This window comes from Cupressus sempervirens, chromosome 7 (assembly GCF_028749045.1).
Source record: "Cupressus sempervirens isolate cs-2001-9-10 chromosome 7, ASM2874904v1, whole genome shotgun sequence".
In the NCBI taxonomy this organism is placed as follows: domain Eukaryota; kingdom Viridiplantae; phylum Streptophyta; class Pinopsida; order Cupressales; family Cupressaceae; genus Cupressus; species Cupressus sempervirens.
This window is the reverse complement of record NC_143124.1, coordinates 64,648,658-64,720,746: the sequence shown is the minus strand read 5'-3', so window position 1 is coordinate 64,720,746 and position 72,089 is coordinate 64,648,658.

Here is a 72,089-nt window from a genome sequence, read left to right as displayed (position 1 = left end):
CAAGCTTTTACTTCTTCCTCTATCTAGTACGTTAGACTTCTTCTCCTTTATACCATGTAATCAGATATGGAACTCTTTACTCAGTATTAATAACCCTTAAGGTCACTTACATGCATAGGTAAATCACTCTGTTGCTCAATAATTCACAAGTCTCATCTTCTCTCTATCTGTTAAACACGAAAAACATCTTTCCTTTATACCATGCTAAATAACAAATCCTTAAGTCAACTTCCCACTTAATTATAATACATTAATTAAATGAATACCCATTTAATTAATGTTGTCAAATCATAGTTATAAATACAATTTTACACATGCAATGTCATGTCCCTTTTCAAATAATTAAAAATAATAATTTTTGCTAAGGCAAGCAGGCCCAAGAAGGTGAAGTTTCGAAAAAAGGCGGTTAATCTTTGGAAACCATTGGACTAATAAAAGAAAATTATTATTAAAATATTTTTTATTAACCCCTCTTGGACGTGAGTTAGGGTTATGCCCTCTTTTAAGGGGTTTGGAGGCATTTTGGGCTCATTCCAGAACTTGATTTTTGCGCATTGCTTTGTTGTTCTTCAGAGGCTGCCAAACCTGTGGAGAAGGAGACCCAAGAACGGGAGTTTTCAGGTTTCAAGGAAGGCTAAGGATGGGATTTTGAATCCATTCCATGTGCATGCTCATGCAGAGTTTGCCTTTGTGCTGAATAGTGCAGATTTGTGGTTTTTTTGTAAGAGTTTGGTGTTTTCGGTTGAGTATTTCATATCAGTTTGGGTTGCTGCTGTATATCAGAAATTTAGATGTTAAAATAGATCTAAATATATGTATTTGGTCATGATTATACTTCTATGATAGATTATTAGTGCTTTTGTGGTGTTTCTGGGCTATTCTATGTTGTTTTCGAGAGCCCGATGAGCATTGTTTTTTATCCTCCATTTGGGAGCTATTGTGTAAATGTTATACAGATCTGAAAATGTCATTTTTTAGGCTGTTATTCTGCTAAAATTTCTATAAAAATTTCCACTTTTAGATTTACTAATAATATGTGAAGCTGTGAAGTTTTTGGCACTATTTCCGGCATACTCGATTTGGGGTTTATTGAGAAATTGGTGGATCTTTGAAAGATTGTTTGTTTGATCATAAAGATCTGAATAGAGGCTTGAAATATCATATAAAATCAAAAAAGGGGGAATTTTAGTGGTATCAGAGCTATGATCTTGCCAGCCTGATGGTTTGTAGAAGTTTGCATGTCAGTTTTGACAACTACCAAAATCTTGCATGTCAAAATTTATGGTTGCATGCTAATTCTAATCATTTGCATGTTAGTTCTTGGTGAATTTGGTGGTTTCATGTTGCTTCTAATCAGCTACATGTCAAAATATGTGGTTGCATCCTACTTCTAATCATTTGCATGTTAGTTCTTGGTGAATTTGGTGGTTGCATGTTGCTTCTAATCAGGTACATGCCAAAATCTATGGTTGCATGCTACTTCTAATCATTTGCATGTTAGTTCTTGGTGTTTGAAAAAGTTATAACCTATTGGGGTTACACTCTAACTTATTCGAAATGGATAGGTATAGTACAGAGTCTCAGAGGACACGATCTTGGACAATTGATATCCAGAGTTAGAACAGTAGAAAGGATGGTTATTTAGACATTCGAGATAAACTTAGGAAAATAAGTCATGACATGTCTAAACAGTTGGTTGAGCACCACCGTATGATGAATGACATGTTTTCTGACCCCACTAAGTTGGATAAGTTGACTAGATTTCTATTTGGCAGATTTTCTCATAGGGCAGATGACACAATTACCAAGAACTTGTATGAGGAGTTTGAGAAACTAGCTTATAGCCAAGCAGAGGTCTCAGATTCTACTCTGCCACAAGAGGTAGTGGGTTTGGATGATGATTATGAGGATGTTGTTGTGCATGATGGTGAGATACCTGGTAGAGATGAGCAGACATTGAGCATTCATGACTTTGCTGAGAAAGAGTACCAGGCATAGTTAGATGCTCCATCACATGAGGTTGAGGCAGGTAGTACTTCACCTGATTTGTCCAGCCAGCTGAGGGTGAACAAAGATAGTATTGTGACTTCATTATCTCATCATGATAGGATGTAGGATATGATAGAGGATCACATTTAAATGATTAAATTACAGGGTAGACATAAGGGAGTTTAGGCAAGGTCTCCTTGTGTTGACTTATAAGCAATTGGGGAAGGAATGGGAACAATGAAGTTGAGCTATTTACATCTCCTATCAGATTGTGACCATCTTTTTAGCCTTGTCAAAGACTATTCAGATGCCTTGAGGAGGAAGGAGGAGGAAGTTTATAGGCTTTCTCACGAGCTTGAGGACACTCGAGCTTCTTTGGTGAATACTCCATTGGTATTACAAGACTGGGAGAGACATGGGGATAAGCATGGCATGGAATTAAGTTTAGTTTCATCTTGCACTCCTAATACTCAGCTTTTTGTGAATGGTAGATCATATGTGGACATTGATAATGTTGCGAGTTCATCTTGCATTCACATCCAGGATATAGGGACAATGTCAGACAGGTATGTGGAATTAGTTGGTATTAGTCATATTACTCAGGTGAGGAGTTTGCTTGAGCTACCAACTGATTATAGTTTACAGATATGGACTAGAGATTGTTATATTGGCAATTGGGATTCAATTGACTAGAAATCTTTAACACATTTTGGTAGCAGTGATTTTTTGGGTGCTATCATGGATTTGATTAGCAGATTGCATGGTGTTGTCTTTTCTTGTGCCAAGAGCTTCCGATGTTGGTATTAGTTTTTATACACCAGTGTTGGGCTCTATTCATATATCTAGTCGACCATTTTTGCTGGAATGTGTTGATGATCTTTCATATTTGGTAGTGTGTATAGATGAGTCTAAGGATCATATTGGCATTGATGACATCGAGGAGGATGTAGTGGGCAATTTTGAAGACTTAGTTTCCTTGGTGGTTTCTTTTGGTATAGAGGAGTTGGATAACTTTGCTATAGTTTTTGATACTCTGTATGTTGATATGAGCTTTGGAGTTGATTTGCATGATATGGATGGTAATAATCTAGAGACCAGTAACCTTGAGGATACTCCTTTAGATAGTGCATCAGAGTAGGTTTGTAGGATACAGTCTAGCCAGTGCCATCATGTGCCTAGTCAGTTGAGAGTTAGTGAGCGAGACATTGCTATTGCTTGCCAACATTTTGATGCTGCTCGCCAATTGTTAGTAGTTTATGGATGGGGTTCTCCTACTAGTGATGAGTAGGGAGGTAGTTATATTTCCTTAACAAAGTTCCACTCTTTATGGGAGGCTATCCAGATTTTGAGATAGGATTATATGCAATTGGTAGCCGATAGAGATTATCTTATGGAGTGGGCTAGTACAACATATGATGCATTATTGGTCAAGGAAGATGAGGTGAGTGAGCTTACTCAGTAGCTTGAGGTGACTTCTGAGATTCTTGAGAGTACACAATTGGCTTTCAAGGAGTCACAATTTCATTTAGCTAAGGTGACTAGGGAGCTAGAGCAACTACAATCTTTACCAGATTTTGTAAAGTCACAAGCTGTGGTGTCTGGTGATCTGGGGATGTCCATGGTCAAGATTGTCAAAGAAAGTGGAGATGGGGATGCATCCATCCTTGATACTAACATTGGCATATCGGGTTCATCCCCACTAGAGTCAGGATCGGTTGAGTTGGGTGTCGCAACAGATTGTTGTGGTATGCCTGACATGGTGGTGACCTCTAGTACTAATGGCATGCAGACTAGAGATTTTGTATCAAAGAGCATGTGTGATGTTGGTGAGCCAACAATTGGCATGGTTCCTACTAGTAATACTTCTCCCTTGGCGATGTCTTCAGAGGTAGTAGTCAGTTCCAACTTGATTAGTGATCGATTGCAGTTAGTTACATCTGGATTGCAGTTTGAGCCACTGACTGAGATTGACACATTCTATCGACATTACATTGTGAGGTATGCTCATCAATTTACCTTTGATGACCATGTTGGTGAGATGATGATACAGAGATGTACTTTGGTTCCTAGTGCTTATAATCAGTTATGGGATAGTTTGACGCCTCGGGATGAGAGTTGTGATGGGCACAACATGGTGATAGGTTTAGTAGTTGATAGCTTGATAATACATGACTTAGAGTAGGATTTTTGGAGTGATTCTTTAGTAGGTGTTGTTATTGATTCTACTCCTTTGGCTATGACATCTCCTCACTTAGCTCGTGATCAGTCACAGTGGGTTGTATCACTTGTTCATGGCAAATTTGGTTTGGGTTCCATTTCTTGCTGTTTATCTTGTGATGGCTTTTCACCATCAAGGGTGCATGGGAGTTATGGTTATGAGACAGTGGCTAGTGATTTGCAGAGTTGTGTTGAGTGCAGGAGTTGTACATTGTGTGGATTCTCCATTATTGGTACAGTTTCATTCAGGAGCATTCATCATTTTTGCAGAGTTGGATTATACATTCTGTATAGGCCAGTGGGATTCATTGATGGTATTTACTATGTTGGTAGTTTGATTTGTCCACTTTACTTGGGTTCTGATGTTCTAAGAGTTTGTGTCTTGTGGGTTTCTGACTATGGTAGTGGTGATTTTGGAGTTTGGTTGAGCTATAATTGTCAGTTTGGTTATGGATTCCTCTTGGTTATATTGTAGAGGGTATTTCAGGAGCCTATGTTAATTGATACTAGTATAGTTAATGACTAAATTTGGGATCTAGGTGGATTGATTGGTTTATTGTTCAGCCATTGCTTGAAGACAAGCAATATTTGGGAGGGGAGGACTTGTCATGTCCCTTTTCAAATAATTAAAAATAATAATTTTTGCCAAGGCAGACAGGCCCAAGAAGGTGAAGTTTCGGAAAAAGGGGGTTAATCTTTGGAAAAAATTTGACTAATAAATGAAAATTATTATTAAAATATGTTTTTTTAACCCCTCTTGGATGTGAGTTAGGGTTATGCCCTCTTTTAAGGGGTTTGGAGGCATTTTGGGCTCATTCCAGAACTTGATTTTTGTGCATTACTTTGTTGTTCTTCAGAGGCTGCCAAACCTGTGGAGAAGGAGACCCAAGAACGGGAGTTTTCAGGTTTCTAGGAAGGCTAAGGATGGGAGTTTGAAGCCATTCCATGTGCATGCTCATGCAGAGTTTGCCTTTGTGCTGAACAGTGCAGATTTGTGATTTTTCGGGTGTGTTTTTTTGTAAGAGTTTGGTGTTTTCGGTTGAGTATTTCATATCAGTTTGGGTTGCTACTATATATCAGACATTTAGATGTTAAAATAGATCTAAATATATGTATTTGGTCATGATTATACTTCTATGATAGATTATTAGTGCTTTTGTGGTGTTTTCAAGCTATTCTATGTTGTTTTCGGGAGCTCGATGAGCATTGTTTTTAATCCTTTGTTTGGGAGCTATTTTGTAAATGTTATACAGATCTGAAAATTTCATATTGCAGTCTGTTATGCTGCTGAAATTTATATAGAAATTTCCACTTTCAGATTTACTAATAATATGTGAAGCTGTGAAGTTTTTGGCACTATTTCCGACATACCCGATTTGGGGTTTATTGAGAAATTGGTGGATCTTTGAAAGATTGGTTGTTTGATCTTAAAGATCTGAATAGAGGCTTTAAATATCATATAGAATTAGAAAAGGGGACATTTCATGCAACTTTTGTACATGTGCACTCTCTGACATCATCAGTGACCAATATATTGTCTCCAGTTAACTGTACAACCTTTCATTCATTTGTGATGAACTACAATAATCACACAATAGGAACTACTTTCCTAATACTCTATTTTCATGTGGTTCTTTTTAGATAAATAATATCTTCCATACACTATCAATTCAGGTTCCACACACTTACTCTTATAACAAAGACATACTATAGCATAACAATCACACAATACGAACTACTTTCCTAATACTCTGTTTTCATGTGGTTCTTTGTAGATAAATAATATCTTTCATACACTATCAATTCAGGTTCAGCACACTTACTCTTGTAACAAATACATACGATATCTTCCGTACACTATCAATTCAGGTTCCGCACACTTACTCTTGTAACAAAGACATAGTGTGCATTAACATATAAGTGATATATTGTTCTTAATACAAAAATCATAGTTTGCTACTCTTTTAGTCTTTACAAACTTATTACTATGTTGTCATTAATGATAAACATATTCATGAATACATCATATCAATGTTATGCAATGCTCCCCCATAGCATGAGCATTCATGCTAACAATATTCCCCTTTGATATTGATGGAAACATAGATGAAAAACATCTAATTTCCAAGAATAATGAATATAAATCTTCTTCATCAATTAAATCTTACTTTATTTTCCTCTAACAAACATTATGTTCTCATTTCTTCCCCATTAAACTACATAGAATGATTTTCATGCCACTCTCTCCCCCATTGACATCAATGTCAAAGGTAATACACAAATGGTTCAATTTCTCAATGATACAATAATTTACTAGCACGACCACAAGCTGGTCTGTTGCTTTATAAATCTATAAACATCTCAAATTTCTAGAGACACTGTTGCATATCAATTACCAATTACCAAGAGTCCTTTGTTGACTCTATTCATCACAAATACTCCCACATTGAGAAAGAATCAAGATTCAATCCAGTCCAACAATGGTGCTACGTTCCCTAGACTAATGCACTTCTGTATCTTCTATTCTAAGTAGGTAGGGGAATAACCCCAAGCATACCTTTCAGGTACTCAAATCTTTCCTTTGGTAAGGCTCTTGTGAAAATGCCTGAAATCTGTTCCTCAGTATTAACGTACTCTAGTCTGATTTCTTTCTCTGCAACTTTCTCTCTCAACACATGATACTTTATAGAGATGTTCTTAGTCTTAGAATGTAAAATAGGATTTTTAGAAATGCTAACTATACTTGCATTATCACAGTAAATGATAATAGTTTCCTTGAATGTAATTCCAATATCCTTCATCATCTACTTTATCCATATAACTTGATTATAGTTGTTTGTTGTTGCAACATATTTTGCCTCTATAGTACTCTATGAAGTGCAATCTTGTTTCTTGTTGAGCTAAGAAACTAGTCTTCCACCAAGAAAGAATGCTCCTCCACTAGTGCTTTTTCTATCTTCCATATCTCTAGCCCAATAAAAATTAGTATAAGTGCAAAGAGTAAAACCATTACTTCTATCATACCAAATGCCATAATTAGATGTCCCTTTTAGATATCTAAATATTCTTTTTGTTGTTGTATTGTTATATTCTTTAGGATTAGCCTGAAATCTTGATAGAATTCCAATGGAATTAGCTATATTTGATATATTATGAGTTAGGTACTACAATCCTCCAATCATAGATTTGTATTTCATTTATTCAACAATAGGTGTCTCATCCTTGCTAGATAACTTGCAACCAGTTACCATAGGGGTTCCAACAGGTTTACAATTTTCTAGTCCAAATCTTTTTAGCAAATCTTGCAAGTACTTAGTTTGAGAAATAAAGATACCTTTATTTTGAACAATTTTTAATCCTAAGAAAAATTTCATCTCTCGTATCATACTCATCTCAAATTCATTATTGATATCTTTTGAAAATCTATTACTAGCTTCATAATTTCCTCCAAAAATGATATCATCAACAAATACAATGATTATCAACAAACTATTTTCTATTTCTTTCAAGTTCAAGTTGTTGTTTATTGTTCCTTTGGTAAATCCAAGCTTTTCTAAGTATTTATGTAACCTTGCATACTAGGTTGTAGGTGCTTGCTTTAATTTATACAAGGCTTTATTTAATTTGTAACCCATATCCTTCTCTTCTATGAATGGAAAACCCTCTAGTTGCTCAATATAAACTTCTTCTTCAAGTTCTCCATTCAAGAATGCTGACTTAACATCAACCTGATATACTTTGAATTTTTTATTTTTTTCATATACAAATAATATTTTCACTATTATTTTTGCTAGAGGTGCATATGTTTCCTCATAGTCTATTCCTTCTTGTTGAGAAGAGTCTTTGCATACTACTCTTACTTTGTTTCTTATTGCTTCTCCTTTTTCATTCATTTTTTTTTTATGAATACCCACTTTTTTGCAATCACATTCTTGTCTTTAGGTCTAGGCACTAGTTCCCACGTGTCATTCTTTATTATATGCTCAAGTTCTTCCTTCATTGATTTCATCCAATGATCATCCTTGCTTGCTAAGTAGGAGATAATTTCCATATCAAGTCAAATTGTGATATTGCTATCAGGATTTAACTGTGTGATTTTTGAGTCAAACTCACTGATCCATGTTTAATGAGTAGTGATTCAACATGAATCCATCTCTCATGAGAATCAATGGAACACTTAGCACTCATTGGATCTAGGTGATACTCACAGGGGTGTAGTATCGCCCGGGAAGTCTTGGTGCTTCACCCCTATGAGCATCACTTAGATCTAATGAGTGCTAAGTGTTCCATTGATTCTCACAAGAGATGGATTCATGTTGAATCGTTACTCATGAAACATGGGTCAATGAGTTTGACTCAAAAATCACACAGTTAAATCCTAATAGTAATATCATAATTTGACTTGTTGTGGAAATTATCTCCTACTTATCAATTGATGAGCTTAAGGGGCATTCTAATAAATGGTTCATGAGGCACAACACTTGGTGAAGGTTTTGAAAATGGGGTTGCAAGCTTTGGGCTTAATTATGGAGGAAACTCTATAGTTAAGCACGCTCAGGCTTGAATAGTACTAGGATGGGTGACCTCCCGAGAAGTCCTAGTGCTTCACCCCTGTGAGCATCACCTATATCCAATGAGTGCTAAGTGTTTCATTGATTCTCTTGAGAGATGGATTCATGTTGAATCACTAATCATGAAACATGGGTCAGTGAGTTTAACTCAAAAATCACATAGTTAAATCTTGATAGCAATATCACAATTTGACTTGTTGTGGAAATTATCTCCTACTTATCAATTTATGAGCTTAAGGGGCTTTCTAATGAATGGTTCATGAGGCACAACACTTGGTGAAGGTTTTGAAAATGGGGTTACAAGCTTTGCATTTAACCATGGAGGAAACTCTGTAGTTAAGAATGCTCAGGTTGGAGTAGTACTGGGATGGGTGACCTCTCGGAAGTCCTAGTGCTTCAAACCTGTGAGCATCACCTAGATCCAGTAAGTGCTAAGTGTTCCATTAATTCTCATGAGAGATAGATTCATTTTGAATCACTACTCATAAAACATGGTTAATGAGTTTGACTCAAAAATCACATAGTTAAATCCTGATAGCAATATCACAATCCTTGATTGCTTCATTTGTGCTCTTTGGTTTGACTTGAGATATTAGACATAGTTCTACATTGATTTTTTGTTCTCGTCATTACTGATTTTTATTTACTTCCTATTATCTGATTAGCAGGATGATTTCTCATCATATCTTTATTTGGGGTAGGAGTTGCGGCATCAACTCTTATTTTAGGTACTACACTCTATTCTTCTCTTACTTCTTAAGTTTGCACATTATTTTACAAGTCATTGTTAGTGATGAATTCCATATTTTCATGGTTAGCCTCTAGATCAATAATAGTTATCAAAGCTATCTCTTCCTCTACTTCCTTTTTTCTTAACCAAACAATCACTCAAGAATTCTTCATCTTTATTAGAAAGATAACTCTTTCTAGCTTTTCTCAATCTCTTAGGAGATTTACTTGAAAAATGACCAAACTCTTTACATGTCCAACAAATAAGAAACTTTGTACCTTTAGGTTTTTTCTTTGTAAGAAAATCAATACCTTCCTTTATCTTTTTATCATCTTCTGTTCTAGATCTATCTTCACTTGTGTTGTAGTTTCTTTGTATGTAGCAGAAGGATTCTAGATCTATAAATTTATTGTTATGTTCTTTACACAAATCTAATAACTCATCAAGAATATTCATAACTCGTGTGTCAAAATTTCTTCTATCAGATGTAGGACTTTCTTCTTTGAATATGTTTAGCTGAAATACATTACCTTTGTTTCTTGCTCTAGTACCAAGCAATTTTCCTTCCTTTTCCTTAATGATGCATGTGTCATTACCAAAATATAATTGGTAACCCTTTTCCACAAGTTTTCCAACACTTAACAAGTTATGTTTTAGTCCATCAACGAATTAAACATTATTAGCATTTGTTTTACCATCAACTGTGATAGATCCAATTCCTAAAATGTGACAAGCTGTATTTTTCCCTACTCTGACAATTCCTCCATTATGACTTTTTAATTTGACAAATTTGCTCATATCACCGATCATGTAATGTGAACAACCACTATCAATGACCCAATCTTTCCTTTCAACTTGTGAAATTAGTGTACTTTCTTCTCTAATCTCTTTTTTGAGATCATCCTCCTTTATAGCTACAAATCCTAATTCATCTTCAGTTTTGCTTTGATTAGATTCTTCTTCTTCTTCTTCATTATCATATAATCAATTTCTAGGTCTTGTAGGTTTAAATCTTCCCTTATACTTCCTTTCTCTTCCAGGACACTTAGATGCATAATGACCACATTCATTGCATGTCCAACACTTAAAGATATTCTTACCATCTTTTTCTCTTTCCACAAGAAGAGCTACTCCTTCTTTGATCTTTTCCTCAATAGTTTTGCTACTAATAGCAATATCTTCTTGTGCTTTTGTATTCTTTGCTAGAGGTTTAACACTTAATTCATTGAATGTGGTCTCAACTTTTTCTAATTCTCCGTATTGTTTTAGATCACATTTTGCAACTTCTAATCTCCCAAGCAATGTTTCTTTGGTGAAAATTTTAGTATAATGTATTATCAGCTGAATCATCTATGTTATTATCTTGAAAGGTGGTATCAGACATTTCAAGATCTTCCATATTACTTCATCATCCAATTTGGTTCCTTCATAAGATTTGATTCCTGCAACAATATTTGATATTTTTCCAATATATCTTCTTATAGATTCATCTACCATCATTCTAGCACTTGAAATGTAGAATGCAAGTTTTGTAATCTAAGTCTTTTTGCATGTGTATCTCCCTCATAGTTAGCCTCTAACATTTTCCAAATTTCATGAGATGTTTTGATTAGTTTTAATTTAGTATAGTCACTTTTAGGTAGAGATGATAATATTTCTTATCTCACCCATATGTTGCACATAAATACTTCTCTTTGCTCCTTAGTACAACTTTCAAGATTGTCTTCTTCCACAATCTCCTTAGATACCTTGGTTACAAGCCAATATCCTAGACCCATGAACAAAACAAGAGTTTTCATCTTATCCTTCCAACTATTAAAACTGGTGCCATCAAATTTTGGACTTTCCTTTCTAGAAATATTCTCCATAGATCTCCTTAAGTTTTTACACCCTTTCTTCAAGGACCTAAAGCTCTAATACCAATTGTGAGTAATTAATTTTCACAATATAACTCTCAGGGAGGGGTGTATATCAGTTATATAATTATAAAATTAATATAAACTTTACTCCAACTTAATCATGTGAGAAATGTAATCAAAAATCATGAAAGATAGATATACAAAGTGACACAAGATATGTTGACTAGGGAAACCCTTTATTAGAGGGAAAATGTTATGCCCTTAATATTATTGTATATAGGATTATGAATAATCAACTTGTGGCTATCTTAATCCTTAATTAAGTCATGTTATTGTTATTATATCATAATTTAGATAGGTAGGCAAGCCTAGGTGTTATGAAGGGTTGTGTCTATTCAACCTAAGTATAATTAGGTATATATAGGAGGTTGTGAGTCTTATTTCATTATCATATTGTGAAGTGTGTTCTCATTGGATATATTTGGAGGTTTCCACCTCAAAGTGGCCTATTAATCTCTACTATTATCATATATTTATATAATATTTCATATTGTTTCTTCTATTGTGCAAGTTATTTCATTATGAGTGGTATTAGAGCATGATCTTTGCACCATAGAGGGAAGATTTTTTTCTCAACATTGGAGCAATTTTGAGAAGAGTATAACTTTCATATTTTAGAAAAAAAAATTAAAATATTTTTAAAGGGTTTTTGAAGAACATATTAAAGAAGCGATAGTCCAAAATTTAGAGGAATTGGAGAAAATTTGATGAAATTATTTTAGAATTACTATTTCTACACAATTTTTTGAGATCCTCATATCTCTCACATCCTGCTGAATTGGAGTATAACTTGTATTGGGTTTTTTAATACATAGTAGAGGAGCATAAATTCAAAACATGGAGAAATTGAAAAATAAAAATAAGAAAGATATTGTAACATTAGAAAAATTCTCTCTTAAGGTAGAAAAATTTCTAATTTTTTTGGGCATTTTTTCCAAGCAAGGATTTCTTGGCCCAAGTAAGTTATAGTAAAAAAAAAAAATAAATTAGAGAATTTACATTTTGTTTTTGTGATTTATTTAAAAAATATTGGTTTCCATCATGACAGGGCCTCCAACAAGATGCAAAAAGAATTCTAACTTCACCGAGAAAATCCTCTGATCAAGATTGGGAAGCAATAGCCCAATAGAGGATAGTAAACCTAATGAGGAACTTAGTAAGTTCAAGGAAGTGGTTAAGAAGGATATGTGTGACCTAGGAGGAGATATATATGATATATGAAGCATGTTAAGCACCTATATGAATGAAACAAGGAGGGAGCTCTCAAGCAATCAAGGTGAAACCTAGGATCTAGGATTTTATTAATAATGACACAAATGTTATTAATCCTACAAGATCTAGGATTTTTTTCCAATGGTGGATATGCACAAATTTTATGGCAAGGATCCTCTAACATGGATAAACCAAATGGAGATTTTTTTGAAATACATCAAATCCCATATGGACAAAAGGTTACAATGGCTTCCTTATATCTAGAACCAGATCAATTCATCTGGTATCATTGGCTTTGTACTCATAGGAGGAAAAAGGGTCTCACTGTGTCATGGCCAATTTTTATAGAAAAACTCCAAGCACAATATAGGAATAGTGTGACAAAAAACTTCTTTAGCCAACTTGCTAAGCTTCAAAAAACATGATTAGCTAAGGATTATATTCAACAATTTCAAAATCTATCCTTAAGAGTGGATACAATTATAGAGGAGAACTTGAATGATTTATTCTTGGGTGATCTCAAGGATCACATTCAACATGAGCTATGCATGATTTGTCCCAGTTTAGTAAATGAGTCTTTTATATTGGCACGTAGGGTAGAGGAGGTTCTTGATTTCTAGAAAGCATGGGGCTAATGTGACAAGAGATAAATTGAGGAGAAAAGATCAAAATGGTTGTGTTTCAATTATGATAGAAAATATAGTTGAGGACATAAATATAGTGAAAATAAATTGTTCTATATTGAAGGTCCAAGTGAGGAAGAAGAAGATAAGCCCATATCAGGGGGGGATAGGGAGTCAAGTGATGAATCACATGATTGTCAACCAATCATTTCTTGTCATGAACCTTTAGGTTTTAGTGCACCACAAACTCTCAAGGTAGTGGGTTTCTTAAAGAAGTAGAAAGTAATAGTGTTGATCGACTTAGGTAGTACTCATAATTTCATCAAAAAAAAAGATGGCAACTCTTCTAGATTGTTTCATATATCTAGCCCAAGGGTTTCAGGTTTTGATTGCATATGGGAGCATAGTTAGTTATTTAAGGAAGTTCCATAGCATCAAATTATCTATGGGAGATTATCAACTTGATACCCAAACATATGCAATATCCATGGGTTTAGTAGATTTTTTTTGGGGAGTACAATGGCTTACTACATTAGGAACAATTGAGATGAACTTCCAAGAACTATTCATGCAATTTCAATCACAAGGAAAGGTAGTGGTGCTAAGGGGATTGAAGGAAAAATCCCCATAGATGGTAAGCTCTCATCAAATGGAAAAAAATATTAAGAAAGGTATAGATGGATTTGTGGCCTGGCTATGTTTATTAGAAGTCTCTTAATCTAATGCTTTTACTCATCCATATTTACAAGCAATAATTGATTGTTACTCAGTGATTCTTGGAGATATGCCTAAATGACTTTCTCCTAAGAGGGATCATGACCATGCCATACAAATAGTTCTAGGGAGTGAACCACCAAATATTAGGCCTTTTAGGTACCCACACATACAAAAAAGTGAGATAGAAAAAATTATGGAGGAAATGCTAGAGGCGGGAATTATCGAGCATAGCCAAAGTGCTTATTCCTCACCTATTGTGATGGTGCATAACAAGGATGAAACTTGGTGCATGTTTCTAGATTATAGAGTGCTCAACAAGTACACCATTAAAGATAAGTTTCCTATTCCAGTCATTGATGATCCTCTAGATGAACTAAATAGAGCTATGTATTTTACCAAGTTAGATCATAGATCAAGTTATCACCAAATTTGTATTAAGGAGGAAGATATTTGTAATAAACCATTGTAAGCTAATGAAGGTCATTATGCATTTTCAGTGATGTCATTTTGTCTTACTAATGCACCATCTACATTCAAAATTTTGATGAATTCCATTTTTAAGAATTTCTTGAGAAAGTTCATGTTAGTGTTTTTTGATGATATATTAATTTATAGCAAGACTTGGGAAGAACATTTGTAACATGTATATCAAGCATTAAAATTACTCAAAGATCATCAACTCTATGCTAAGCCATCCATGTGTACTTTTGGTCTTAAGGAGGTGGAGTATTTGGGACACATAGTTTCACATTAAGGAGTAAGGGTGGACCCTAAAAAAATTAATGTTATCATGGTATGGCCTATTCCAAAAAGTATTAAGAAGTTTCAAGAGGGGTTTCTTGGGATTAATAGGATATTATAAAAATATTTGTGAAGAATAATGGTTGTATAGCAGCACCCCTTACAACTGTATTGAAGAAGGATTCTTTTCATTGGAATGAATCTGCTAAGGTGTCATTTGAGCAATTGAAGAAGGCTATGTGTACAACTCTTGTACTTGCCACTTTACACTTCACCAAGGAATTCATTGTGGAATATGATACTTTAGGAAATGGGATAGGAGTAGTTTTCATGCAAGAAGGTCAACCAATTGCTTTTGAGAGTCATCAATAAAAAGGTAAAAATCAACTCAAACCTATTTACAAGAAGGAAATGTTAGCAATTCTTCATGCAGTTAGAAAATGGAGGCCTTATTTAATGGGTCAACACTTTAAGGTTAAGATAGATCATGATAACCTAAAATATTTTTTGAAACAAAGTCTATCATTAGAAGAGCAACAAAAATGGGTCACTAAGATGTTGGGATATGACTCTGAAATTATATATAGAAAAGGGAAGGAAAATATTGTTGCCGGTGCACTTTCTAGGAAGTATGAAAAAGATGAAGCCTTATTGTGTGCTCTTTCAATATTACAAGAAAATTGGGTGGTAGAAGCCAAAAAAGAGTGGAAAAATAATGTAGTAACAAGTAATCTCATCCACCAAATAAAAAGTGATGCTAGTAGTTTAGATAAGTTTTGTTTAAAGGGTGATATTATTTGGTATAAAAAGTTCTTGTATCTTTGCAAGAATTCCACTCTTAAAAACAAGATTCTCAAAGAACTACATGAGTCCCCAATTGGTGGTCATTTGGGACTTTTGAATACATATCATAGGGTTAAGAAATATTTTTTTTGGGAAGAGCTAGAAGGTGATGTTCAAAAGTTTATGGTTGAATGTTTGGTTTGTCAAAGAAATATGAGGGAAACATTTAAGACACCAGGTCTCTTGCAACCTTTATCTATTCCTAGCCAATATTGGGAAGAGGTAACCATGGGCTTCATCACAAGGCTCCTCAAATCTAAAGGTCATAATTCCATCATGGAAGTAGTTGATTGTCTCACTAAATATGCATATTTTAATGCATTATCACATCCTTTTTATAGCAAGTATAGTGGAAAAAGTTTTCATAGAGAATATCCAAATGCTACATGGTAAAACTAAGGTTATTATTAGTGGTCATGATCCTATCTTTACTAATCACTTTTGGAAAGATTTATTCTCATGTTTGGGTACAAAATTGGCTCATAGTTCTTCTTACCATCCACAACTAGATGGGCAAACTAAGGTGGTTCATAAATGTTTGGAAGGATATCTATGTTTTTCACTTCAAAAAAAAATCTCAATAGGTAGATTGGCTATGCCTTGTAGAATGGTGGTACAATACTTCTTTTCATAGTTCATAAAAAATGTATCCATTTTTGGCACTTTATGGATATCATCCTCCTTCCATCACATCATCATTAAAGGTGTCACTAAGAGTTCAAGAATTAGAGTATCACTTGCTTCATCAACAATAGGTACTTTTAGGACTCAAGGATAATTTAGCTATGACACAAAATTGAATCAAACAACAAGTAGACCAACATCATAGTGAAATAAATTTTGAAGTTGGGGACTGGTTCTTCTTGAGATTGTAGCCTTATAAATAAATCTAAATGAAGCAACAAAAAAAGAAAAATAAGTTAGCTCCAAGATATTATGGACCATACCAAATCATGCAAAAGATTGGTAGTGTTGTCTACAAGCTTCAGTTACCACCAACAATAAAGTTACATCTATTTTTTCATGTTTCTTGTTTGAAGAAGGTAATTGGGCAGAATATTCATACTCAAACAATACTACCAAAACCTTATGAAGAACGAAGAATAATTTTGGAACTAGAAGGCATTCTTCAAACATGTATGAAGATGCTGAGGAACAAAACCCTTACTGAGTATCTCATCCAATGGAAGAATTTACTAGTTGAAGAGGTCACATGGGAGGATGAGGAGTTCATTCAAAAGAATCTACACTTGGTTACCATTGAGGACGATGCTTCTTTCAAGAGAGAGGGCATGCTACACCCTTAATATTATTGTATATAGGGTTATGAATAGTCAACTTGTGGCTATCTTAATCCTTAATTAAGTCATTTTATCACTATTATATTATAATTTAGGTAGTTAGGTTAGCCTAGGTGTTATGAAGGGTTGTTTCTATTCAATCTAAGCATAATTAGGTATATATAGGAGGTTGTGAGTCTCATTTCATCATCATATTGTGAAGTGTGTTCTCACTGAAGATATTTGGAGGTTTTCCAATTGAAGTGGTCTATTACTCTAAGCTATTATCAAGTATGTATATATATATATATATATATATATATATATATATATATATATATATATATATATATATATATATATATATATATATATATATATATATATATATATATATATATATATATATATTTCATATTATTTCTTCTATTGTGCAAGTTATTTAATTATAGAAAACCCTAGTGGAAATGATACCCACAAGATGATGTACTAATATAAATGGTCCTTGTGAAAGGCTAGACCTTGTTAGGAGTTTGATTAATTACATTCAATACATATGAGTCCCTATTAAGAGACTTTGAATCCCTGTTAGAAGATTCCAACCCTCCCAGGAGTTGTGCCAACCCTATTAGGAGTTATGGAATGTAGCTAAACCCACTGTCCAAACAAATTTAGGATGATATCAATGAACCAACTATTCAATTGACCTTGATATTATTCCTTTCAAAATAATAGATGTGAAACAAGATTTTACTTCTTCCTCTTTCTAGTACATCAGACTTCTTCTCCTTCAAACCATGTAATTAGATCTAGAACTTTGTACTCAATAATAGTAACCCTTAAGGTCACTTACACACATAGGCAAGTAACTCTACTTTTGTAGTGCTCCACTGCTCATAATTCACAAGGATTATCTTCTCTGTATCTGCTAAATATAGAAAACATCTTTCCTTTATACCATGCTCAATAACAAATCCTTGAGTCAGCTTCCCACTTAATTATAATACATTAATTAAATGAATACACATTTAATTAATATTGTTAGCTCACATTTATAAAAAAAAATTTACACATACAACTTCCATACATGCACACTCTCTGACATCATCAACAACCAATATATTATCTCCAATTAACTATGCAACCTTTCATTACATTTGTAATGAACTACAACAATCACACAATAGGAAGTGCTTTCCTAATACTCTATTTTCATAAAATTATCTATTGATCAATAATATCTTCCATACACAATAAATTTAGGTTCTACACACTTACCCTTATAACAAAGACATACTATAGTATGCGTTGGAAACTTCACATTAACAAATAAGTAATATAATGTTCTTAATACAAAAATCATAGTCTACTACTCTGTCAGTCTTTACAAACTTATTACTATGATTTCATCAATGAAAAGAATAGCCATGAATACATCATATCAACTCTACAATGATCCCCCATAGCATCAACATTCATACTAAAAACCATGACAATAAACCACTTACTCAGAGGGCTAAACCTATCCTAAATTTAAGTGATTCAATTTTAAGATGATATATTTATCCCCCTACTTTGGCAAGAGTGTGGAATCAATAAATACTCTTTGTAAAGTATATCATAATGAAAAGATAATTTTATTAAAATAAATGGGACAAAGAGATCCTTAAGTCCCCAAGGACTCAAAAATTTATCAACTCCAAGATCACAAAAAGAGAAACATCTCTAGAAAAGAGAGGGAATAGGGAGAGAGGAGTCACTAGCTTGCCCAATAAGATGTGTGTATCTCACTATGAACTACAAAAAGGATAGGATGGCCCTCCAAGAAAGCACTTGATAATTACCCCATAAAGTTTGCACCTTTTGGCAGCTTTGTACATGTATGTAGTGTGTCTTCTAATGACTTTTATAAAGTACCCATGGATCCATATTCTCGTATCACCATAGAATACATTTGTAAAATGTGTACATCTCTTAAGGATTTAGAACCTTATGTGTGTTACCTTCCAAGGATTTAGCATTTTTGAAATTGAAAATATGTGTCTCTTCAAGATTTAGAAACTTATGTGCATTACCTTCAGAGGATTTAGCGTACTCCAAAACAAAAGGTTAGAACAAAAATGCATAATATAAAATGACGGAGGCTATATATATACCCCCCTCCTTAAGATGGAAAAAAATACATATTATATTGATATGTTAAGGAAATAAAAGAATGAGGATAAATCCTTCTTCAAAATAAAGACAATATCCATAGACAACACCCAGTCCAAGCCAAGAAGGTCACAACTTCTATGAGGCATGGAAGGGATGAATGCAAAGAGATATCATGAAAGAAGTGAAAAAGTAACCTTTTTAAGGGATAGCACAATATTCATCTTTCAAGGTGAGAGATTTATGAACCATAGAAACCCAATGTCAAATAATGAAATAGGTTATGATCAAGGAAAAAGATTCTCAATTCAAACCATGACTTTCATGTATGATTGAATATCACATAAAAGATATATAGTGCTTAACCAAGGAAAAGTGGATCCTGAAAAGATAGAAAGGAAAGATATGGCATTCTTATCCTCTAGGAATAGGGAAAAATATGAAAGGGGACCTATTCTATCACTTACACCGTTATACAAGACAATGAGCCCACAAGGATTAGGCTAACATTGTGGACATTATGTAGAGTTATGTAATAGGAACATAAATGTTATTTATAGAAAGTAGGATTGAAATAAAACTCATTGCCACATGATATATAAATAACCTTACTCTTAATTACCTACTTATGCTTATAATATAAATCTTGATATTCATTAGTAGAGTGATCATGATATCTATGATATAAACAAAAAGGAAGAGTTTTCAAGTGTGGACTATGTTTCATTTTGCATTTAGGTCTAGTAATCATCTTAGTATAAACAAGTTTAGGAAAAAAAAACTTCTTGGTCAAAATCCTTCATAATTTTATCATGTTTTGAAGTGTTATTTGAGATTATATTAACATTAATTTGTTGTTGAGGATTAAATCCCAATCCATAAGAATGATCATGCCCCCATTCTATAAGGGCATTTGAATTCACTATATATGCTTACCACATTCTTGACCATTGAATCCTTGTTCAACTAGGAAATGATAACTAGGACCATAATAAGAATTCATATAAGAAGAAGTTAATGGAACTTTAGTAGTCACTATGTCATCATTATTAGGTTTAACCATTTCATTATGGATAGAAGTAGTGACAAGTTTTTTACGAAGAGCTTTGGAATAAAAAAATTGATTGTTTCAAACTCTCTTTGTGGATTCATAAAATCAAGATCAAAAACCTTATATTCTCCAATAAAAGTAGGATTAAAATACAAGGTTCCCCAATCATCACCAAGAAGAGCATTAGAGGAAGAATGATTATTATTAGAAATAGGAATAGTGTGGGTTTGAATATTCAAACAAGGATTTGGCATATCATCCATGTGAAGTGTATACATCTTGTTGTTATGTATAAACTTGTCTTTAAAATAAAGGGTGGAAGGGACAGCATGCATCTCATGAAAACAAGGTAGACAAAAGAGAAGGTTATAATTTAGAGGTCCAAGAATAACATGAATAGGTATATTCAAGATGAAAGGGCCTATTTTGATAGGTAAGGTAATGATTCCTAGAGTGCTTTTAGAAATGTAATTAAAGCCATGTATAGGAACATTATTAGGTTGAATAGTTGAAATATTGGCATTAATTTCTTTGATCATGTCTATCTACAAACATTAAGCCTAGATTGATTATCAATCAAGGTCCTATGAATGATACTTTTATTGATAATAATATCCACCATAAGAGAATCATATTGATTTTGAACTTCTTTAGAAGGTAAATTCTTTGGAGTAAAAAAAATTTCAAGAGCACTCAAGGACTATAGTATTCATGAAATATAAGAAGTTATTGATGCTTACTTGATTAGGAGGTGGAGTGGGAGGAGTTTCTAGAGCTTTTTGCAAGGCTTCATAGTGGGTAGGTGAAGTTTGAATAATCTTCCATAAAGAAATCTAGGCAGAAGTATTTTGCAATTGGTTTATCAAATCATACTCCTTGCTAGGAAGATGGGGTGGAGGAGGAAGAATGGGTTGAGAAGGTGTAAATTAATTAGAAACCACCATATTAGGTTCAAGGTTACTCCTTGTATGATATGTGTGAGCTATACAACCTTACTCATTGAAAGACTCTAGAGACTCCATAGATTTACATTAATAGTAATGTGAGGAAAAACTTTGATATTCAACAAAGGTTCAGGATATAACATGTCTGTTGTCACAATACTAAAAAAAATTATAACAAGGAAGTAAAGAGAACCTTCCTATATTGAAGATTCTTCATGAGGAGGGGATAAATCAATTTCTTTACTCACTGGATCATTTGCAATAATGTCATGAGGAAGACAATAATCAACACCCAAATTCAAAGGTTCATCCCAAATAGGAGGATTATCATCCCTATCAATGAAGAACATTGTAGGAGTTCCATAATGTTAGAATTTTTCAAAATAACTAAGAGGGGTGGGGGGGGGGCGTGAATCAGTTATTCAAGGTCCAAATGCCCTAATAATACTTTTTCTCTACTTTTAATGAATCCATACACTATTCATCCATCCAAACTTAAATAAACTATATTAACAAGTTACAGTAAATCAACATGTAGAGAAAAAACATGAAAGATCAACACATGACACAATGATTTACGTGGAAACCAAATTTGGGAGAAACCACCACTAACATGCTACTTGATTTTCACTCTTCTAAAGTGATGCCCTGTTAAAGGCTTACAACACACTATTAAATGTGACCTTGTTAGAGGATTTCACCAAACTGTTAGGAATGGGCCTGGTTAAAGGACTTTTGAACATTCACTTGGAATGTCACCCTGTTAAAGGATTTACCTCATGGATATTAAACCAACCTAAGTCCATAGGATTTAAACTATCTGTTACAATTGCTAGAGAGTAACAATAATGGCTTTTTTTATCTGATAGAACTTACAACATACTTTGCAGATTTTAGATCACATTTTAGTTCTATCCTTTTGCTTGGCTTTAATCACTTCAGCTCTAACTATGGCTTTAATCACTTCAGCTCTAACTACTTGTCTTCTTCTCAAGCTTTGTCTCCTTGAGTCTTCGTACTCATCATACCAATGCATCCATATCTGGGGTCTTTGTATTGAAACATAGTAACTATGCTCTCTTTCCTCCTTAGCACCTCCTTCAACATTTTATGCTTTCATGCTTGACCACCTCTCTCTCCATATCTTCCTTCAACATTTTATGTCTCATTAAATAGAAATCTGATTTTCCTTTTCTGCTGAATTCTCCCTCTCCAATTTTAGGGTTTCAAATGGATTGGGTAGGATACAATGTATCTATCCCATATCTAAAGTTTACTTGACACTTGATAAATTCTGTATCACTCAGCATTTGAAGTTTACTTAGCACTTGAAGTTGAACTTGCTCGGCTTCAACTAGGAATCTGTTCGGCACCTACTAGCTTGCTCGACTCCCTCTCTCTATTGAACTTTAGTTAGGCTTTACAGATGTCTTAGCTAAAAACCTTACATCTTTGATATGTTTTAGTGTGCCCATTCTTTGTGTCTTATAGTATGTCATCAACATACTTTTTCATCAATGGCTTAGCTGATCCTTATACTTCATTACAACATCATAACTTCAACCTTTCTCTTGGTGTACTAGTTACATCTTATTGATTGCCTCCATCTTGTCAATCAACTAACTAATAGTATTTGGATCACTAAAGAAATTCTCATTCCTACAAGTACAAAGTTTGACATCAATGACAAAAAAATGATTGAGAAAATTCTTTACCAGATTCATATGATCATTCTAACAACTTTCCTCATGATCTTTTCAATCATTTCCAACAATCTCTCTCTTTGGCATTGATGGCAAAACCAAACTGATCAATTGTTCAACTTAGTTATCACCAAGATTGTATAAGTTGTCTACTACTTTTCTTGGCTCCTGGATCACTACTGCATCTTTACTAATGATCTCATATACCTCCCTTTTATATATATATCTCCCTCTTGCTTTGTATTGATCAAGTTTCTGCATATTTCTCCTTCTTTGACATAAATTCCAAAGATGTAGTGTCTTTATCATGCAAAATATAAGCTTTGGCTTCTTGTTTTTTTTCTCCCTCTGTCACCATGGTTGTGACTAATTTGGAGTTTTTGCTCATGCTGTCATCGTCTACATCATTCTTCTGATATTTCAATGATTTATTGTTGGTGATGCAGGGCAGCTTTCTTGTTGCTTTAAACTACTTGAGTTAGGAGGATTACCCCCAACTTGCCTCTAAGATATTCATAAGCATCATTTGGCAATAGTTTGGTGAAGATGTCTACAGTTTGTTCCTTTGTGTGAATGTATTCCAACTTTACTTGTTTGTCTTCTACCAGTTCTCTGACATAATGATACTTGATTATGATATGCTTGGTTTTTGCATGCATTACTGGATTTTTGGATATGTTTATAGCACTTCTGTTATCACAATACAATATCACAGGTTTTGTTACCTCTTCTTTCATTCCTTTCAATAGATGTGTGAGCCACACAATATTTATGCAATTGACTGCTGCTACCACATATTCTGATTCTGTATTTGACTGGGATGTGCATGTTTGTTTCTTGCTAGTCTAGGTAACTAGCCTTTTGCCTAGAAATAATGCACCTCTACTTGTGCTTTTTCTATCATCAATGTTGTCTCCCAAATCTGCATCTGTATATGCATTGAGCTCAAATTTTCCATTCTTCTTATAGTATAGTCCAAAGTTATCAGTTCTTTAAAGATATCTCATTATTCTTTTTATTGCTATGAGATGATTTTCTTTGGGATTAGCAAAGAATCTAGCCACTATTCCAACTGCTAATGCTATGTCTAGTCTACTATGTACAACATATTGTAGTTTTCCAATCATGGATCTGTACATTGTTTGATTGACTTCAGCTGATTCATCATTTTTGAATAGCTTATTCCCTCTTGCCATTGGTGTGCTGACTGGTTTGGACTCCTCCAATCCAAATGTTTTAAGAATCTCTTTGATGTACTTTGATTGTGTCACAAATATACCATGTTTTAGTTGATGTACTTGCAATCCAACAAAAAATTTGATTTCTCCAAACATAGACATTTCAAATTCATGTTTCATTTTGTCAGCAAAGCCTTTGCAAAGCACTTCCTTTCCACCAAACACTATGTCACTCACAAAGATTTCAAATACAATTTTATCTTTACCTTCTTCTACTTTGATGTACATGTTGTTGTTATCCTCAGTTCTTTCAAATCCTATTTGCACTAGATACTTGTGAAGTCTCTCATACCATGCTCTAGGTGCTTGTTTCAAACCATAGAGTGCTTTATGTAGCTTACAAACCATATAATTGTTGTTCTCATCAACAAGTCCTTCTAGTTGTTCAATGTAGACTTCTTCTTCTAGTATACCATTTAAAAAAGTAGACTTTACATCCATCTGATAGACTTTAAAATCTTTATATGCAGCATATGCAAGTAAAGTTCTTATTCCTTCCATTCTAGCAATAGGGGTGAATGTTTCCCCATAGTCTAGTCCTTCTTCTTGAGCATAACCCTTGCATACTAGTCTAGCTTTGTTTCTAGTAATCTCACCATTCTCATCTAGCTTGTTTCTAAATACCCATTTGGTACCAATCACATTCTTAACTGGTCTGGGAACCAAACTCCAAGTTTTATTCTTCTTTATTTGATCAATCTCTTCTTCCATAGCTTTATACCAGTCATCATCTTTTAATGCACCATATACTATCTTAGGTTCAGATCTGCTAATCAAACATGATTCATGTCTTAGTCTATTCCTTTTCATTGGTCTTACATCTTTGTCACCAATTATCTGTTCAGCAGGGTGATGTCTTTTTACATATTTGGATAATCTTAGTTCTGTCCTTGTTTCCATGTTTGATATTTCTGATTCAAGGTCACTATGTAATGAATTTTTAGGTTGTTCTTCATCTCTTTCATATGTACTGACTTCAGAATCAGATTGTGCATTTCCTTCATTTTGTAACTCGACTTCTGAATGCAACTCGACATTCACTAGTTGTGAGTTGGCTGAAACTAAGACTTGTTTTTGAGTTTTAATTTGATTGACATCATCCTCATCAGTCATTCCTTCATAGGAATACACAAAGATTCTGTATTCATCCATTCATTTTGTTTCTTTAGCTTGGAATTTTGAATGTTCATCAAAGTTTACATTTGCACTTTTCACAATTTTATTAGTGTTAGTATTCAAACACTTGTATGCCTTACTTCTAGTGGAATAAACAAGGAATATGCCTTCATCACTTTTTGCATCAAATTTTCCATTTCTAGTATCTTTAAGGATAAAGCATTTGCAACCAAATACTTTGAAATGTTTTACATTGGGTGAGTGACCATACCATAATTCAAAAGGTGTTGTATTTGTACCTTTTTTGACTTGTACTTGGTTTGGTGTATGAATAGCTACACTTACAGCTTCTCTCCAGTATTTTAGAGCAACAATCTTTCCATCATTAATGTTTTGGCATAGTCAACATAGATCTATTTCTTCTTTCAGAAATTCTATTCTGTGGAGGAGTTCTAGGAGCTGACATTTGTCTTTTGATTCCTTTATCATTACAAAATATCTCAAATTCATTTGATGTGAATTCATCATCTCTGTCTGATCTTAGGCATTTCAAGCTCTTTCCTATTTCCTTTTCAACTCTAGCCACATACCACTTAAACATTTGAAAAGCATCAGATTTTTTCTTTAAGAACATAACAGTCATCAACAAACAACATTATGTATTTATCTCCTTTATAGCTTTGTACTTCCATTGGACCACATAAGTTAGTATGAACTAGTTCAAGTACTTCTTGGGATGTATAGTTTTTGCTTTTGAAACTTGACTTTATCATTTTTCTTAGCTCACATTGTTTGCACATGATATTATCAGGCTTCTTCAATTTTGGTAAACCTCTGACTTTCTTCATTTTACTGATCTTGACCAGATTTTCAAAGTTGACATGACATAACCTTCTATGCCATAACCATTCATCATCAAATTTTGCAATAAAACAAGAAACATCATCCATATCAAGTTAAAATAGATTACTCCTTGTTTGATCTCCTTTTCCTATTAGTTTACCATCAGTATCATAGATCTTTGCAATTTTGTTTCCAAATTCTACTTTGCATCCTATAATGCCAAACTGTGAGACACTCAACAAATTGTAGTTTAATCCTTCAACATAGTATGCATTATCACATGAAATTTTCTCTGTGGGCTTAATGGAACCTTTTCCTTTGATTTGACATGGAGCATCATTACCAAATCTAACACTATTTCCATCATACTGAGTAAAGTTAACAAACTTACTTTTGTCTCCTGTCATGTGATGTGAGTATCCACTGTCTATGATCCACCTGTCATTCTTGTTCATACATGTTACTAGTACTGTGGGCTCTTCTTCATTAGATTGGTCCTTCATGGCTACATAAACAACTTCATCATCATTATCATCAAAATTTTCTTCAACAATATAACACTTCTTACCTTTGTCTTTGTAATCTCTCCTATCATCATCTCTTCTGAATTTTTTTTTGTTGCCTTCCTTGTAATCCTTTTTTCTGTGTACGTCTGGTAGCAATATGACCTACTTCATTGCAATTGAAACAAATGATAGGCATCTTACCTTTAAATTTTCCTTTGCCTCTATGAAATCTTCTAGCAAGCAATGCTTCCAATTGTTCCACATCTTCCTCATCAGTGCTACTGTCATTGGATACATATTTAATTTTTCTTCCTTTCTTTGATTTCACCTGTTTAGCATCTTTTAGTGATAGCTTGGCCTTAAATGCAAATTCAACATTCTCAGGTCTGTAGTTGTCAAAGTTAGATAACTCAAATGCAGTGATTCTACCTATTATACCTTCAAAACTTAGATTGTTTCCTAGTACACATCTTAGTTCTTGTATTGCTGATACTTTAATAGCATAGATAGGGAGCAAGGTTCTTAAGAACTTACTATTAATAGTATCTTCATCCAATTGACCATTCAAGCATCTTATTGCACTTACCACTTCCTTTATTCTTGCGCCATACTAAGCAACATTCTCATTTTCTTCCATTTTCATATCATCAAACTTTCCTCTGTGACTTTCTCTTTTTGCTCTTTGTACATTATGATCTCCTCCATAGATGTCTGATAGGGCTTTCCACATTTTGAATGTAGTGTCACATCCTTTGATATCATCAAATTCAGCATAGTTGAGTGCAGAGGCAATCTCCAACATTGTCTGATTATGTTCCTGCTTGTTTTTCATGTCTTCTGCAGTAAGAGTACCAGTTGGATCTACATGTTTAGTGACAATTGAATTTTGGGCATAATCTCCTATGGATCCAAGATGTAGCTTCATCAAACTTTTCCATGCAAAAAATTTGTCTTTTTTGAGCTTGGGAACTTCTCTCTTAGGCATTTTGATCTTTTCTACTTATAGTCCCTTTAAACTGAATCAACAATTTAGCTCTGATACCAATTGTTAGAATTCTTTAGAATAAATGAGAGAGGGGGGGGGGGGGATGAATCAGTTATTCAAGGTCCAAATGCCCTAATAATACTTTTTCTCTACTTTTAATGAATCCATACACTTTTCATCCATCCAAACTTAAATCAACTATATTAACAAGTTACAGTAAATCAACATGTAGAGATAAAACATGAAAGATCAACACATGACACAATAATTTTCATGGAAACCCAATTTGGAAAAAACCACCAATAACATGCTACTTAATTTTTACTCTTCTAAAGTGATGCCCTGTTAAAAGCCTACCTTGTTAAAGGCTTACAACACACTGTTAAATGTGACCTTGTTAGAGGATTTCACCAAACTATTAGGAATGGGCCTGGTTAAAGGACTTTTGAACATTCACTTGGAATGTCACCCTATTAAAGGATTTACCTCATGGCTATTAAACCAACCTAAGTCCATAGGATTTAAGCTATCTGCTATAATTGCTAGAGAGTAAGAATAATGGCTTTTTGATCTGATACAACTTACAACATACTTTGCAGATTTCATATCACACTTCAGCTCTAACTACTTGTCTTCCTCTCAAGCTTCGTCTCCTTGAGTCTTCCTACTCATCATACCAATGCATCCATATTTAGGGTCTTCTTATTGAAACAGAGTAACTATGCTCTCTTTCCTCCTTAGCACCTCCTTCAGCATTTTATGCTTTCATGCTTGACCGCCTCTATCTCCATATCTTCCCTCAACATTTTATGTCTCCTTAAATAGAAATCTAATTTTTCTTTTCCGCTCAATTCTCCCTCTCCAATTTTAGGGTTTCAAATGAATTAGGTAGGATACAATGTATCTATCCCATATCTTGTTCTTATTAAAAACTTCATCAGTTGTATCTTTTAAAAAACGTTCTACATGGTGTTCTATGCCACCAACTCATCATTCTTATCTTCCATTTAATTTACAAACTTCTAGATAACAACCTTGTAGGCTTAGATCTGGAAAATCTTCAATTTTCAAAATAATGTAGCAACTTGACATTATTGATTTACTGGTGCTCAACACCTCTGTGTTACTTGGCACTATTGGTTTTTTGATGCTCAACATCTATTTCTTGGATATCTCAGCACCTAAATAAAATTGTATCACTTGGCACCTGAAGTTCACTCGGCACTTGATAAATTCTGTATCACTTGACATCTAAAGTTTACTCGACACTTGATAAATTCTATATCACTCAGCATCTGAAGTTTACTCGACACTTGAAGTAGAAATTTCTCAGCTTCAACTAGGAATCTATTCGGCACCTACTAGCTTTCTCAACTCCCTCTCTCTAATGAACTCTAGTTAGGCTTTACAGATGTCTTAGCTAAAAACCTTACATATTTGATATGTTTCAATGTGCCCATTCCTTGTGTCTTATAGTATGTCATCAGCACACATTTTCATCAATGGCTTAGCTAATCCTTGTACTTCATTACAACATTATAACTTCAACCTTTCTCTTGGTGTACTAGTTACATCTTATTGATTGCCTCCTTCTTGTCAATCAACTAACTGATAGTATTTGGATCACTAAAGCAATTGTCATTCCTGCGAGTAGCAAGTTTGACATCAATGACAAAACAATGATTGAGAACATTCTTTACCAGTTCCATATGATCATTCTAACAACTTTCCTCATGATCTTTTCAATCATTTCCAACACATAAATCCCTAAATATTGATCACTAGAGAGGGAAGAAGGTAAATTATAATGGTAAAGTAGGCTCATAGAAAGGAAATATATTAGGAGAAGAGTTAAGATCAATCCTCAACTCATCTCCACAAAGAGAAATATGATGGAGAGATAGATTAAGGTCATCTTCTTTGGCTAATATATCCTTACAAGTTAATTCAAAAAACTACAAAGAAATGTCACATGCACTAAACAAAGCCTTGCTAGGTGTGACATCATTCAATGGTAAGGTAAGAGGAGAATGTTATGTAATCCCAAGAGTTATAGAAAAATGTTTGGAAAACATTTGAAAGAACTTGTGCAACATGATAACAAATAAAGAAATGCATAAACAATAATCTAGATGCATTCAAATGAAATTTATATGTATGAAAAGGAAATAAAACACCATTAACATAATAGAGCATCTAATTCCACAAAGCATAAAAAAAAATGTTTTTATATTTTTGAAGAAATTCTATAACTTTTTTATATTTTTGAAATATAAATGCAAAAGAATAAAATAAATGTAATACTCAAAATTATAGTAGGGAATCTAATTCTATAAAAGAGAGGGGGTAAGCATGTCAGGTTCACCAAAATGTATACAATAAAATATGGTTGATGAATAGGGTTTAAAATAATACACATGAAAGAGACCCTAAACCCATATTTTACACATCCGTATAGATTTTGATGATATAGGATGTAAATATAGAAGATTAATATTGCAATGAAGAGATAAATATACTTATCTCTAAAAAAGAATCGATTAGAAACCTTGTCAAATGATCACAAAAACTATTGATATGTGTGATTGTAGATAAAAAATGTGAGATCTTCAAAACCCATAAATATTTTTCTTCTCTAGGGGCAGGTCGACCTTTACTTGATTAGTGGGTCACAATTATACCTTGGGGCACAATTATGCCCTTGAAAGTTGACCTTGACCTTCACTACTCTAATGAAGTTTTTGTTTGCAGATCCCACAAGTTTGAAAAAAATGGTATCCAAATATGCTCTCCAATTCACTATTCCACACTTATATTTGCAAGAAAAATAATTTTTTTTGTTGGATGGGGGGTTTTCCTTAGTCAAAACCATGTTTTGAATTAACCTCAAAATATAATTGAAATTTGAATATGTATAAACAAAGTAAATGGAACTATTCACGTTGCTTATGTTGAAGTCCTTATAGAGGATTTGAATCCTTGAATCCATAAGTATGGATGCTCCAAATGAATGTAGGATGTCTCAGATCGATGGCATTAGATATTCAATACTAATCTATTGGAAATATAAGGTAGGAAAGGTTATTGAGAGGGGAGGGGTGAATTAGGAACCAATAAAACTTTATCTTAGTTAACTCATCAATTAATCTTTCATATAATATTTTGATCTAATTTCATGTATGAAAGAATGAAAGCAATAAAATATTCATAACACTTTGAGACAAGATATTGTGACCTAGAAACCTTCCAAATAGAAAGTAAAACTAGGGTGGGGATGATATCCACAAGCTTTAGTATTGCAATATAAAGTTGGCCTATTAAGGCTTATAATTGATCACTTCTAGTGATCTACCCTATTAGGAGTAGTAAAGGTTGCTAGGTCCACCTTGTGAAAGGATTTACAAAACATACAATGAAGTATTCACTCTGTAAAGAGATTTACCAAAAGATTGTTAATGGTGAAATTTGATTGAAAGATCATTGATGATAAATATTGTTATGAGGGTGATTGTTGTGTGTTTCAATCATTATTTTGTCACTAATGTCAAACCTAATATTTGGTGTAAGATAATGTCTTATAGATTCAAGTACTATCACTTAGTTGATTGATGAGGAGAATTTGATTAATAAGATGTAACAAAAGTAGCTACGGGAAAGGTTGAGTTATGATTATGTAATAAAGTACAAGGATCAGTTAAGATAGTGATGACATGATGTATTTATGATCTACTTAAGGTTACAAATTTTGTCTACACTAAGAAAGCTTAGAAGAACAAGTTAAACAAAGTTTGTCTACCAAGCTTGATAGAGTGGATAGTAGGAGCCAAGAAAATTTAGTACAAGCTGAGCATAAAGTCAATTGGAGCTAGGTGAAAGAAAATTTTAGTGGATGTGAAGCAAGATAGTAAATTTTGAGTGAATTTTAGTTGATGCCGAGTAGTAGCAAGATCTGGTTGATGCCAAGTGATGTAGTATGTGCCGAGCATCAGAAGATTGATAATGTCATGTTGTTGCATTATGATAAAAATCATAGATTCACCAAATATAAGCCAACAAGTTTGTTTTCTTGAAACTTGTGAACTAGGAGGAAGACAAGATTGATGAGGTAGAGGCACATAATTTTATATAAACCATTTTGAAGTTAAATTCAAATGGATTCTAGGAAGAAGTTTCTAGAAGAGATACAAGATATGGGGTAGATACATTGTATCCTACCTAATCCTTCTAACCCTTAAATTGGATGATGGAAACTGCCAAAGTATCCTAATTTCCTATTTATAGGAATGTTTGGTCATGAATCATTGTTTTCAAATGCAAGAACCCAAGGAGGAGAAGGAGTTACAGAGTTTTTCTTCATCAACTAACCAAGAGGAGAATTTGTATTGCATACTAAGCAAGTGTGACGCCTCACCCCAACCATTCGTAGCATAGTTGATACCTTATTATTTTGATACTTATGACTCGATACGTTGAGACACTATCGGATACACTGAACATATTATGTTATGTTATTTCTTGTTGTGTGATGTTTTACTTCCAGATATTTGATTTCATCATTTAATGATTGATGAACATATATATATTGATGAAGTAAGTGAATGTAAAATTAACACTTTGATTATGAAATTTTAATGATTGAGAATATGAGTAGAATGAGAGAAACCTTGATTAATTGAAAGATGTATGTTTTAATTTATGTGATTTCCCTGATATGTGTGTGTATATATATATATATATATATATATATATATATATATATATATATATATATATATATATATATATATATATATATATATATATATATATATATATATATATGCATGTGATTTTCTAGAACTACTGATGTGTGCAATGAGTGTGTAGGATATTTTAGTTGAGAAATTTGATAGAGGAATGGAATTGATCCCTATGTGCCTTTCGTGGAAACCTTGTTGTTCATATCTTAATTCTATCGTGAGATGTATGAATGTATCTTTCTATAATTTAGTAAATGTTAATATTTTGTAATCGTGTTCTTATAGTGTCACTTGACACTCATGAATTGTATATGCATTCCAGCATGCTAGTTAGGGTTAACTGTGTAACCTATTGACGTAAGTTAGAGTTAGTGACCTTTTTGCTAATCTATTTTTAATCAAGTTTAGTTACCCCTAAACCAGATTAGTGCTTGATTTGCTTTTTGGAGTTGTTAGATAGTCTTAAAAATTCCTAGCATTTGTTTGGTCCCAAATCAATTCCTAAGGCCTTAAATCATGAAATCTTAATACTTAAGGGGTAAGGATATGGGTTGGGGGCATTTTCCAACCCCCTAGCCCATTTTGTTGACTTATGAGGTCACTCAAAATGTCTATTTTTTCCTTAGTGCAAAAATTGAAAGTTGTTACCATGGGTTGAATAACCTCAACCCCACTTAGAAGTTAACCTTAGGTTTAGTTGAGTTAGAAATCTCTAGATTTTTAGGCAAGTGGGGAAATTTATTGCCCTTTTTAGGTGGTTGAGTTTGGATCTTATTTAGAGGTATTTTTGAGAAGTTTTGGTTGTTACCCAATCTCTACTTTTAGAGAGAAGTCTTTGAAGATTGAAGGCAAGGAAGAAAAAGCTCTTCCCAATTTTTTCATTTTACCATAACCTCTTTGTGAAGGTAGGTGTTCTTCATCTCCTTTGTTCATGTTTTTCACATTGCTCATGTTGTTCGTGCTTGCTTCATGCTTATGTTATTTTGTTGTTAATTGGTATGTTTGTATGTATGTTGGGTATGTTTGGGAAGGATTGAAAACATGCTTTCTTGAATGCTTTTCCTTCATTTTTTTGCTTGAATTTCAAAGTTTTCTTGTATTGGTGTTTTGGCATTACTCACCCTCAGATAGGGTAGAAGTGGCCAATTTTGAGAAAGGTCTTCAGTTGGACTCTAACAGTGTAGAGTCTCTTCTCAGGACAAGAAGAGGGAGAGAGGGTAGGGTGTTATGGGCCGCTACCTATCGGCACAAACCATGTAGGAATTTTGGCATAAAAGTATGGAAGAATGGAAGTTCTTAAATTATAGCCTTGATTGGGCACCTGTTTTGGTGTTGTGTCTGACATCTTCTATTGGAAAAATCCACCTTTCCCTAGTTTTGATTCAATGTTGAATCCTGTTGTGAAAACCCAGTATGGAAATGAAGATTTGATTTTCTTCCTTGTTATGTTTGTTTGTAACCTAGTCAGTTTTCATTCCCTCCATGACCTTGGCGATGTATTATGTAAATGAAATAGATCCCTTGTTAAAGGCCATGATGGAAATTTAATTTGATTGTTGAAAACCAATTATCTTTGTGATTAAAATCCTGTGTAGAAATGTATTTTAAACTTTTGTTGTAGTGGAAACGATGTTGGGTTTTCTTACTGGTTCTTTCTCGACAGAGCCTTTGAATCAGGTTGTCAATAAAATAGTGTTTGAGTGATATCGTTCTTATAAGATTTTCATATTTTCTTTTTAGTTAAAGGAAGGAATATCAAGATAAGATAGAATGATGATGTTCAATTTTACAAATTTCAAGTGCAAATATGTTAAGGAAAATTAACAAATAAGTGAATAAATGATATTATTTTATGTATGGAATGTTGATTCAATTTCGTAGTAATAAAAAAAAAAATCAATCTTGTAATGTTGTTTAAAGAAATTGTTCAAGTTCTTGGCTTAACTATGTTTTAGCACAATTCAATAGTATTAAATATATATATATATATTTCTCCCTTGTTAGAAAAACACATTTTTTTGAAACATCATCACTTAGACAAAATAGACTTAAAAAAAATGTGTCCCCAAAGAGTAAAAGCTCTATGTTTTTTGTATGGCAAATGTTTTAACCTTTTTGGATGCAATAGAGCATGTTCCTTCTTTGATTCTTTTGAAAATTCCTTGCTAAATTAAATTAATATCTAATATGTTATAAACAAATAAATAATTGCATATAACTAAATATCTATCCTAAGCCATAACTACCTCTTGCATTCTTCTAAGAAAGTTGCATAAAGAGTAAGGGCTGTCATAAGTCGCACGTACCCTGGTCAATCTGACCATGTCATTTCTTGCAATCAACTTCATGTGGAATTTTGGGTGGGGTGCAGATTTTTATGGTGGTAGTTTTTGTTAATAGTTTGAAAATTCTTATTCTCCATCTGCCTTGGTTAGCGAATGATACTTCATAGGTTTGCATGGGAAATTTGGGGAAGCACCTGTATGAAAGTGGCATGATGTGATGCAAAGATGAGAACCCAAGCGCCTAAGGTGGAAGCTTTTTTTTGGTGTACATGGAGAGGAGGGGACAAATCTGCATGTGGCAGGCTTGGTTAGCGCCTAGCCACCTTGTGTAGTGCGCTTCCTCTTATGGGATAGCACTTAGGAGATGGGACATGGGTTGGTGGAAGGTTGATGTAAGTTTTCACCAAAGTCAATGCAATTTACTTTATTAATAAAGACTCCATCCATTTCCTTCTACAACAAATTTATGTGGGAGAAGACAGTCTGCTCATTGCAATTAAAGGATTCCAAACCTTCTACCATCCACCCCCATGCAATTTTACATTGCCAAGCATATTTGGTGAATGGTGGAAAATGTACTCCATCCTTCTCCCTTGAAATTTGTGCTTTGGAATGTGCTTGGGTTAGTTTGGTGCCCACATGGGTGGGAGAGGAATGTGGGTATTTTGTTTTTGAAAAGTTTTTTTTGCTTGGAATGTGACGTGCGTAGTTGGAGGGCAGGATTAAATTAAAATGTAAGTTGCGTATTGTTAGGTTAGTTCTAGGATTTAGTTGTAGGTTAGTTTATTGAATTAAAGTTACAAAGTTAGTTTAGTTTTATTATTTAGCATTAGTATTAGCATGTTGTAGTCAGTTCCTATTAAATTAGTTTTAACTTACACATTAGTATTGTTTATTATTATTTTTATAGTTGTGTATGGGTAGTAAATTTTAAAGTGTAGTTTAAGTATTAATTAGTTATAATTATCTTTTCTTTTGTAATAAAAATTGATATGTTTTAAAGTTTTATTTATAGGATAGATTGAAGATTTGAATGTAATTTATTTTAAAATAAAGTTGAAATTTGTTTATTTAATTTTATTAAAGCTTAGAGTTAGATAATTAAAATTGTTATGTCATTCAAGTTTTTAAGTTAAGGTTAGTAGGTAGTGAAATGATAACAATTCTTGTCGAATTATTTTTATAAGTAAATCAAGTGATAGGGTGTCAAATCTTTTAATTAATTGAAAAATTGGATTTTTCAAATTAAATTAATCATTTGTATAACATATGCTCAGATTTAACAACCCATTCATACTTTTTGTTATTAAACATGAATGGAATATCAAGGCTCTTGATTGTAGAACCATTTTGATGTCCTCATTGGATTCCTTTTCTAACTAAATTAAACTATTCAAGTTTAGCGAAATTATTTATTTAAAAAATAAAATAAAATAAATTGGTGTGTTTTTTTTTGCCTCATATTTTGCGCATGACAACAAGGCTTAAGGAGATTTATGCTTGAAAAGTCAACAAAATATTATAACAACAAATTAAAAGGCCAAGCAGAATGGAGGACTAAATATGGATCTATAATCTACAAGAGAGGTTGTAAGTTGTGTCAAATCAAAGCTCTACTATTACTCTCTAACAATTGTATCTTTCTAGGGTCAATCCTTTGGAGTAAGGTTGACTTAACAATCATTAGTAAATCCTTTAATAGGGTGGCATTCTGAGTGAATGGCCTAAAGTCCTTTAACAAGGCTCACTTTTAATAGGTTGACTGAAATCCTTTAACCAGGTCACATTTAACAATGTGTATTGTAACATCTAACAAGGTTGGCCTTTCACAGGGCATCACTTCAGAAGAGTGAAAAAGAAGTAGCAATTTACTGGTGGCTCTTCCCAAATTGGGTTTCCATGTTAAATCATTGTGTCAAATGTGTTGATGAATGTGTTGTGTTTCATACTTTACATTTCTACAATTTGATAAGATAGTAACCTACAAGTTTTAAGTATTCACATATTCATTTGTATACATGCATGAATATGAATGTTTTATGGGTTTTCTAGGATAAGAAAATATTTATTTGTACATCTAGACCTTGGATAACTAATTCACTCCCCTATCTTAGTTAATTTAAAGAATTCCAAAATTTGATATTAGAGCCATCTGCTTAAAAAGACTAGTTTGAAGGTACTAGAAGTGCAAAGATCAAAATGTCAAAAAGATATGTACCCAAGCTTAATAGAGCTAAATTCCCTGCATGAAATTTTTTGATGAAGCTACACCTTGGAAGACTTGGAAATCATGCATAATCCACCATTTTAGTGGAACATGTTGATCCAATAGGAGTCCTAACTATTGAAGATATGAAAAAGATGAAAGAACACAATCAGATGATGTTGGAGATTGCCTTTGCCCTCAGCTATGCTAAATTTGACAATATCAAAGGATGTGATATTGCAAAGAAGATGTGGGATGTGTTGACCACCATCTATGGAGGAGAAAAAAAATGTTCAAAGAGCCAAATTTGGGAGTCTTAGAGCTAAGTTTTATGACATGAGAATGGAGGAAGGTGAGAATATTGCTCAATATGTTGCTAGGATAAAAGAAATTGTTAGTGCAATAAAAGGTGCTATTGGTCAAATAGATGATTATATTGTATTAAGTAAAGTCTTGAGGAAATTATTTCCTATTTATGCTATTATACTTTCTATAATTCAAGAATTGAGATGTATACTAGGAGATAATCTAACCCTTGAAGGTCTAGTAGGTAGACTCACTACTTTTGAGCTCTCTAACTTTGACGATTACAAACCATTAAGTCTTGAATCTACTTTCAAAGCTAAATTTTTATTGAAAGATTCTTATGATACAAAACAAAAGAGGAAGAAAAAATAAAGTATGCATCAAGTAACAGTGATACAAATGAAGAAGACATCTAACAATTGGAAGCACTACTGGCAAGAAGATTCCATAGAGGTAAAGGAAAATTCATAAATTACCCATCATTTATTTTAATATCAATGAAGTTGGTCATATTTTTGCAAGATGTACATGGAAGAAGAGCTAAAAAGAAGGAAACAAGTACAAAAACATAAGACAAGATGACAACAAAGATTACAAAGACAAAGGCAAGAAGTCGTGCTACATTGCTGAAGAAGGAAACAGAGATAACTTTGATGAACATGATGATGTAGTGTATGTTGCAATGAAGGATAAATTTGATGAGGAAGAGGAAATTTCACTTTTGACATGTGTGAACAAAAATGACAAACGGATCATTAATAGTGGATGCTCACATCACATGACCGGAGACAAAAGTAAGTTCATTACCTTAACTTGTTATGAAAGAAATAGTGTAAGACTTGGTAATGATGTAGCATGTTTAATAAAAGGAAAAGTGTCTATCAAACTCATAGACAAAATTTCATGTGACAATGCTTACTATGTTGAAGGATTGAATTATAACTTGTTAAGTGTGTCACAACTAGATTGAATTTGGGATGGAAGGTTGAATTTTAAAATAAGATTGCTAAGATATACGATATTGATGGAAAGCTAATTGAAAAATGTGATCAAACTAGAATTAATCTATTCTATCTAGATATAGAGGATGCTACTTGTCTTGTTACAAGATTTGATGATGTATGACTAGGGCACAAAAGGTTATGTCATGTTAATTTTGATAACTTGGTTAGTATCTGTAACATGAAGAAAGTTAGAGGTTTTCCTAAGTCAAAGAAACTCGATAATATAGTATGCAAACAATGTCAGCTAGGAAAAATGAAAAAGTAAAGCTTTAAGAGTAAAGCTTATGCCTCTAAAGAAATATTAGAAATTGTCCATACTAACTTGTGTGGATTAAGTGAAGTGCAAAGCTACAAAGGATATAAGTAAATTATGCTATTTGTTGATGATTACTCTAGAATGATGACAATCATGTTTCTAAAATAGAAATCTGATGCTTTTCAAATGTTTACATGGTATTTAGCAAGAGTTGAGAAAGAAATAAGTAAAGATCTAAAATGCTGGAGATTAGATATAGGAGGAGAATTCACATCTAATGAATTTGAGATGTTCTATATTGAAAGAGGAATAAAAAGAAAAACATCAACTCCCAGGACCCCTCCACAAAATGGAATTGTTGAGAGAAGAAATAGGTCTATAATGGACTATGCTAGAACACTTATGATGGGGGAATATTTTTCTTTGAAATACTAGGGAGAAGCTATAAATATAGTTGTTTACACTTCAAACTATGTGCAAGTCAAGAAAGGTACTCACTCAAAACCTTTTGAATTATGGTATGGATATCCACCTAATGTAAAATACTTTAAGGTATTTGGAAGAAAATGTTATATTCATAAAGATGTTAGGAATGAAAAGCTTGATGCCAAAAGTGAAGAAGGAATATTCCTTGGTTACTCCACAAGAAGTAAAGCTAACAAGTGTTTAAATACTAACACTACCAAAATTATGGAGAGTGCAAATATGAATTTTTGAATTTATAGAAGTACATGAGGCTAAACTTATGAAAGAACTAGAAGAATACAAATCATTTGTATACTTATATGAAGGAATAGCTACTAAAGAAAATGTTGGAAATCAAGTTGATAATCAACAACAAGTTTCAGTGGCTATCAAGTCACACCTTGACATAGATACTAAGATACAAAGATACTTGATAGATATGTACACAGTGACACTGAAGCTGAGTGATAAAATGTAGATACAAGAACTAAGCCAAGACTATCTAAATATGTCAAAAGACATCATCTTGAAGATCAAATCATTGGAAAAAAAGATGCTAGGCCAATGACAAGAAGTAGAGTGAGAAGTGAATCAAGTTTTTTAAGCATGAAGGAATCTAAGACAATATAAGATGCATTAGAGGATTATGACAAGTACAAGGCTATGGAAGAAGAAATTCAACAAATAGAGAAGAAAAAAATATGGAGCCTAGTTCATAGACTAGAAGAAAAGAATGTGATTGGCACCAAATGGTATTCAGAAACAAGCTAAATGAAAATGGTGTAGTGACAAGAAAAAAAGGAAGATAAATTTGCAAAGGATATGCACAAGAAGAAGGAATTGATTATGGTGAGACATTTTTTTCCTATTGCAAGAATGGAAGGAGTAAGAAATCTACTTGCTTTTGCCACATACAAAGGTTTCAAAGTCTATCAGATGGATGTTAAATCTACATTTCTAAATGGCATATTGGAAGAGGAAGTCTACATAGAACAACTAGAAGGATTCATTGATGTTGACAATAAGAACATGGTATGAAAATTGTTCAAAGCCCTATATGGATTGAAGTGAGCACCAAGAACATGGTATGAAAGACTTCATACTTATCTTGTGAAGATTGGATTTGAAAGAACTAATGATAATAAAAATTTGTACATGGAGATAGAAAAAGAGGAAGGTATTTTGTTGTCTGAAATATTTGTAGATGATATCATATTTGGAGGACAAGATGCTTTATGTAAGAACTTTGAAAATTAGATGAAGCAAGAATTTCAAATGTCTATATTTGGAGAGATCAAATTCTCTATGGGATTACAAGTATACTAGATGAAGCATGGTATGTATATCATTCAGTCAAAGTATATCAAAGAGATATTAAAGACATTTGGATTAGAGAACTCCAAACCAATAAGTACACCTATAGTCACATGACTCAAGCTATCAAAGAATGATGATTTAGTTGAGGTCAATCAATTGTTATATAGATCCATGATATGAAAATTACAATATGTAATACATAGAAGACCTAATATTGCATTGTCTATAGGGATAGTTGCAAGATTCCCTACTAATCCAAAAGAGAATCACTTGATGATAGTGAAGAGAATAATGAGATACTTAAAATTAACTAAAGAGTTTGGTTTATACTATAAAAAGAATTAAAATTTTGAACTAAGAGACTACATTGATGTTGATTAGACTAGAAACATTGATGACACAAAAAGCACCAGTGGAGGAGCATTCTTCTTAGGCAAAAGAATAGTTACATGGACTAGTAAGAAGTAGAGTTGTACTTCCCAATCCATTGCTGAAGTAGAATATGTTTTTGTTGCTGCTATCAACTACAGAAACATTTTATGGATCAAACAGTTACTTAAGGGAATGAAGAAAGAAATCAAGGAACCAGTACTGATACTTTATAGTGATAATACAAGTGCTATTCATATATTAAAGAATATAGTAATGCATACAAAAACAAAGAACATTGTAATCATCATTATGTAAGAGAATTGGTTCAAGATAAAGAGGTCAAGATGAAATATGTCAGCACAAAGGAGAAAATTGCTCATATCTTCACAAAAGAATTACCTAAGGATGCTTATAGTATCTAAGAGGTAAAATAGGGGCGATACCCCTATCAAAGGCTATGTAAGAGATAGGGGGAGTGCCATACATCAAATAATCTAATATTCATATAATACAAATTGATGCATTGAATCTTACTTTAGGAATTACCTAAAGTAATTACAGAGATGAAAAATTTAATCCAGTTATAGGCAAGGTGACAAATGGAGAAAGTAAAGAACCTACAAAAGCTTATAACTGCATATGTTGAAAATGCCAAGTGTTTGGTATATGTCTTTAGCATTGTTGTTAAAGAGGGAGAAATAGTAGAAATTAATCAAAAGCTAAAGACGGAGAAATAGTAGATAAGAAAAGAAGGAGAAATTAGAAAGATTAGAGAGGGAGAAAGCAATCAGAGAAAGAATTAGAAAAAAGAGGGAGACATTGATCAAAGCTTTAGAAGAATTATTATTATAGGGAGATATTTTGTTGATCAATTTAGTATGAAAGAGAGGCATAAGAAGGAACTTAGAGGGAGTTATAAGAAAGAATTTTTGTAACCTAATCAGAATATGGACATTGCTAATAGAGGGAGAAATTTCAATACAAGTTTTCTTTTAGGTATTATTTTACTATTTTAATGTAGTTAGTTTGGTTGAACAAGATGTTCATCATTTAATTGACTTGGTGGATCAGTTTGGTTTGCCATCAATGCCAAAGAGGGAGATCATTGAAATCTGATTGAAAATATCATTGATGAGAAAGATTATTATTTGTTTCAATAATTGTTTTATCATTGATGTCAAACCTAATATTTACTGGTAAGACAATTTCTTATAGGTTCAAGTACTATCACTTAACTGATTGATGAGGAGGTTTTGATCAACAAGATGTGACAAAAGCACCTAGAGGAACTTGGCTAAGTTATGATTATATAATCAAGTACAAGGATTGGTTAAGATAGTAATGACATGATGTATTGATGATCTACTTAAGGTTACAAATGTTGGCTAGCCTAAGAAAGTTTAGAAGAATAAGTTAAATAAAGCTTGTCTACCAAGCTTGACTGAGTGGATAGTAGGAGCAGAGCAAAGTTAGTACAACCCAAGTAGAAATTCAATTGGAGCAAAGTGAAAGTAAATTCTAGTGGATGTCGAGCAAGATAGTAGATGCTAAGAAAATTTTAATTGATGTCAAGGACAGTAAAATCTAGTTGATGTCGAGTGATATAGTATGTGTTGAGCATCAGAATATTGATAATGTTGAGCTATTGCATTATGAGAAAGATCGTAGATTTGCCAAATATAAGCCAACAAGTTTGTTTTCTTGAAACTTGTGAACCAAGAGGAAGATAAGATTAATGAGCTGGTGGCACACAATTTTATGTAAACCATTTTGAAGGTGAATTCAAATGGATTCTAGGAAGAAGTTTCTAGAAGAGATACAAGATATGGGGTAGATACATTGTATCCTACCTGATCCATCTAAATCCTAAATTGGATAATGGAAAATGGAAAAGTATCTTAATTTCTTTTTTATAGGAATGTCTGGTCATGGAGCAAGGTTATCAGATTCAAGAACCCAAGGAGGAGAAGGAGTTAAAGTGTTTTACTGCATCAAGTGGCCAAGAGGAGAATTTGCATGACATACTAAGCAAGAAGGCTTAAGGAGATTTATGCTTGAAGGGTGCACAAGCTATTAGAACTGCAAAGTGAAAAGGCCAAGTAGAATAGAGGACTAAACATAGATCTATAATCTACAAGAGAAGTTATAAGTTGTGTTAGATCAAAGCTCTATTGTTACTCTCTAACAATTGTATCAGTCTAGGGTAAATCCTTTGGAGTGAGGTTGACTTAACCGTTATTAGTAAATATTTTAATAGGGTGGCATTCCAGCTGAATGGCCTAAAGTCCTCTAACAAGGCTAACTTTTAATAGCATGATTGAAATCCTTTAACTGGGTCAAATTAATAATGTGTATTATACATTTTAATAGGGTTGGCCTTTCATAGGCATCACTTCAAAAGAGTGAAAAAGGAGTAGCATGTTACTAGTGTTTTTCCCAAATTGGGTTTCCATGTTAAATCATTATGTCAAGTGTGCTGATGAATGTGTTTTTCTTCATATTTACATTTCTACAATTTGATAAGATAATAACCTATAAGTTTTAAGTATTCACACATTCATTTATATACATGAATGAATATGAATTTTTTATGGGTTCACTAAGATAAGAAAAGTTTTATTTGTACATCTAGACCTTGGATAACTAATTCACCCCCCCTAGTTATTCTAAATAATTTTAATAGTTAATTCTACCCTATTAAAGCATTGTATTGATACACCTATTATGAGGAACTAGTGGCTAATCTCTAATTTGAAACTCTGATTTGCTAGTTGAGATTCCTTGTAATGTAATGATCACCTTGTTGTGATAGATAAATCTTTGTTATCTCTTATACTACTTATAGCCTTCTTAATTCATACTTCTTCTTATCATATATTTTTCACACTCGTGTATTTTGATATGATACAATGTATTACATATATACTAATCCAAATCCTAACTTACTATAGTCAGCTACAATACTAGTTTCATCATAATTCATAAAGTCAGCCCAACTACTATCATTAGAGTTTTGAAGAAAAACTTGGTGATGTTGTGATACTCAACAACCACTATCAATACTTGGCATCTACTAGCATTTTATTGAAAAAGAGGTTGACAAAGAAGCTTGTTCTATACTAATCACTTCCAAGTAACTTGAACTCAGTCAACACTGTGTAACTTGGTGAACACTAAGAAACTCAACATATACTGAATCACTAAATTGACACTTCATGGCTTAGTCAACACTGGATTCACATCACTAAAAATATGAGCTTGGTAGAAATTATAGAATATAGTTAATACTAAATAACTTAGTTAACACTAGGTAACTTGTTTCACAGTACAAAGCTCAATTAACACTAGAGTTTTCATCACTTCCATTGCATAACTCTATAGATATTACTATGCTCAAGATGAATTGTATATAGACTCTAAAACTCAGTAGCCACTATGGAACTTGGTAGTGACTATATATTGAGTTCTTGGCTTAGGAACAACTATAGTACTTGGTTAACATTGTTGAATGGAAGATAAGCTCGGTAGCAACTATATAGCTTGGTAGCAACACAACCAATTGACTAAGCATAAGCCACTAATAGAAAAATTGAGCTTAATGTCAATAATTTACCCATTTTGAATTAGTGACAAAAAAATTTATTAATTAAAATTTGAAAGAGTCACAACATTCTTTATCATCATCTTGTGTTCTCAACTCAGTAACTTACTCTATTTTTTTGATTTTTCAAAATTGCTTTTATAAAGATGTTTCTTCTTATCTGTACATGTATCTATATAATACTATAATACTCCCCCATACATGTATTTCTTCTATACACATACATGTGGAATATTGTATCCTTCTTCCTTTCTATATATATACATATTTCATACTATATATTGTACTTCTCACCCTTTTTGACATAAATGCCAAAGGTGTATATTGTCAATATGTTAATACCAAAATGTGACAAGACTTTAGAATGTACCTTCAACATGAAAACCATTATCTTGTCCCAATTCTCTTGTAGGACTTTTCTTGCATATAATGCAATCTAAACTTCTACTGATCGTTCCATCATGTGATCAGCTATAGAGAAGTTATTATCATGGATAAGTGTTTTAGCATGTGCAATGTGTTTTTACAATACATCCATGTTTGGAAGAATCATGCCCTAGATTTCTACAAGATTGGCCTTGATCTTGGCTTCTTCCCTTAGTAACTCTACCTACAAATTTGTTAGATATCTAATCTTGTAATAATGGGTAGAACTATAACTTGGGTCAAGTGATAGCTACTATGCACTTTGCTTCACATCTTCATCTATCTTTAATATTTTTTCCTTGATCCCTTGAGTGAAAATAGATGTGTTATTAAACTGAAAAAATAATGAAATGACATTATTAATAGAGGTTTCTAGTGAACCAAGAATAATGGCTAACCCTACTTGATGTATTGTAATATTTTGTGCAACTTGTTCTAATGCTCTTTTTTCAAACTTTCTTTTAGCTCTTTGAAGGAGCTTTTCCTATCCACTAAAGTCTTCATTGAACTTTTCAATAATTTTTTCTAATTGATCAAGAATAGGTTGTGCACTATCAACCTCAACACTGAGAGTATTCAAAAATACATCTTTCATATCTTCAAGAACTAATGTTCTCTTCCTCTGCTCTTCTCTAAGCTTCTATTGCTTGGTTATCTTTTGCAATAACTCTCCTAGGGTATTCATTTGATCAGGGTTGAGGATAGAGATATTTCAATTTGTAATAACTATATCCTCAACTAAATCAATTTCCTCCTCTTTAGCCCTTTTTTTTAACATAGTGGAAACAATTTGTTTTCACTTAACGAAAACTTTAGTACTTGGTTGAGACTTGTTCTCAAACATCATTTTACTAGCTATAGATACATTCTAAATAGAAACAACTATAGAAATTGATTGTATAGAAAAAAATTTAGAGATGGCACTAATAATAGAAATACCTTGTCTCTATATTGACATGCCTAATGATGGAGGAACTTGTAGCTTAGTCAATGAAGTGTTGGTCACTTATGTCAATGCAACACTCTATTGAATAGGTCCAAAGCTTTGTTGGGTGCTTGGTGTAGCAACAACTACCACAATTAACTCAATAGAAGATTTCTTTAAGCCAGATGACATTAAGATTTTTTAGATAATGAGGAAATGAAGCTATTACTACTACTATAATATTCTCTACATCTATTTCCTCAATGCTTTGAAACTCTAGAAGACTTCCTCCAATAGCTTCATGTTAATCCTCATCATCAAATTCATCATCTTTAGTTTCTACATTTTCTTCCTCATCATCACCTTCCTTGTCATGAACATCGACAAAATAGTCACTAGGCTAATGCAATTGGTAGATATTCTTCCATATGTTAGTGAAATATCTTACCATAGATTCAATGTCTTTCATCAGCATATGAAATGTACTAAACTTAAGTGCAAGGATCTTTTCATTTATCTTCAATATTCCATCTCTTTTTTGCTAAGAATCAGTAGAAGTTGTCTTAGAGTATACTCAATGATATCCATAGTAGTCTTCTTTGCATTATCCCATTGTGGATTAATTGCTTGTAGTAGTGCATCTAGAACTTGTTGAGATATTTCATTTGGTGAATACTTCCATTTTCCCAATTTGGATAAGAGAATATCTTCAATTTTCTTCTTCTCCTCAAGGTTCCTTGTTTCATATTTTAGTGATTTGAAACTATTCATACTAGAACCTTCTTCCATCTTCCTTAACCTTTCTTAAAGTGTAGGAGCTCTTCAAAAAAGACAATTTGCACATATTCTTCCTCTTCTCGTAACTTTAATTTCTTTTGGTCATGACTAACCTTCTTGTGAACATATTAGTAGAGGATTTGGTAGGTTTGGTTATGATAATCATACCTTTCTTTTTGAGAGGATCTTCCTCCTCAAATTCTTCTCCTTCTTCTTCATCCTCTACATCATCAACTTATAGATCATCTCCTTTACCTTCTGTTAGAAATTTTTTTAGCTTTGCTATCATTTTCTTTCCTTTGTTTACTACTTGAGGAAGTTTAATTTTAAGCTCTATTCTTGAATTTGCCTCATCATAAGTCCTATATATGAAGTTTTAGGGTCCATAGGCTCATTTAGCAGACCCTCTATGATACCCTTGGCATCATTGATGTTAACCTCATAATCTAGAGGTTTAACCCATGCCACTCTAGGTCAGAATATCTAAATATATACTTTATCACAGTCTACCATGAAACATACACCATCCTTGTAATCTTCTAAAAGTTTATTGGGGATCCTAAATCTATTAGTCATCTTCTCTTTGAATGTCTCAAAGTAAATGTCCATGATACTATCAAAATTTTCACCCATCTCTGCTATATACTCATTAATTTGATATAGAATAGGGACATCCTTCCTCCATACTATTGTACCTTTGGACTGGAAAACTTTCTTTAAAAAGAACAATAAACAAGTCAAGAGTGATCCAAACTTACATGGATTGTTCTTTTATCCTCTAATGCTCTCTATGTTCTTGTTGAGTTGATTCAATAGTAACTTGTTAAGGTTGAAGGACATGTTGTTCTTCACAATCTTGTATGAAAGATCAATAGCTTCACATGACACATTGTTTAATCTTCTAGAACAATAAATCTTGTGTGCAATTATATGAATGCCAATATTTAACTCCATGTTAGTGGTTCCACTAATCTTCATTCTTCTTCTATCCCACTTGGCAAGAAACTTCTTGGCTAGTTCAACTCAACCTAGGGTTTTGGTTCTCTTTTCTTTATTTAGAAAATCCTAGTAATTCTATGAATCATTTTCTTTATTATCTAAATAGGTTATTCCAACCTTAACTTCCCATTGTGTACATGGCTTAGAGCCTATAGTTGAGCAAAAGAAGTACAAATCCATGATTGGAGGTTTGCAGTATTCAACTCACATCAAACTAGATATAGAAAGTGTAGTTGGAATTATAGTTAGATTTCAAGCTGATCATAAGGAGTATCATTATGCAATATTAAAGAGGATATTCATATATCTAAAAGGAACATTTTACTATGGAATTTGGTATGACAGATCAAATAAATTTACTTTGTGTGCATATACTAATGAAGATTAGGTAGGTAGTATGGATGATAGAAAGAGAACTTGTGGTGGAGCGTTCTTTGTTGGAGGAAGATTGATTTCTTGGCTAAAAAGGAAGCAAGATTGTATATCTCAGAGTACAACTAAGGAAGAGTATGTTGCAGTAGTGAATAACTATAACCAAGTTATGTGGATGAAACAAATGTTGAAAGATATCAAGATTGAGTTGGAAGAACCTATTATCATCTACTATGATAACACAAGTATAGTAAGTATGTCTAAGAATTGTGTATTTCGTTCTAAGACTAAGCATATATCTATTAAGTGTTGAGAGAAAAGGCTCTAGAGAATAAAATTAGATTAGAGTATGTGAGTCCTATAGATCAAATTGCAGATATTTTCTTAAAGATAATTTTGAGTACTTGAGAGGTATGTTATGGGTCATGCCCCTTATTGCTTTAGATTAGATGATGTAAAGAGTGCATTAGTCTAGTGGTATAGAGCACTATTTTTAGACTAGACTGAATATTGATGCTTCCTTATGGGAGAGTATCTATGATGTGCTAAGTCATTGAGGACTCATGGTATTTGGTATTAGTATAGTGTCTTTGGACACTTGAGCTAATTGAAGAGTTGAAAAAATAATATGTAACAATTGGTATTTGTCAATTGGTATTGTGTATTTATATTGTCACCTTTGACATTGATGTTAGTGGGGGAGACAGTCTACATAAAAACCATCTTCTAAGCAATGGGGAGAGAGAATGCGAGGAAATATTATGTGAAACACCTAGTGAGATTTCAATGGGGGAGAGTTATCTCTTTAGGAATATTTAGAAAGATTCATGTAAGTGTGTAGAAGGAATATCTCTATGAGAGAGATATCCATCCAAAAGGTATTAAGAGTTGTTTACTATGAACAAATGTGTCTAATCATAAAAAAGGATGAGGAGTAGCAGCAACAACAAAGAACTCTTTAGTATTCCTAGAACTTAGATGTTTTTCATCTATATTTCCATCAATGCCAAAGTGCGGATTGTTAGCATGAATACTAATGATACCACATTGGGTGAGTATCTTGAGCATTGGAGAATATTGACATGTTGCATTCATTATTGTGTCTATCATGGATGCCAACATAGTATGGTTTCTATAAAGACTAGAAGAACATCAATCAAAGATCTTATTAGTATAGATAATACTTTTATTTTCTAGTGATGCATAGTTAATGACATGTTCCAAAAAATTTCTTGATGATGTGGTTAAGTTCATAGAGTCTAATTTGAAGACATATGATAGTTATGTTTGATTTACTAAGAGAAGTATAGAAATAGAGTATCTCTTTGAGTGTTTTTGATGTTTGCACTATATTTTTTAGCCAATATATAATGAGGTGATACACATTGAGAAAATGAAAGAGGATAGTCAAATAGAAACATCAGAAAGTGCACATGTCCTAAAGTCACATGTATGAAGTTTTTGAATAGATTGTTAGTTGACAATTCTATTATAATTGTAATTAATTAAATATCTTATTTTAATTAATTGGAAAATACTTAAGGCCAACTCAAGGAATTATTATGAAGATTTGGTTTAACAAAAAGATGTTTTCCTTGATTGTAAAAAGGATATATCAATTATCTATTGAATTATGAAGTATGAGAAGGAGTAGAGCATTTGGTAAATGTGTGTAAATGATCGAAGGGATTATTGGATGTGTAGTTCATTATCTACTTACAAGATCAAAAGGTGTAAAAGTACAATTGATAGACCAGAGACAAAGATAGAGGAAGGAAGTACATTTTAGTTCTATTATTCTACAAGGAATAATATAGAGATCATTTATATAGTGGGTTCACTGGTCTTAACCTTGAAGTTGTTTGGGCACTAGGTCCAACTACCTTCCACAACTCCTACTAGGGTTTGAATCTCCTAACTAGGATTCAAAGTCTCCTAAAATGGACTCATATATACTAAATTTTGTAATAGACTCCTAACAGGGCCCATCCTCTAATAAGGAATATTTATATTAGTACATCATCTTCTAGGTACCATCCCCAATGGGGTTTTCCCTGTGATCAAGGGTTTTCCTAGTTAACATATCTACTATTATTGTGTATGATTTTATGATTTTATTATTGTGGTTTATGTTTATATTGATCACATGGTTAAGGGTTATTAAGGTTTATAAATATGATAATAGTTAGATAACTAATTTAATGCCCCCCTCCCCTGCCAACCACCTCTCCTCAGTTATATCAATGGACTATATGTTCTAACAAGTTAAGTGTAACTACATGATTTAGTTGTTGAAGACTAGTCACATCAGCATAAGCTTTCCAAGAAGGTCACCTATGTTGAATAATAGATTCAAAAAAGGAAAACAGAAAGTTAAGCTTTAGAAGGTAAAGGTGCAAAAGATAAAAACATGGAAAAAGAGAGAATATTGTAACACTCAAGTGCAGATGAGATCACATCAGTAGAAACTATCCAACAAGGTCACCTACACCTAGTAATAGATCTAAGAAAGGAAAAGAGAAAGTTAATATTGAGGAGGTAAATGTGTAGATGATAAAAACATAGAAAAAGAGAAAATAGTGCAACATATCAAGTGTAGATGAGGTTGCTTCATTCATTGGATCAAGTGATCACATTAGCCCCCAATAGGTAATTAAGAGTTATGTGTCAAACTGATCCCAGGAAATATATTGTAACTATTTAATGTAATTCCATATGTTGCTATGTGATATTTCATGTAACAGAATCACTGGTAACGCCTAAAAGAAATAAAAGTAAAGTTATTAAGAAAGTGCAAAACTATAATGTTGTAACATTGCAATAAGGGTTAAAAGCATGTAATAGGGGTGGTAAGAAGTTATAAACCACAAAAAACTATTATAAAATAATTTTATGGTAATTCCAAAGAAATAAATGAGAAGAAAGATAAGAAGGAAACATTTTGGATCTATTTTGGAGCTTATCCTTATTGCTGATTTGACTAGTTTTTGGTTTTTTGGTCTGTTCTAGGTCTTGTACAACCATGTATAGCCTAGAAACCATGTAAAATAAATATATTTGAATATTATGATGAATAATATTATTTCTCCTTTTTATTTGGATTACTTTCATTTGGTTTTGAAGAAGTTATGCATATTTTAGTGAAAGTGGTTATTTAGAAATTACAGATGCCCTAATAGCAGTCATAATGTAGCACTTCTTACTAACACATATGGAACTATTATGACCTCTAAATGGATTCATTGGATGTGTGTGTGTGTGTGTGTGTGTGTGTGTTTGTGTGTGAATATAATTTTATTTCCTTTTACTTTGAATTGTTTTCAACTATATTTGTGGAAATAAAGAATGTTTTAGTGGAAACTAGGTTTTTTATATCTTCAATGGAGCTGTAGGCATACATTGGAATGCATGTGATGATTTATAGATTAAAAGAATGAATGGCTTATAGATGTGAAAACTAGACTAAAAAGTAATTAATATGAAATAAGTTTAGGATTATTTGGTTTTGTATTGTGAAAGATATTGGATGCCCTAGGAAGGGTTACCAATTTTTCTTTTGGTTTATTACAGTGAAAATGTGTCCCAATATATAGACCATAAGGTTTAATTAGTGTACTAGATTGTAATAATATTTGGATATTTTTTAATTGGCCTAGCTCTTAAAAATTAATCCAATTTTTTTGGAAAAAAATATTCAAGAACAAAAGCTATGAATAATACACTGTCGAATATAAGTCAAACCATGTGAATGGTGAAGTGTTGATTAACTTGGGTTGAAATATATTTAGTTTGACCTCATGAGATGCCTCTCAGAATGGGATCTATTTAATTTAATTTTAACAGATAAGTATGCATCCCATTTATTGATTAGTTTCTATGATTATCTACATTATATTTGTATCAGAGCTCAGAAGATTTTGAGTATGTAGATAGAAGATAATCTACACTAGGTAGTGTTGGGTATATTGATTCTTGCTGTGAAGTTACCTCGTTGCAAGCGTAGGTTCACTCACTATAGATAGGTGGACATGGAGGTCTACCAAAAAGGCCATAGGATATGATCCAAGGAAAGAGGAGATGGTCCATTATGTGTCACCGAGAGACTAGAGAGAGAGAGAGAGGCAAGAGAGCACTTCCAGGTGAGGGACAAGAGTTTCTATTTGTAGTAGCATAGAGGAGTGGACTTTAGATGAGAGATTCACCTTGGAGGCAGCCAACATAAAATCCATCAATAAAAGTCATAGATTAAGTGAAAAAGAGGGATTAGTAGAGGCATCAATCTACTGATGAAGAGAAAAAGGCAACAAAATTGTTTACAAATTCTAACAGAGCATTTCCATGGGACATGGAAATATTTCAAGGTTGGGAGCATGATGGAGGAGCACCTAGTATTAAAGATATTGTAGATTATCCCAATAAATATTGTAACCATTTAATGTAATTCCATATTTGTTATGTGATATTACATGTAATGGAATCAATGGTAATGCCTAAAGGAAATAAATGTAATGTTGTCAAGAAAGTGCAAAACTATAAAGTTATAATATTGTAAAAAGTGCAAAAAGGGTTAAAAGCATGTAATATGGTTGTTGGGAAGTTATAAACCACCAAAAACTACTACAAAATAATTTTAATGGTGTTAGAATTGCTTTAGAATAATTGAGAGGGGGAAGGGGGTGAATCAGTTATTCAAGGTCCAAATGTCCTATTCAAATTTTTCTCTTAATAGAGTGGACTAATCCAAGAATTCACTCTTCCAAACTTTATCTTGTCAAATTAGCAAGTTACTATAAATTTAACATGAAAGTATGACACAAGAAATCAACACATAACACAATGATTTACATAGAAACCCAATTTGGGAAAAACCACTAGTAACATGCTACTTAATTCTCACCCTTCTAAAAAGTGATGCCCTATGAAAGGCCTACCCTATTAAAGGCTTACAACACACACTGTTAAATGTGACCTCATTAGAAGATTTAACCACCCTATTAGAAGTGGGCTTGGTAAAAGGACTTTAGAACATTCAATTGGAATGCCACCCTGTTAAAGGATTTATGAATGCTTGTTAGGCCAACCTAAGTCCATAGGATTTTCAAATCTAATACAATTTCTAGAGAGTATTAGAAAATATTGACCCAACTTCAACATACAACTTATCTTGCAAATTTGAGATCACTTCTTAGCTCATATCCTTGTCTAGCCTTCTATCTCTGCAACTCTTAACTGCTTGCCTTTTCTTTCAAGCTTTTTCTATTTGTGTCTCCATACTCAATGTACCAAGGCAATAATCTCTTCATAACCACTCTTATAAGAAGAGCCCCTGTGCTCTTCCTTCTCCAAGATGTTTCCTTCTTGACACCCTTTCAATAACTTTGTAGCAACAAGACCAAAAACACTCTACTTCTTGGTCTATAACTTCTTAAATAAAAGTCTTGGAGTTCCTTTTCCTGCTTGATTCTTCCATTTTTCAATTTCAATTCACATGGATTAGGTAGGATACATTGTATCTATTCCATTTTCTATTTCCTCTAGAAAATTCTTGAATAATTCATTAGAATTCGTCCAAAAAAAAATGGTTCACATAAGATTTTGTGCCAACAACTCATCATCCTTATCTTGCAACTTGTTCACAAAATTCAATGCATCCACTATGTCAGCTCAGATTTGAAAAATTCTTCATCATTTGAAATAATGTAGCAGCTTGGTACTATTGAAATACTAGTGCTGGATACATACTGTGTTACTCGACATTAACTATGTTTTTCCTAATGCTTGGTGCTTGAAGATTACTCAACACATACTGAAATTTTTTTGATGCTTGGCACCTGATCTTTACTCAGCACTTGAAGATCACTCAGAATCAACTAAGAATTTTGTTACTTGGCTTCAACTAACTTGTTGGTACATACTAATGATCAAAGTTAAAGCTTTGTAGTCAACCTTGTTACAATTTCTTCCTCTAATTTACCTAAGTGTGACCACCTCTATATCTTTGATTTTATCATCAATACATTGCTTGACCATTGTCTTAACTAATTCTTACACTTCATTACAATATCATAACTCAACCTTTCCTTTAGGTGCTCTTGTTACATCTTGTTGATCAAATCCTCTTCATCAATCAACTAAGTGATAGTGCATGAATATTTTAAGCCAATATCATCCCTATATAGTAGGTTTCACATCAATGGAAAGACAATGATTGAAAACAATCTTTTACAACAATCTCCCTCTCTGATCTTCAACAACAATGAGGTTTTCAATCAGATTTCTAAAAAATGGTTGTTGCAAAGAAATTATTGAGAAGAAAGATGAGAAGGAAACATTTTGGATCTATTTTGAAGCTTATCTATATTGTTGTTTTGATTGGTTTTTTAGTTTTTATGTTGGTTATTTATCTGGTAGGATCATTTATGACCTATAAACCATGTGAAATGTATATATTTGAATATTAGGATGAATAATATTCTGTCTCCTTCTTTTTGTATTAATTTCATTTGGTTTTGAAGAATTTACGCATATTTTAGTGAAAGTGGTTATTTATAGATTTCAAATTCCCTCACAATAGTCATGTTGCAACACTTCCCACTAAAACATATGTAAGGGTTATGACCTCTAAATGTGTTAATATAATTTCATTTCATTTTTTTGAATCATTTTGAATCACATATATCAAAGTTATGAATGTTCTAGTGGAAACTAGGTTTATAATATTATTAATGGAGTTGTGGGCATAGATTGAAATGCATGTAATGATTTATAGATTGGAAGAATTAATAGCTTATAGATTCAGAAACTAGACTAAAGAATACTTAATATGAAATGGGTTTGGGATAATTTCATTTCTTATTGTGAAAGATAGATTCCCTAGGAAGGGTCACCAATTTTTCTTTAGGTTTATGAAAGTCAACATGTGTCTTGGTATAGAGACCATAAGTTTTAATTGGTGTACTAAATTGAATGGTTATTTGGATATGTTATAATAGGCATGGCTTTTAAAAATTTGTCCAACATTTTTGGGAAAAAAAAAACTTCTAGGAACAAAAGTTATGAATAATATACACTCAAATAGTAGTCACACCATGTGAATGGTGAAGTATTGATTAAATTGGGTTGAAATATATTTATTTTGACCTCATAAGATGCCTCTAAGAATGGAATTTATTTAATGTATTTTGAAGAGATAAGAATGTATCCAATTTATCAGTTAGTTTCTATAATGCTTTACATCATTACTTCATCCATCAGTTCCAAGAATCTGAGTTCTAAAAATATTATATCTGCACGAATTAAGATGAAATGTATTGGTTTGAATTTGGAATAAATCTATAGTTTTATTATTTTTCCTGTTGTTATCGAGCATGAAAATTTTTACATTTTTTGTTGAGTAAGAATGAAATTTTAGTTGTTGTTAAGTGATGGAATTGTGTTAATATTGGTTGATCTCTCTATGTTTCCTAAGCATAGTTGAAAACATGTTCAAGCTGAGTGAGTGGAAAACCCTATGATAGCTGACCTTATAGGTGTATAAGAATTAAGCATTTATTTCCAAATATTAATGGTTATATAGTAGATTTTAGATTCATTTTCATTTATCAAAGATGGAAGAGTGTATGAAGAGAACAAGGAAATTTGAGGAGAAAGATTCAAGTGTTTGTGAACTAGATACAACTGCTACTCATTATCATTTGTTAGATTCAAAAGGTATTTTAGTAGTGCTGACTTACACTATTTGAAATTTTTGCAAGCCCTAGTTAATAAAATGATGTTTAGATCTTCCAAATGTTAGGATGTAAGGGAAACAAGTTTTTAACATGCAATTAATTATAAAAAAGGTTAGACAACTACCCTTCTGAGCTATTCTTGAGATAGCATACAAGGGAGACCCATCTAGTCCACTATCAATGATACCACCAAAAGTGTTAATGATGCAAGATGTGAGATGCTACTACACTAGAAGGATAGGAGAAGTAGGAGACATGGAAATAAGAGATACATATAGAAAATTGTGTGAGAATGGAATGTTGAAGGAAGAGTATAAGATTCTTGAACAAAAAGTGTTAAACCATGCCCTAGATTTTCCCCAAATTTTTAAGAATGAATGGATACACATTTTTTTGAGCCGTATTCATAATGATTTCATATGTTTTGAAAATGGACCTGTTAAGATCACTAAAAGGACCATCCACCAAGTATTATGGTATCGAACCTTATACATACCTAAAACTATTCAGAGTGATGCAAAGGATGTAATTCAAAAGAATATAGGGATAGTATGGAAAAAGAGAGGAATGTCCATAGAAAAAATTTTGGATCCCGTAATAGAATTTGTAGTGAGAGTGATTTCTCACAAGTTATTTCAATCTAGTAGATTGAACATTATGTCTTGCATGGCTATAGATTTAGGATACAAGATAGTGAAGAAGGACCACACTTATGACCTAGCTGAGTTACAACTTCAATAGTTATTATAAAACTTGGAGGCCATAAGAAAGATGGAGTGTAGATTTAAAGTTTGATTCATACTTGTCTGCATATCCTTCTATGTGTAGAATACATTCCCAACCTTTGGTCAAATAGTATGGGAGACCAACATGCTAGTTACATTATAGATTGCAAATATAATTGAGTAGCTTGGAAATAATTTTGAAATAGTAATGATGATAAACTTTGAAAACTTTAAGAAGTATATGTAAAAGAGGCTAAGGATTCATGTATCACTAATTAAACAATATTACAATGATGTATGCTTTGTAGTTGATGTAGACTACACATATGTGCAAGAAACTATTCCTAGGTTTAGATGGTTGAAGCCTTTTCCATATGAATTCAATGTTGAAGAGGCATCTAAAACTATTACAAGATTACTAGAAAAAGAAATTGATAAGAGTACCACCTCATATGGAAACTATGAGGAAGCAAAGTCTAGGATCACAATTTACTTAAAGATAACTACTATGATAAGAAAGAAAAATAATCTTTTATTGAGGAAGAAGAAAATTTGGTGAAGGGGAGAGGAGGAAGAAGAAGATGATGAAGATGATGATGGAGAGGAAGAACTAGTTCAAACCCCTTTGGAAATCACTGTAGGCTAAGGAGAAGAACAAGAAGAACATGATGAAGGTATTGAGGAAGGAAAAGACAAGGAAGAACCTAAATAAGTAGGAAAAAAGAAGAGGAAGGAAAATGAGCTTATAGTTAAGAAACCAAAGAAATTTGTAAAAAAATAATAGCCACCAATACCAATTACTAGATCAAGCACAAGGGAAACTATTAAGATAACCAAAGAAGCTGAGAAGCCTAAATGAAAAAGAGTTATTGTTGTTATAGAAGAGAGTGACCTTGAGAAGAAAAATAGGAAAAGTATGTTTCTCCAACTGAGCGAGAGGAGTAGAGGACATAATCAAATGAAATAAGTCAATTTGAAGTGGTAAGTCACAATCCATAATCAAATGTAGACAACTTGTATGAAAACATAAAAAATGATGCAGATTTTTTTGGCTTTGCACATGTTGTATTTGATAAGTTAGGTAAGATTGGTCAAAATAAGGTAGAAGAAGCAATTTATGAAATGGTATCTACATTTAGGACCACACCAATATAAATTGCCAACTCATTACCAAAGAGTCTTACTAACAAAGTTGAGCAAAAGTGGTAGTACAGTTTGACAACTAAGAGATAGATAATAGACACTACTATAGGTAGAGTAATGCCATCTTTTGACAATGGAATGATGATAAAAGCCATGAAAAAATACAAGGGGATATTTTCCCCCAAATATAGAGCCTTCAATATTTTACAAAATAAAGTTGAAGAGGTTATAAAATAGAGCATCCAAATATGGAAAGTTATTTATGGGTTGACAATAGAACAACATAGTGATTAAGCACCTAAGGAAGTTAGACATGAGAAAGATGGTCAAGTGATAGTAGAGACTGCAAAAGATGTATCTATCAAGGATGGTCATCCAGAAGACACTCAGAATAAATAAGATGAAGAGGCCATAGTTCAGGACAAGTGGGAGGATGGTCAAAATGTACCTAAGGTACACTTGTCAAGTGCTAAGCCCCCTCATATGGGCCAAGTGAATCAATGAGACTTAATAAAAATCAAGGATATTCTTGACAACTCAACTTAGAACATCTATCCTCTAATAGATGATGATTTAAATAAGATTATGAAGATTACACCATGTGAGCTCAATTGTGCATCAATATTGTATTGGTGAGAATAGAAGAAATTAACAAGGCAAGAGTGGTATCAGTAGGGGAGAAGAAAATTAACACATCCAGTGTGCCTCCAGAAATAAACACTATAAATGAACAAAGTGCAAGCACTGGATAGCAAGGTATTATTACAATACTAGTTGCATTAGCTCTAGTTCCATTCATTTCATATAAGAAAGCTTTACCTATGATAAAAAATGATGGAATAGAATTCAAACTAGGTAAGGAAGAAAGTTCTCCACCTATTTCATAGACTTAAGGTGAGGAACAAAAGGAGGAAATCCAAGATGATAAGACTAAATAGTTTAAGGTGACTACTGCTACAAAGGAAAAAGTTTCTAGATAGATTCTAGTTACTCTACCAGTTTCTATTATTCCTTATAGTAGTCAAGCCCTCTAGAAGCCAAGCACTCATGCAACACCATTGTGAATATCAAGGCCAAGTGTAGAAACATGTAGAAGATCAAATTATACATCATATGGGGATGTAAGTCTTGATGAGGTGATTCAACTACCCATGTTTTATCTCAACCCAATCACCATTAAAAAAATGAACATCCTATAGGAAGCTCTAGTGAGGAAAAAAAACTAAGAGTTTCTTAGAAGGGAGTACAAGTAGAAGCATGAGCTACATGAAATAAAAGAGATATTTCTTGATGCATTCTGTCTCCCAACACCCAATGAAGACAAACCAATTGTTGAGAAACTAGTGAATATTATTGATAAGATCAGTGATGAAGACCTAGATAGAAACACAAAACTCTTACAATGATCTAAAAGGAAATTTCACACAAAAGTACTTGAGAAGATAGCTAGTTCCATTAGACTACGACAAGTTGATTTAGCAACCAAGATGGAGAGTGTGAAGAAGGTGTTGGACAATATATTTTCTCTTTACACAAAGCTTTGTGATGTGAATTTATTGACACAAGGACTTTAGAGGGATATTAAATAGCTACATGAAGAACTAAAAACAAAAGGTAATTCTCTTAAGTTGTACCTTGGTTAAAGCCAAGACCATTTTCAAAGGTTATTATCTACTCAATGTCAGCTAGCTATGTTACATTCACAAGATGCAAAAATTATAGCTACCTTGATCAGTATTCAATCCATGTTGACCAAGAACATGGAGGTGTTGTATAAGGAACTAGCCTATGATAAAAATTTGATGAAGAAAGATTCACATCTTTCTACTCATGATGACTTAGTAGACCTTGTTGCCTAGCTAGATGTCCAATACCAATTTCTAGAGGTAGCATGCTACAATTGGGATGCAACACAAAAGATCATCATGGAGGTCCATAAAACATTTTTGGGCAAACAAACTATCAATATACCACCCATGACATAAGTGTCAAAGAAGGTGGAGAGAAAAGACAAAGGGGGAGAGAGAATAAAAAGGGAGAAAAAGAATAAGTAGGGGGTAGACACCAATAGAACATCAAATATTTACTCAATAGGAGTATAACAATAGTTGAACAACAAATATTTACTCAACAGGAGTAAAAAATTTAGATACAAAAAGGAAATATCAACTCAAGCCGAGTCATGAGTATTAATGGATAGGGTATGATAGTTATGTCATTACTTTTGCAAATTTTGTAGTTTTGTATAAGAGATGAATAGTTATGCTCATAGTTAAGGTATATATGCATGAAAAAGTGTTTTTAGCATTCATGTCTAAGGGGAAGATTGTTGATTTGATTTTGATCTTCACAAGACAATGACAAAACACTTAAGTCATTACTTAATAGAACTTAGGTCATGCTAATAAGTAGTGTATGTTGAGCATAAGTTGCCAGATAATACATGCCAAACAAAATTCATAGTTAGTGTTGAGCATTAGTATGTGCCCAATAGATGCTATGTACTAAGTCACTCAAGTGATAAGAAATATAATACATGCCAAGTTATTCATGTGTTGATTAAATTAGTATATGTCAATTCATTTAGGAGTTGAGTTACAACATTAAGGATAATATAGATGCCTAGCATAAGATCTTTTAGGTGTTGAGTAAATAGGTTTTGGCATAGTTATTTGTAATGGAACAAAATACTATATAAACTATTTTCTTATCCCTATGCAATACATGGAAACAATCAAGAAAAGGGATATATTAAGAGACAAAATGGATGAATCACAATCTTTGATTTCTACCTGAGCCTAGTTCACCTAAATCATCTTAAGGAGGGAAAACCCAAAAAAATATGTGTGTCAAGTAAGAGGTTTGAATGCATGTATGAGAGAAGAAGGATAAATTCTAAGAGAAAAGAGAGAGTATTGATGGTGACTATGGAGTTTATGGAAGAGATATGAATTGTATAATCAATTAGAGAGAATAGAGAAGAGTAGTTAAAGGATAGAGAAGACATATTTGATCAGAAGGATCAAGCATATACTTGGAAGGAGGAGATATGATATCTAGCAAAAGAGTGCTAATCGAAGGATCAATGTTAAAGAATTCTAACAAGTGAATCAATAAAAATCTCTTAACAAAGTAGTTTTAACATACTTTTGCAAAATATTTAATAAGGTACACTTTTAGCAAGGTGTTAAGATCCCTTAATAGGGTAATATTTAATAGTCTTTGTAAGCCTTTAATAGGATAAATCTTTCACAGGGTAGATCATAGATTATGATCAAACAAATTTATAACTTTAATTGGATGCACTTTACAACTGCAGTAGTGAAGATTTGTGGGTGTCATCCCCACCCCAGTTTTACTTTCTCATTGGAGTGTTTCTAGGCAACCAAATATCTTATGTCATGTGGACCATTTATTTTATGTTATGGATGTTATGATGTAGTTAGAAATTTAAGTTTACATGATATATGATGAGATGCATGTGTGATGAATTTTTTATAGTTAGAATTTTGAAGAGTTGATCCCCCCCCCCCCCCCCCCGTTTGTATTTAGTTTCCCATTGCCATTTCCTACATTAAAAAACACTATCAATAATCTACCTATAACTCTTGCTTACATAAGACATCAATGCACTTGTCTCATCTTAATTAGAATCATCCTTCATTAAACCATAGATAACTTCATCATCATGGTCATCAGATTCTTCATTGGATTCCTCTTTAGCAATGTAGCAAGCATTCTTTCCCTTTTCCTTATAATCTTTTTTTTTCTCATTCTTTTGCCTCTAATTTTTTCTCCACTTCTATTATTCTTCTTTGGACACCTTGTAGCAATACAAACAACCTCATTACAATTAAAACATATGATAGGTAACTTATGTTTTTATTTTCCTTTGCCTCTACAAAATCTCCTAGCTAGCAATGCTTCAAGTTATTTTACAACATCATCATTTGTATCACTGTAACTAGAAACATGTTTAACCTTTTTATTTTTCTTTTATTTAGGCTCTTTCAATGAAAATTTATCTTTGAAAGCATACTGAACATTTTTAGTTTTAAAATTATCAAAATTAGAGAGTTCAAAGCTAGTGAGTCTACCCATTAGTCCTTCAATGTAAAATCATTACCAGTTGTACATCTTAGTTCTTGTATGGAAGATAATCTAATAGCATACATAGGAAAAATGTTTCTCAATACTTTTCTAATCATAGTCTCATCTTCAATAACACCAGTTGCTCCTCTGATAGAATTAATATTTTCTTTAACTTAGGCAGAATATTGAAATATTTAATCACCTTTTTAAATTCTCATTCCATCAAACTTACCTCTGAGACTTTTAGATTTGGCTCCTAGCACATTATTATCTCCTCCATAGATATTTTCCATAGAATCCTACATCTTCTTATCATAATCACATCCTTTAATGTCATCAAACTTAGTGTTTCTTAGGGAAGATGGAATCTCCAACATTTCTTGATTGTGTTCTTTCTTCTTTTTCAAATCTTTAGTATTAAGGGCTCTAGCAAGGTCAACATGCTCAATGGTAATGGTAGATTGTGCATAGTCTCTAGATCCTCTTAGAAATAGATTCATCAAACTCTTCCATGTAGGGAAGTTCTCCCTGTTAAGATTGGGTACCTCTCTTTTGGACATCTTGATATTTTAGCTTTTAGTACCTTTAAACTATTCCTATCAAGAAACTAGGCTCTAATATGAATTATTCAAATATTTTAGAATAATTAAGAGGGCATGGGGGGGGGGGGGAGGGGGAAGGGGGTGTGAATCAGTTATTCAATGTCTAAATGTCTAGATAAAAAATTTCAGCACTTGACAAAATCATATCCATATATCTCCTTATCATGTATTATGCATGCATCTAATAATTATATAGCTTAGTAGGTCACTTTCCTAGGTCACAATATCTTTGGAGAAATGTAAATATTAAACACCACAAAATCATTCACACATTCTGACACAAGGATTTTATGTCAAATCCCAATTTTGGAAAAACCACCAGTAGCATGCTACCAATTGTCATTCTTCTAAAGTTGTGTCCTGTGAAAGGTCAACCCTATTAAAGGTTACAATACACATTATTAAATGTGACCTAGTTAAAGGATTTCAATCACCCTATTAGGAGTGAACCTTGTTAGAGGACTTTAGAACATTCTATTAGAATGTCACCTAGTTAAAGGATTTACAAATGACTTGTTTGTCAACCCTAATCAAAAGGATTTATCCAAAAATGTTACAATAATTAGAAAGTAATAATAGGACTTGATGAAATAACAAATCACAACTCACTTGTAGATTATAGATCTTTTTTTCAGTCCTCCATTCTGCTTGGCCTTCATACTCTTCATCTCTAATAGCTTATTCATCCTTCAAGCATCCATCCTCTTAAGCCTTCTTGCTTTGTATGCCAATTATAGAGTCTTGTATTTAACCACCATATGAAGCAACACCCTAGACTTATTATCTTCATTAGATTCTCACAGATGCCAACTATTGCTCCTGGCCTTGCATCCCTTTATAAAGAGAATTTAGGTCCTTTTTCATTCAATCATAATAGTCCATTTTAGGGTTAGGTTAGATTCATCAAATCCTCCCTCTTTCCATTTTGTTCTCTCTAGAAACTTCTTCTAAAATCCCTTTTGAAGTTTCCTTAAAATGGTCTATCTTGAATTTTGTGCCTCTAGCCCATCAAGCTTATCTTCCACATACTTCACAAAATTTGAGTAATCAACTTTGTCAGCTCATATTAGTGAATATTCAATCAAACTCTTACTATTGTCACTCAAAAATATCTAGCTTCTATTGGAATTACAATAGGAAAGGTAAAATCTAGGGTGTATGAATCATTGCTTCAAACTTTAACCCATAAAATATTTACCACACATCCATCTCACATATTCAATAATTAAACTGAAACACCATAAAAGGCATATACATCTAAAGAATGTAAACAAGCAGGCATTCACAAGTATATGGCACAGGATATGATTACCTAGAAATCCTCCAATGAGAAGGTAAAAATAGGGTGGGGATGACATCCAAAAATCTTCATTATTGTAGTAATAAAGTGTATCCATTGAAGGTTACAATATTTTATCATGAAACATGATCTACCTTGTGAAAGGTCTACCTTGTTAAAAGCTTACAAATACTGTTAGGTCTTACCCTGTTAAAGGATTTTAACACCCTATTAGAAGTGTGCATGGAAAAAGGACTTCAACTCACAATTAAGTAATCACCTTGTTAGAGGATTTCAATACAAACTATTAGGACTACATTTTTAAGAGATTTAACTAATTCACCTGTTAGAATGTCTCAGTAATGATATGGTGATTAGTGCTCTATTTCTTGATGATAGATCAACTCTATATTGTTATGTACTTGATCCTTCTTGATCAGATGTCTCTCTGCTACCTTCCTCTATTCATCTTTCAATTGATTATGCAATGTAATTGAGATCATTATATCTTGACCACCGTGAATGTCCTAGTTTGCACATGCAATTATTCATTCATTCCCTTTCATCCATAAAAAATGTATGGTTCTATCCTCCTTAAGAAGACCTAGGTGACTTAGGGTTAGGTATGAGTCAATGGTTGTGATTTATCCATATTTCCACTTAAACCTTCCCTTTATTTGATTGGGTGCATGTAATACATAGGGATTCCCACTTAAGACTCACCATTATCACCAAAATAGAGTAATTCAATCCTTAAGTCAGCCCAAAAATGGCTTACATAGTAGTATGTGCCAACACAAACAACTATGACAAAATTATGTTACTCGGCATCTATAGTCAATGGGGCTCGGCACTAACTATGACTTCAATGTTGTCACTCAACATCTAAATGACTTAACATGCACTTCTTTCTTAACTCCTAAATCACTTGGCATATACTATCTTCTTGATACTTGAGTGACTCGGCATATGAATGACTCGATACTCACTATTTACTCGACATGTTCTAACTTGTACATTGTGCATGACATATGTTACTTGTTTGATAGGAACTAAGTAAATGACTTAAGTGTATAGACATTCACTTGTCAAAACTAAATTTAAGATTAAAAATCTCCCCCTTTGAAATGAGTGTCAAAAAAAATTGGTCATAAATTAATACTCTTATTCTTACGAGAATAACATAAGTGATTATTTAGCTTTTATATAAATTTTCAAAATATCATAATTTTGCAACATGACTTATACCTCAAAATATTATAACTCCCTCTGAGTTGATTTATCTATTATGTATTGTACTTTGTATCAAAATCTTTCTCCTACTGAGTAGAGTTTCCTCAACTAATACTCTTTCTTTGTTTTTTCCTTTTCTCTCACTCTATTTTCTACTTTTCTCTTACTCTATTTCTACTTTTTTGTTAGTCTATTTCTACCTTTCCCTTACTCCCCCGTCCATTCTTTATCCCCCATACTCTTACTCCCCCATTTTGATACTAATGTCAATGGGTTATACACTAATAGTGTATATGTCCAAAAAAGATTTAAGGACCTCAAGTATAATTTTAAGAGTTGCATCCCAATTATCACAAGCTACCTCCAAAGACTTAATTTGGATGGCCAACTCAACAACAAGGTGTACTAAGCCATATAATGTAGAAAGATTGAGGTCTTTTTTCATAAGTGTTTCTACATAAGTCAGCTCCTTGTGTAAAATCTCCATGTGAGGAGTCAATGTTGACTAGATGCTAATTAGTTTAGCCCTAATATTAGCTTCATCTGCATCCAAAGTTACTGACTGACTTTAGGATTGCAAGAGAGTCCTAAAATGTTTCTCACTTTAAGTTGGATTCATGGGCAATTTTGCACCAGATGACTACATTCAACTTTCCAAGATGAAGATGTGATTCATTATCTCCTGTGTGAAGAGTGTAGGGTTACACAGTTTAGTGTACAAATAGAAAATGTCCTCTAGTACCTTCTTCAAACCATCTATCTTTGTTTCCAATGCAACCCGTGTTACTGCAATTTCACTAGATATCTTCCCATCAACTCTATGTTGAAACTTCTTTTTATGCCATTTTAATAATTTGACATTATTATCTAGGTCTATGTTACTTACTCTTTCCACTATGTTGGTCAATTGTTCAATGATAGGCTTTGTTTCATCTAGAGTAGGTAGACTGAATGCATCTAAGAAAATTTCTTTGATCTCAATCAAAGCTTGCTTCTACCTATGCTCCCTTCTAAGAAGTTCTTGATGTTTATTCCTTGCTAGGGCCTCTTATAGTATACCCATCTACTCAATTGTTATTGCTGCATAATCAAACTTAGGCAATACAATTTCTTCATCTAGGATAACACCTCCATATGTGAACACCTCTTCTACCTTAAATGAACTAGGAATCAACACTAAGAATTGAAATTATGTAGCATCTATGCTCAACCTCTAAAGAGTTTGACTAGAAGGAGATCCTGATGTTGGTAATGTAACCAATGCTTGAATTTCTACCTATTCCTTCAGCTTGGGTGTCAAAGATGTCTCTTGAGACTTGTCCTTTTCTTCTTCTTTTATTTGATCTTATGCTAGAGGTGCAAGTGTATCTACTTGACCTATTTGGCTTTCTATCCCATCATTTATTGGTGTTTTGTCTTCTCAACTGTTTCAAACTTATCTTTTTCAAATTCTTCGACATTTTCTAAGACTAAAGTTCCTTCCATGAGTGTACTAATATTGCATCCTATTGTCTCCTTCCTTGACATATAGGTATGGGTTGTGAAGGTTGTACACTTGTGACCCATATCAGTACCTCCCTCAATTGTGCCTTATTCATTTTCATCTTGTTCATCATCTTCTACCTCAATAGGTTCTTTTTCGTCTATCTTTGGCTTTGGCTAGTCCATATGTAATCTTCCACATTTATTTGGGCTTTAGTACAACATCCTCTATGTTGTTTTGTAATATGCTAAATGCCCTATATTTAGGTACAAATCTCATAGCATATCTTTATGGATTTAGATATTTGTGCCTTGCTAATTTTTGGCATAACTTGAGTGATTTTTATCTCCCTAATTTTCTTCTTTATGTCTAAACAACAATGCCATTTCTACTCAACTCTATCATATAAATTCTTAGTTATGGAGTTTGCAATTTTTAAGGGATTTTTCTTAAAAGTAGCCATCATGGTATATATTTTATACTCTCATTTATTCTTCTCAATCTTTCCAAGTTTATCAAATTCAATGTGAGAGAAACTTGACAATTCAACATTATTTATAATGTTCTCACATTAATTATCTAGTTCTAAGGAGGGACTATTAGTCACCACTTGTAATTGGTTGTTGCCATTAGATTCAATCTTTTCCTCATCAGATTTAGCTTGAGTAGTAAACTTTCTTCTTGGTTTTTTATTTGCTTCACATTCATGCTCTTTAGGTTTGGCTACATCTTTATCCTTCTATGTAGCTAGTCTTGTGCTAGCCCTTGTGATAGGTGTTGTTGTTTTAGGTTTCCTTGGTTTTGCAACCTTCTTGGGTTTTTTTTCTACTTGTGTCTTTGCCTTTCTTTTCCATTTATTAGTAGAAATAGGTGATTCCTCATTTTCCTCTCCCTTAACACCTTATATAGTTTTTCTTTCTTATTCTTGTTGATCCTCTCCCTGACCTTGTGCCAATGTTAATGGTGCTTGAGCTTGTTTGTCTTCTTCTTCATCATCATCTTCCTCTTCTTCCTTTTCCTCGACTCCTTCACCAAATTTTTCTTTCAGTTTCTTTACCAATTTGTTCTTTTTCTTTATTATAGAGGTAGTCCTTAATTCCATAGTGATCTATGATTTGGCCAATTCATAATTACCAAATGCTTTGGTGTCTTTGTCCACTTCTTCTACAAGTAATGTTGTGATTGGTGCAGAGGCCTCATCAACATTGATCTCATATCTTAATGGCCTCAACCATCTCACCCTAGGAATTGTTTGTACATATGTTTGATTAGTGTCAACTAGAAAGGAAACATCATCATAATGTTTCTCCACTAGTGAGACTAGTATCCTTAATCTCTTCTTCATAGATTGTTTAAAATCTTCAAAATAACTAGTCTTTACTGACTCAAAGTTAGCACCTAATTATTCTATAAATTCTCCTATCTATACTGGAATTGATCTATTTTTCTTCCATGCAACCTTACTAAATGTAGCAAATGTATTCTATACATAGAAGAAAATACATACCAAAATAGATCAAAATTTACACTGCACACTTTCTATTTTCTCTTATAGCTCCCAAATTTTCAAACAATTGCTGCAAATGTAACTTGAAAAGATCATAAGTATGATCTTTTTCTATAATTTTATAGCCCATGTCCACTACAATGCAAGGTACATTGTTTAATTTGTTTGACTCATAAAACTTGTGTGTTATTACCCTCACTACAAAACTTATTAGAGGATATGCGATTGTATCAATTGTCATTCCCCTTTTGTTCCATACAACCCCTATGTTCTTTTCAATGACTTCCTTTAACTCACTTCTCATAGTCTTTGGCCAATCTAGGGTTGGATACCTTTTTACCCTATGAAATTTTTTCTTTTGGATTCTAAGTAGCCTATTTTTTAACGATACTAAGCTATCATGAATTCTACTTACGACAATTCGTATCCACTCAGTTTTGAAAATAGTTGGAAAATCTAAGGCACAAGTTAACCATTTCTTCTCTACAATATTGAATTATTCCTTCAATACTCTATTTTCACATAGTATCCCATATTCTTCTCTAATCTTTATGTTACCTATACTTCCAATCTTGTAAGTATAAATATTTCTATCATCTTGAATCATTAAGCTCATGGTGGTATCATAGATAATGTACTGGAGGGATCCCACTTATATGCTATATCTAGAATAGCCTTGAAAATAGGTTGTTTTATCTAATTGCTAATTAATTAAATATTTAAAACCTCTTTTCCCTCTACACCTTTCCCTTTGGAAGAACTAGGTACCATCACATATATCTAGGGTTTTCAAAATTTGAGACTGCATAACTTAGTACAAGATAAATACCTTATAAATCCTAATGAAATTATGTCAAATAGCCATTTATATCTCTTGCAAATTCTTTAGATGAAATTCTCCAATTTTTCTTTAGCTCTTTGTGTTATTTATTGAATTAAAATGATGTTAAATTAGTAGAAATCAATCAAAAAATCCTTAAAAAAACTACAATTAATGATAAGTTCTTACACAACTATAACCTCAGCATCAACTGATTTCTAGCTCACTCAGCATCTTCATGTCTTTCCACTTTCTCAGAAACCATTATGAGATCAACCTCAACTAACTAATTTCATTATCTTGGCATCCATAAGAGACTTTTTATGTTCAAGACTAACATGAAAATTTGACAAAACTTAAAGATTTTTCTTTGATTTCTAATAACACTTTGCATCTTTATTCATGCATATGTGATCTGTTCAAAATTAAATCCTTGGAACTAATTTATGGTGTCTCTTTTAAATATTAGTCCCACATACCTCTTGATTGCTTAGTTTGATAATATGTGACCACCTAACCCATTGGGTGAAGTTATCCCATCTGTACTTGATGTGCTACAATCTTCTTTTCTCTTCCATGTCTTGTTTATCTCATCTATGACATTTTCAATATCTAACCTGCTTTTTCCTTTATTGAACTCATAACTTGGTGCCTTTGACCTTGTTGAACAATATTGACTGATGTGACCAGTCTTCAAAAGGCTAAAACATGTGGTTTGACTCAACTAGCTTTTGTAGTCACTCCTAAAGTGTGTCCTAATATAGTTTTCAGAAACATGTCCATACTCTTGATAGTAGTGACAACTATAGCTTGTGTTAAAATTCTAATTATTAGATTTTCAATTGTATTTTACCTTTATCTACATGTTTGATGACCACTGTGGTTTGGATTTGTACTCAAAAGCTTTATGTCCATACTTCTGATAGTTATAACAATATCTTTCAAATCTTTGAGTTTGCATGGTCTCTGTTCTACATTTATGTGCCTGCTTACCTTGTTTGTTGCACTTATGGTAGTGACCCATGCTCTTCTACATCACATTCTAATTTAGAGTCTTGTTCCTGGACACATTAGTAGTATGTCCTTTCTTACCACAATTATGACATGTAGGTTTGGATTTCTTACCTTTCTTTCTTTCTTTAGCACTTTTGGATAATTCTCCTTCTTTAGTACTAGTGTATTCCAATATACATGTATCATTGTTAGATCTAGGGCATCTGATCAATTGTTCAAAGTAATTGATAGCTTCACTAGGTTTATTGAAAATTTCAACAAACTCCTTTTCCCTTTTTAGATCATTGTTCAACTATTCATTCTGTAACTACAATGTTGTGATTTAAATATATTTGGAATTTAGTTCATTATTTACAATCATCATTTGACCCAATGTTTCTAATTGCTTGTTAGCAATCTTAGTTACTATTGGTCATTTTTTCCTACTTGCCAAAATTTCCATATTTGCATTTAAATGTGGTAACATTCATGTATTTAAAAATTCAAATAAACAATGCAAAAATACTTCATGTTAAACTTTACATTATGATTTATTTCCTAAGTGATTATGCACTTTAACATTCTATGGGCCCACAACTTCCTTGTCATTAGATCATTCATCATCGATGGTAATCACTTTTGTTAGGAATAGGATGTTGACCTTGGATGATTCCTATTCTTATTATTTGTTTTGTAAATTTACTTCTTGCAAATAATGTAATTAAGTGTTAGTGTGCATGTCTAGTTGGCATGTTGATGTGTCACTCCACTTGCATGTGTCGACATCGATTCCTATGATGCATAAAAGATATCTTTGGAATATTTTATTGTGTAAGGAAATCATGACTGAAATAGTTATGATGGATTCCCATGATGCGTAAGAGCTATCTTTGGATGATTTAATTGTGTGTAAAGAAATCATGACTAAAATAGTTATGATGGATTCATTTGGCACATAAGAGCTATCTTTGGAAGATGCCCTAACAACAAAAATTGCATTATATAAGCACTTTAAGGGTTGTAGATAGTGAGGAAGAGAGTATACATATTGTATGATTAGTTTCTACTGGATAAGTCTTCCATGTCCCAAAAGAGGTTGCACTGTAAGTGTGTTGTAACCTTTGAGTTGAAGATAATACATTGTACAAGCTTTGGGGGGGGGGGGGGGGGGGGGAGGGGCGTTTGTTTTACTGAAAGGTTTTCCCCACCAATATATCTCTATGTTTATGTGGTATTATTTCTCTACCTATTTTTGTATTCATGGTCGACTATAATATTATCATTTACATAATATTAAATTTGTAATTGTAAGGATTTTAAAAGAATTTTCAGAATACTTTCCTTAAGAGATTAGTGTAAGAAGCTATTTTTGCACTTGGGTTTCCTTACAAGTGGTATCAAAGCTTGATAAAATTTTGGACCTAGTTGTTGGGTAGGGTTTTTTGAGCTAATCTCAAGTTGAGAGGGAGTTTTTTGTAGAGAATTATAGATTGAGATGTCTAGTTCATCATATGGAAAAATAGAGGTGGAGAAATTTAATGGTAGTAATTTTGAGTTGTGGAAACTCAAGATGGAAGACTTGCTTAAGATCATGATCTATGGGAGGTGACTTCACTTGATGTGAGACCTACAAAAATATATCAAGTAGATTGGGATCTCAAGGACAAAAAAGCTAAGGGTATCATTAGACTCTATCTAGCTGATTCAATACTCTTCAATGTTCTTGATGAGGAAACCACAAATAGTCTATGGACATGGCTTGGGTCTGTGTATCAAGCCAAACCTCTAGTGAACAAGTTGTTCTTGAAGAAGAAATTATATTCTCTAAGAATGGAGTTATGAGGACTTGTTATTGGCCATCTAAATTCTTTTAATTTACTAATTGCACATTTAACATCATCTTGTGTCAAGATAGAGGAGGAGAATCGATGTATGGCCCTATTATGTTCCTTGCTAGATTCATAGGACCATCTTGTGATGGCTCTTAGAATTACTTTAGTCACTTTTAGAATGAATGATGTGGTGTCTTTGCTATTATTTGAGGATACAAGGAGAAAGTCATCAAATTTGGCTAAGGAAGCTCTTTCTATTGATAGTAGATCCAGTGATAGAGGCAATAAAAATGACAACAAGTCTAGAAAAGGTAGATCCAAATCTTGTGGAAAATCAAAGACTCGTGGAAAGTCCAAGGAAAAATGTTGGAACTATGATAAGACTAGGAAATTTCATAAAGACTATAAAGAGCCAAAGAAAAAGAAGAAGGCCTCAGATTTAGGTTCAAAAAATCTCAAGAAGATGGTGATTCTTTAATTGTAGCCTTGGTAATGCATGCATCTAATGATTTGTGGTTAATAGATTTGGGTGCTTCTTTCCACATGACATCTCATAAAGGTTGGTTCTCAAAGTATGAAGTTTTTGATGGTGGAAAGGTGTACTTGGGTAATGATTCTCACCTAAAGATATTTGGATGAGGATGGGTCACTATCAGATTCCCTAATGGACAAGTAAATGGGATCAATGGGGTAATGCACATCCCTAGTTTGGCAAAAAACCTATTATCTAAAATTATATTGAATAATGTAGGTGTGCAAATTATTTTTTCTAAAGATGGATGTAAGATGATGAGAGGAGCCATGGTTCTTGCTAAAGGTACTAGGAGAGGTACTCTATTTTAGCTTGATGCATGCATTTTTCAGTGCAATAGTTCTTATGTTTCAAAGAATAGAGAAGCTATCATTTCATCCCCAAAATTTGAATGAGTAGTAATGAAGACTGTGTTATTGGTTCTAATGGAAGTGTAGCATGTGTACTTAAGGGTGCAAACACATGAGAAAGAAAGCTTCCTATAGAAAAGACAATGTTCTGGAATATGAGATTTGGCCACATCAGTGAGAAGGGTCTTAGAACCCTAAAGAACAAGAACCTCATTGAGGGATTAAATGATTGTATCCTCAAGTTTGACTTCTATGAACATTGTGTCTATAGTAAAGAAAATTTTGTTCAATTTTACTCTAGTTGTCAAAAATCTTCTGATGTTTTGGATCTTATTC